Raw genomic sequence first — 53,315 nt, 5'->3', positions numbered from 1 at the left:
CGGCAAGGCTGGGAGGAGCTGGGACAAAGCCAGAGAGGGCTGGGGTGGGGGTGGCGGGCTGGAAGGAGGCGATGGAGATGGAGGCCAACTCAGTGGCTTCTCCCCCAGCAAAGCCCCATATCCCTCTTATTGGTGACACCCCTGAACCAGGCTGGAGAACAGGGCAGTCGTGGCAGAGGGGCCAGGCCCAGTTTAATACACAGAACAAGTTAATTCACAGCAGAGGCAGGCAATAATTAGGAGACTCTCTTACAAGGAGGGGCCTTCCTGGGGTGGGCCCCCGAGCCCACCACCTCCCCCTCTTGTAGTCTCAATTTCCCTTTTTTTTTTAAACCCAAACAACAAACACACAACCACAAGAAACAACCACACCCCCTCGCTGTTGCCAAAGTGGCCAGCGAGGGTGGCAGGGGCAGTCCGGCCTGGCCGGGTGGAGAGGAGGGGCAAGGGAGGAGGAGACAACGAGTCCGTTGCAATCTGTGCTTCTCATTCCAGCGAGCGCTGGGCAGGGTCCCCCCCTTGCCCTGCCGCCGGGTACCACCCACCAGCCCTGTTGGGCATTGGGGGGGGCACAGGGCAGGACTGTCAAGGAGGGGCAGGAACAGAGTTCAAAAAAATCCAGGTTCACATGCAGTATCCACAGCGGGCACCGGGAGGGGCAGGGGTGGGGACCACGCCCGCCAGGCCTGCTCACAGCAAGGGAATGGTGCCCACCTGGGGTGGGGAGATGGGATAGCTCTGGGAGGAGGGGTACCAGGCAGGAGGCTGGCAAAGAGATGGGTGCCCAGTGGATGCGCTCAGCAGTGCCCCTCCCTCCAGCCAGGCCTTAGAGGGCTCTGTATATATTAATTTCTTTTTTTGTTTTTTTTTTTTTACTTTTTTGTCTTTTTCTTTAGAAAAAGGCTCTGTCCATGCCCTGGCTGGCATCCATCAACCCCCCATGCCCGCCTAGAGGCGGGGTATGGCTTTGAGGGGAGTAAAAGTTCCTGGTGCCCATTTGCCAAGGGATGGGGAGGGAGGGAGGAAGGGAGAGGGGCCCCCCTGGGGCCCCCAACCCACAGGGGCCAACATTCCACTTGCAGAGAGGGGAGGGTTGGCCCAGCCCCCCCTCAGGCATCACCCTGTGTCCCTAGCAGTGTGGGCCAGGAGGGTGGCAAGGGAGCGAGTGGAGGAGCTCGGAGAGGCAGGCGGTCAAGCACCAGCCCGGAGGCCCAGAAGAGGTAGGGCCAGGCCTAGGTGAGAGTGATGTAGGCAGAGGCCTTCTCTTTCAGGTGCCGAAGGCAGAGGTGACAGCTCCAGCTCCCTGTGGGGGCAGCCACAGGACAGAGTCAGGCCCAGGGAGGGGGAGGAAGGCCGCCTGCCCACTGCCTACCCCCATGGGCACCTGCCTCTTCTCACCTTCTGGAGGTTCCGCCATGGGGGGGCTCAGGCAGTACATGTGGTAACCCCGATCGCAGTCATCACAGAACAGCAGCTGGTCCTGGGGGGTGAGACCCGCCCAGCTGGCACCCTGGGGGCACGGGCACCAGAAACCGGGGTGGGGGGCCTGGGGCAGGGGTGCGGCAGAGCAGGGGGCTAGGGGAGGTGGTCCCTCACTAGAGAAGGGGCTCTCAGGGCCTTGACAAAGCACTGCGTGGCCAAGCCGGGACGCCCCATGGGCTGCCAGGCAGACACCTGCCGCCTGTGTTTCTAAGGCAACCGCTTCCCGGTCCTCTCAGATGCTCAGGTACCAGGAAGGCCATGGCTTCAGATCCCAGCCCTGCCACTGTCCCCGCTGGGCAGCCTTGGGCAGGCCACATTCCCCCTCCTGAGCTCCAGGTCCCCACTGTGCAGTGAGAACAAGGGCACCTACCTCGGTGGGTGTTGGGGAGCAGTGGAGGAGAAAGTGCCAGGTGGCTCAGTTTAACGTCCACTAACACGGGGAAAGGGCCCAGGGGAAGGGCACCGGACACTCACGTCATTCTCCGAGGTGCCACACAGGCTGCAGGATTTGCATTCGATGCACTGCCAGCGGTAGGTCCGTACGGCCGCTGTCATGTTCACCGTGAACTGTAAACACGAGGGGTGTCCTGGGGGACAGGGGTGCAGTTAGGAGGCTATTGGACTCCTGGAGAGGCTCAGTCCACCCGCTGGACCGGGGGACGAGGAAGAGTTTTGGGGATGACCCTGCCCTGCCCTCAGTGCCCAGACACAGGAGGACGGATGGCAAGCAGCAGTACCGTGGCCATCACCAGGTCCTACCCCACTGCCATGGCAACCACACTGCTCCCTGAATACCATGGCAACCACATTCCATTACCCACAGTGCTGTGGCAACCACTTTCCTACCACCCACAACACCGTGGCAACCACAGTGTGTTAACCACCGCGCTGAGGCGGCCACATTCCATTACCCACAGCAGAACGGCCAACCACGTCCACCGACCGCAGGAACGTGGTGGCATGGTCACCTTCCCCACACCTCCTCGGTTCCATGCAGCCAAAAACTCATTCTACCCGATGCTCCAGCAGTGCTGGTCCATTTGTGAGTCAACCTATGGCCCCAGGGTGGACACCCACAGCTGCCCACCGTGCCCTCAAGGATGTCCTTTTCTCCCAAGTGTAGCAACCACGCTCTGTCCATCTCCCCCAGCCTGCGGCCCCCCCGGAATCTCAGGGGGGAGGGTCACCTGACCGCCCACAGTCTGCGCAGGAGATGAGGTCCTCTGGACACCCCGTCTTCTTAGAGCCGCCCAGGCAGAAGTCACAGTAGCCGTTGGGGATGACGGTACCGTCAGGTGCCTTCTTGGCTGAAAGACAGCAGGCTGGCTTAGCGGGGCCCGGCAGGTGTCCCTGAAAAGGTGGCTGCGGAAGGGGGAGCGAGGGCAGCCTACCTGTGTGCTTCCTCTGTGCCTCGGGGACCCAGGCCAATTCTTTGTAAAACTCTAGGGGTGGGGGCATAAAGAGAAAGGGGTTCTCACCAGAGGTTCTGCCCAGCCCCCAGCCTCAGCCTCAGCCTTACAGCTGGGGGCAGGGTGGGCTGAGGGCAACTGCCGCAGGCTGGGACCTCCCCGCACCTTCTCAGGCAACTGAGCAGTCCTGCTCATTGGCTGCAGACCTGGAAGCACGGCTTTAAAGGAGCCATTGTCTCCTCCCCCACAAACTGTCTACCAGATAATGCCCACCCAAGCCCTTACCCTTCCACCACCCCCACCCAGCCCAGGTCCCTGGCCAGGTGCCGGCTGTGGGCAGCGCAGGGATGGGCTGAGGACACTCGCCCCATCCCTGGGGAATGGATAAGAGGCAGTTTCTACCCCTCCCCCAGCGCTCAGCTGTCAGGCTGGCACCGGGTTGGCATGGGGCGGGTGCCAAGGACTCCCAGGCCACAGCCCCTACCCCTTGGCCTAAGCTCAGTGAAGGAGGGAAGTGGGGGAAGGGGAAGGAGGTAGGGAGGGAGGGGAGTCATCTCTCACCCCCACCCCAACCCCAAGCTCTAATTGAAACAATAAATCAGTCCCAGAAATATTACGCCCGGCCGGCCGGGAGCGAAGGAGAGATGGTTGGTTGCCATGGCAACCCCGGAGCCAGCATCCCCACGGTCGGTGGGGGGAGGGAGCCACAGCGCTGGAGATTTTCCAGAAATGTCTCCTGTGCCCCCCCCCACCCCCTGCTTCTACTCGCAGGACCCCCCCCCCCGCCTGCTCCCCGCCTCCACCTGGCCGGCCGCCTGCTCACGTTTGTGGTTGTTTTTCCGGTGGAAGGGCAGGGCGTGGCGCTCAGCGTTCTCCTCCCCCTCCTCCTCAGCCAGGTGAGTATGGGTGTAGTGGTAGCTGAGCCCTGGCCGGTTCTTATACCGCTTCCCACAGACTGGAGAGCAAGCCATGGGGAGGGTCCCGGTCAGCCCAGCCTCCATACCACCACCTCTACCCTGGCCTCCAAGATCACACCTCACCTCCCTCCCCCACCCCCAACTCTGTCCCAGGCTCAAGCTTCCCCCACTATCGGGGACCAGGAGGGAGAGCACCATAGGGGCAGAGGTCTCAGGCCCCCCTGCCTCTCTTCCCCCTCTTCAGGACTCACTATCACAGACATACGGCTTGTCTCGGTCCTCCAGGGAAGCGGTGTCCTGGCGTTTCCGGAGCCCCCCGATGCCATATGCCTGGGGACACAGTCATGCGTGAACAGACAGTTTCATTGCCGTGACTTGCAAGGCACACTGAGGTTGGGCAGAACATCCTAGCTTTGGGCCTGGGACCTGTCTGGGGCATGAAGACAGTCCTAATTGGCCAGCCGGACAATCTCTACAAATGACTTCACCTCCATGGACACGGGCCTCCATTTCCTAGTCTGTCAAGAGTCTCACAGCCCTGGTTCCTTGAGGCTGTTCAGGGATTGGACAAGGTCAGGTCTGAGGCCGGGGCTAAGTGCTGGGCTGACTTGGTCACTAGACCATGCCACGGGGCTCAGGGGCCCACAGGCACAATGGGCAAGGGGTCAAGGAGCGACAGGGCTCAGGGACCACAGGGCACAGTGTGGCAGGGGCAAGGGGCTATGGGGTGCTGGGGCAACAGGGCTGCAGGGGCACAGGCACAATAAGGGCGCATGGGCCATGAGGTACAGTAGCCACAAGGCACAGGCGAACCGAGGCACAGGGGCCCACAGGGCACAGCCATGATGGGCGAGGGGCCGCAGGGCACAGACATGATGGCAATACCTTTCCCTTGGTCCTGTTCTTCCTCCTAGGCAGGTCATCCTCCAGGTCCTCCACGTCCAGATCATGCGGGAACTCAAGCAGCTGCTGTTTCTGAGCAACGGGAGGTAGACTGGCTGGCTGGGAGGAGCTCGGCCCGGAGCAGGGCATGAGGGGAGGGAGGCCTGGGGCCTCCAAGATGAGGAAGAGGTCTTGGGTGGGCATTTGGACTCCCACATCCCAGGCCAGAGCACCTGGCCCTGCTTCCAGTTCCATCTCAGTGCAGATGGGTGCCCGAACAGACAGCAGGCACAATGGGCAAGGGTGCTAGGGCCCCTGCCACCCATGTGCGGAACCTGGATGGCATTCTGGCCTCGGGAGTTCAGCCTGGCCCAGTGCCAACTGTGGCAGCATTTGGCATGCACAAGATCTCTCTCCCTCTCTCTCTCATTAAGTAAAGTTTAAATCAATATTTTTTTCAGAAAAAAGGGAGGAGTCTGGTTGTGCAGAGACGGGGCTACACCGGGAAGCTTCTGAGCAAGGAGCTGGTGTGTGGGACACAGCCAGGCGGGACCCACCTGACAGTCCAGAATGGCCTCTTCCTCCTTCAGCTCCATCTTCTTCTCCCCCGTCTCAGCACACAGCAGCGCCTCGAGCACCGGCCCTTCTGGGAGGCTGCCTTCCTTCTTAAGGGGTGCCTCACAGTCTGGGGACAAGGCCATGGGGTCAGCAGGGCACTGGCTTCGCAAGCCCAAAGCTGCCCCACTCCAGGCAGGGATGCCTAGCCCCTGGCCGCGCTGCCGTCCACCGGGTCCCACTGCGGTGCAAGCACAGCCAGGACCTTGCATACACCCAGAAACCCTCACACAACACACAGACCATCAGACACACCCAGCCAGACTCTGCCAAATGCCTAGCTCCACCCCAAGGGCAGACTCCAGACACGTGCTAGATACCCCCACACCACACCAGGAAACACAGCAAAGAGAGACATGAGCATCTCGGACAATCTCACAAAGGAAGTGGCACCAGCAGACCAAAGACAGCAAACACCCAAAGATTCAGAGACCCAGGACACTTGTGGGAGAAATATCCGGCCTTGGGATGCCATGGGAAACAGGCCAGCAGGTACACCCACATGAGTGTACCTGGGTGTATCATGGGCAGCCAGACTCTATGGGAATCTGGGCACCCCCGGGTGATCATTGGATGAAGACACAGGCATGCACACACACACATATGCACACACCTGTGCGTACACACACACACACACACACGGGAGATACTGAGAGCCCTCCAGATCTCTCAGATGCCCACTGGAGGCCACTGCAGCTCTCCTGTCCACTCCCACACCTGTGGGTGCCCCAGGACGGGAAAAAGCCACCAGCAACATTGACATGCCTAGACATTCATCCAGACACTGATGGGCTAGCACACCTGGGCAGTAAGATGCCCGCTGTGCCAGAAACCCCCAGGTACCCCACAGCACCCGGACACGCCTGGGGTAGAAGAAGGCTGAAGGCTTGGTCAGCCAGGCGCTCGCTCACACACACACACACACACACACACACGTCAGAAGAGGCTTCCAAATGCACCTGGAAACACCTGGGCTCAGCTACAGGTACAAAGCATCGGGAGCAAACCGTGGGCTGACCAAGGAGAAAGGCAACCAGACAGGTGGCTGCCAGCTGGCAGGCCACACCTACCTTGGCACACATATCTACAGTCATGCCCCCCGGCCCAGCTGGGCCCTCCTGTGGAAACTCAGTGACCCAGAGCAAACTGTAGAATCTGGGAAAGACAAGGCAGGATGCTGCCAACACACCACCCAGGCTAGAAGCAGCAGCACAGGGCGCTTAGACACACACTGTGCGGGGGGCTCCCTGGGGGACACAGCCTGGGAGGGAGGGGAGACCCACAGGTGCAGGGTCCCGCTCAGCCGCACGCACCGATCTTGTATTCGCAGGGCCGGAGCCGCGGGTCCTCCAGGATACTGAGTCTCCGCTTTTTCCTCCAGCAGCGGGCCGGGTACGTGTAGATCTGTCCCGGAGCCAAACCTGGGCGAGACGGAGAGTAAGAATGCTGCCCAAAGCCGCCGCCCCGCCCCAGCGCGCCCTCCCGGCAGCCGCGGTGGCTGGCGGCGAGCGTGAACCCGTACCGGGCCCGCGGTGGGTCTTCTCCATCCAGATGTAGCAGTTGTTCTGGGCCACGCCGGTCTGCGAGTCGAGGAAGGGCAGGCGCAGGCTGCGCTCGGCGCACAGGCGCGCGTTGTAGCTGCGGCAGTGCTCAATGGCCTCGCGGTAGAAATCCTCCCCGAGGCTGCGGGCGGGAACCGGCGGGTGGATGTGAGCCGCGGGAGCCATGGGCCACCCCGATCCCGGCCCTGCTGGACCCAGTGTGGGAAGGGGGGACAGTGCCGAGAGCTCCTCCCCCGCCCGCCAATTTGGGGCTCAAGCAAGGGGTGCAGCTAAGGAGGACATACCCAAGATACTGAAACAGACAAAAAAACATTAAATGACACGGGACCCATCCACACGTGAACGCACCACAGGGGCTTCACACACAAAGACAGACACAGCCCACACTCACAAAGGAGAAGCCGACGGCACACGTGCACACACAAGCGTCTCCTGAGAGACACACGCCCCAAGTGACCTGGTGCCGGGATTCACACCCCAACACATGACAGGTATCCCCAACACAAACACATCACCCACAAAGGTTCCCCATAAGGAACAGACTATACCACTCCACGTGTGTGTGCGCGCACACACACTTACACATGCAGTCACAGACCCAGATGCACAAACATCAAGAGACTGCAAAACCAAATTATTCAGACGCTTACCCACAGCATCCAAAGACACGCCAATCACACACACACACACACACACACACACAATACAAAGAGACCACAGGTATTCACACAGGTATACACACATCACACACATGCATGGTGCACGGCATATACACATAGAAGTCAGGTATCTAAAATATCACACAGGCAGACACACTCACCCATCACATCCACCAGTATCCATGCAACAATTTCCGGGAAAGTGCAGGCATGCCCACAGCAATACCCAGGCCACTGGACACACAGGCAAAGACCCAAATCTCCCAAGATAGCTAACCCAGAATAAAAGCAATCAAACACACAGCAGAGAACACGCACACGGGGAATGCAACTCTCCCACACACACTTACACACCCCAAGACAAAGGTAGTGTGGGCTTCTCCCGAGTTTACCAAAGGCACCCCCATTTCCAGGCTGTCCCCCTCTCTCCCAAACCCCGGGGGCCTCGAAGCGGGGAAGATGACCCCTTTCCCCAACAGGCCCTGGAGTCCACCCGCGCCCTCCCCGCGCCCGTGCAGAAGCCGCGCGTCGGGCACCATTCTTGCCGGAGACCCACAGCAACACACACACACACACACACACACACACTCGCACCCCCGCACACCGTGACAGCCCCCCGGACACCCCCTCGGCCCCACTCCCAGCCGCCCCCAACACACAGACACACACAGGCGCGCGTGCGCCCGCGCCTCCCGCCAGCCCGCACCACCTCAGGGGGCCGGGGATGACCGTGGCCATCTTGCTCCCCGGGTCCTGCCCCCAGCAGGTCCCCGCCGGGTCGGTCCTCCCAGCGGTCGGGCGGGCGCTGAGGCCGCCCATCCATTCATTCCCGGGGGGCGGGAGCACGCGGGCCACGGCCAATCAGAGCGGCGGGGCGGGCCCACGCCGATCATGCTGGGAGTTGTAGTCCCACCTCCCACCCTGCACGGGGAAGGGGGCGCACGCTGCGGGGCGCACGCTGCGGGGCGCACGGAGCGCGCGCCTTGGCTCACCCACGCTGCCTCAGACACGCGTCCCCGTGTCACGTGCACACCCGGCTCGCACCTCGCGGGTTCCAGGCGGCTCACACACACATCCGCGCGCACACTCTCCCACACCCGGCGGTACCTCAGCGCTTCCTCAGAGTTGCCAAGTGGACTTCCCCACATGCCCGCCCTGAAGCGAGCGGCCCCAGACGCCGCGTACCCCTACCCCAAGCAGCCCCAGACAACCCCATCCCGTCCCACGTGGGGACACTTCCTCCCCCAGCCACTCACGGACACCCGTCCTCTACCCCTGCTCAGGATGGGGGTCGCGACCACACCTCCTGCTGGCCTTGGGTGGATGTGGGGACGCGAGGAATCAACCCAGAGGGGTTCTGAGTGAGACGTGATGGAGGCAGGAGTCTGGCAGCAGGTAAGATACCACGCGTGCCGCCCGCGCCCCCATCCCATGCCCCTGTGGGACTCACGCGTCCAAGTCCTGGCCGGTTCCCCCAGAGCTTCCTGCTAACGCACAGCCTGGGAAACAGCAGGGCAGGGGTGGCAGGTGTGTACACACCTGAGGCGTGTGGGTCCCTGACACCCGCGTGGGAGCCCTGCATTGGGGCTTATGGCTTCCGCCTGCGCGGATCCAGCTGTTTCAGGCCTTTGGGGCAGAAATCAGCAGATGAAAGACCCCTCCAGATCTGTCTCCCTCTCTCTCTTAAGTATGAATAAATTCATTCTATATTTTTTAAAGATTTATTTATTTACTTATTCATTTATTTATTTATTTTGGAAAGGCAGATATACAGAAAGGAGAGACAGAGAGGAAGATCTTTCCTCTGATGGTTCACTCCCCAAGTGAGTGCAACGGCTGGAGCTGAGCCAATCTGGAGTCAGAAGCCAGCAACTTCTGCCAGGTCTCCCAGGTGGGTGCAGGGTCCCAAGGCTTTGGGCCGTCCTTGACTGCTTTCCCGGGCCACGGGCTGGATGGGAAGTGGGGCCACTGGGATTAGAACCGGTGCCCATATGGGATTTCAGTACGTGCAAAGTGAGGACTTTAGCTACCAGGCTACTGCAGTGGGTCCTAATTTATTAAAAAAAAAAAAAAAAGAAAGAAAGAAAGAGGGCCCGGCGCGGTGGCGCAAGTGGTTAAGTCCTCGCCTTACACGCCCGGGATCCCATATGGGCGCCGGTTCTAATCCCGGCAGCCCCGCTTCCCTTCCAGCTCCCTGCCTGTGGCCCGGGAAAGCAGTCGAGGACGGCCCAAAGCTTTGGGACCCTGCACCCGCGTGGGAGACCCGGAAGAGGCTCCTGGCTTCGGATCGGCATAGTATCGGCCCGTTGCGCTCACTTGGGGAGTGAATCATCGGATGGAAGATCTTCCTCTCTGTCTCTCCTCTCTGTATATCCGCCTTTCCAATGAAAAAATAATAAAAATAAATCTTTAAAAAAAATTAAAAAAAAGAAAGAAAGAAAGAAAGAAAGAAAGAAAGAAAGAAAGAAAGAAAGAAAGAAAGAAAGAAAAAGAAAAGAAAAGAAAGAAACATATTTAGGGCCCAGCACATTGGCTCAGTGGCCAACCCTCCCCATGCAAGCACCAGGATCTCATATGGGTGCTGGTTCGTGTTTCGCCTGCTCCACTTCCCATCCAGCTCTCTGCTTGTGGCCTGGGAAAGCAGAAAAGGACCCTGCACCCGTGTGGGAGACCTAGAAGAAGCTCCTGGCTCCTGGCTTCAGATCAGCTCAGCTCTGGCGGTTGTGGCCACTTGAGGACTGAACCAGCAGACAGATTGTTCTCTTTGTCTCTCCTTCTCTCCATAAATCTGGCTTTCCAATAGGAAAATAAATAATAATAAAGTGACTTCTATGCCATCTCTCTCTCTCTGCCCCCTCTGCCTCTCTTAGTGCCTGGCAGGTAGCAAGTATCCCGTACGTTGACTGTGTTAAGAGGACCTGACAAACACCGTGAAGTGACATGGCAGAGGCCAGCACTGTGGTGGAATGGGTCAGGCCGCCACTTGTGCCACGAGCATCTCATACCGGAAGTGCCCGCTCATCTGCTCCTGCTCCAGGCCTCTGCGGCTGACACACCTGGGAGGGCAATGGCAGGTGGCCACCCAGGTGAGAGACCAGAAGGCTGATTCTGTTGATTCTCTCCCCAAGTGAGTGTAACAGCCGGTGCTGCGCCGATCCAAAGCCAGGAGCCAAGAACTTCTTCTAGGTCTCCCGCTCAGGTGCAAGGTCCCAAGGCTTCAAGCCATCCTTGACTGCTTTCCCAGGCCACAAGCAGGGAGGTGGATGGGAAGTGGAGCTGCCAGGACTAGAACAGGCACCCATATGGGATCCCGGAACATTCAAAGCAAGGACTTTAGCCACTAGGCGACATCGCCAGGCACCAGTTCGCATACCGGTGGCCTCACTTTCCATCCAGCTCCCTGCCTGTGGCCTGGAAAAGCAGTCGAGGACGGCCCAAAGCCTTGGGACCCTGCACCTGTGTGGGAGACCTAGAAGTTCCTGGCTCCTAGCTTCAGATCGGCGCAGCTCCAGTTGTTGCAGCCACTTGGGGAGTGAATCAATGGACCAAAGATATTCCTCTCTGTCTGTCCTCCTTTCTGTATATCTGACTTTCTGAAAAAATTTTAAAAAATTTTTTAAAAAGCCTGCACATAGTAGGTGCTCAACAAATACTTAAAGAGCCAGTCCACTGAGCAAGCCCACATCCTGCACCGCTCTCCCCTGAGTTAATGCCATTTCGGGACCTGTGTTTCAGGCAAGAATGAACATCCAGAGGTGGCCTTCCACACCCACAGCCCTTGGGGACTGTTTGACTCAGTCGCTCAGAGGAGCATCCCCATTGAATCAACCCTAAGGAATCCGCACAGGATGAGCTGAGCCGCGGGCATACACTCACACACACACCCTGGTGCCAGTGGCTAAGGGAAACGAACAAGCCCACAAACGCAGTGCCCACCAAGGGGCGCTCCTGCCCACAGCCAAGACCTGCGAGTGGTCACCTCCTTTGTCAATGGATTCCCCACTCTCGCTCGAGAGTCACTCGTGGCCACCTGCGCGCGTGCACACCCCTCCAGTCCTGGCCCCTTCCACAGCTCCATCTGAGCCAGGTAAGGCCGTGACCCGCCCATCTCCCATCCCCCAAAAGGAGGGGGGCCAAGAGTGCTCAGCGGGACACACTGGCACCCTCGGCTCACTCTCCTCCAGTGGTCACCCAACACTTGCCTGCCTCGCCACCCCCACACTCAGGCTCAGCCTGACACTTGGCCACCTTTCCCTGCCCACACCCTCCCTTTCCCTCCCCTTCCCCCTCTCAGATACTTCCTCTAGCCACAGGTTCTCCATCCCTGCCCCACACCCACCCCAGGACACCCACTTTGCTTCAGTAGATCCTGGGTGTAGACGCAGCACCCCTTCGCCAGAGGGTCCCATCCGCCAGCAGGAATTGAACCCACAGACCTAAGTTGACCCTTAGCAAGTGTTACTCCTGCTTGACCTTGGCCACTCTTGCAGGCCCCTGTCTCCTACACACAGGAGCTCCCAGTTATCGCCTAGGTAAGCCTCGCCTCAGCCTCCCTGACCAGCACGGGCAGCACCGGGCAGCACTGGGGCGCCCCACGAGGCTGTGAAGGGCTTAAGCCCAGGGCTGCACGCTCTCCAAAGAGGTGACTGCCCTTCCAGGATCCGGCGAACACCACACACACACACACACACACACACACACACACACACACACACGGTAGGCGGCTCCCTGGCACGCCCACTGCAGCTGACCCTGACCCCCCAAACCAGCACTTGCAAGGAGTGGCACACATCCTGAGGGGATCTGAGCCAGGGACCTAGAGAGAGCCCCTCAGTGCCCACGGATTCCACAGCCTGCTCAGCAGCCAGTCCTGGGTGTCCCCCACAGAACTGGTGGCTGCCTCTGTGTGCCGCTTAGGGCCAAGAAGGGGACCGGGGGTGTCACTCACTTCCCCCCATGCACTAGCTCTCACTCGCAGACACCCCCTGCCTGCCCTGGGCTCAGAGTCACACGTGTAGGCGCAAGCTCCAATTCCCAGCCCCTACACACACATCCTACTCTCCCAACTCACGCCCCCACCCCAGGAACCAGGCACGCACAACTGGGGTGCCAGGGGTCCAGCCATCAGCCACAGTCCTTCTCCTTGGGCGGGGCGGGGGACCCACACCAGGTCTCCATGGTCAAGGTCAAGGCGGCCAGCGCTGGGGGCTGGGGGCTGGGGGAAGGGTGGGAGAGGTAGCCCCAACCCCTTTGTGCGGCGCCGCTGGCGCTCGCCCTCTTCCTCCTCCTCCTCCTCCTCCTCCTCCTCCTCCGCCCGGCCCGCGGAGGGGGAGGGGAGGGCGGCAGCGGCCGCGCGTCTGTCACTCGGAGCGGCTGTCAGCGCCCGGGAAAGGGGGTGGGGAGCGCAGGGACCCGGGACTCCAGGATCCTGGAGAGGAAAGTCCAGGGAAGGGGAGAGGTGGACGGGGCCAGGGCTGCGCATGGGGGCTGACGGAGAGCTGGGAGAGCGGGAGGAGCCCGGCTCAGACCCCGACATCCCGGAGCCCAGGACGAAGGCAGCGGGAGCTCCGGAGCCGCCCGGAGGAGGAAGAGGAGGGACGTGGGAGAGGCAGGGAATCCCTCGAGACGCGGCCCTCCCCGGGGGGCTCGAGGAGCCGAGGGCAGCCGTGGCCCCAGCCGGCCGGGGCGTCGGGGCTGCTGGGTGCTAGAGACCCCGGGCAGGGCGAGGGGAGCGGCCACCTGCGGCCGTGAGGGCCTGGGTCCCACGAGAAAGCGGAGCAGGGGACCAGAGAGGGTGGGAGGAGAGGAGAGGGGTCGGTCCGGACTTGGGGGCTTCCAGCCCCGACTCCCCAGGCAGGCCCAACGCCCCCCCACCACCACCACTCCTGCAGGACATCGGGGAGGAGACGGAGGAGGGGAGGCCAGCCCCGACCCCCACACTGGGTGGGGAGGCGGCCTCCCGCGCCACATTCCTTCACTGACAGCGACAAAGAAGAGGCGCCCCCACGACCCGGGAGGGGCTCCCGTCCCCAGCGCCCCCCAAGGAGGGGCGGCAAAGGGTGGCAGTCCCCGGGGGCGTGGGGCGGGCGCGCTGGAGAGGGGGGGGGTCCCCATTCCTCCACCCCCTCCCTCTCCATCCCTCCCCCGGGAGGATGGAGGCAGGGCCGGGGCTGCGGGGCCTCTGGACTGGGTGGGGCTGGGGGGTCCGCACGGCGGGGACACTCACGACTTGAGCGGGTTCTGAATGGCCGTAGCCATGGCCCGCTCTGCGGGGCCGCCTCCGGCCCGGGGCGCTGCTGCCGCCGCGCGCGGGCCCTGCCCGGCCTGCGCCGCCCGCTCTGCCGCCCAGCGCGCTACGATTTCATTCATTCTTGGGGCTGCGGCGCGAGCGGAGCGGGGCGGGCCGGGGGCGGGGCTCAGCCAATCCCCGCGCCTCCCGGCGCACCACGGGACGTGGAGTCTGGGGGTGCTCGGCTGCGCCCGAGGGCGCCCCTGCCCGGACTACACGTCCCAGGGGGCGTCAGGAGGACCGCGCGCCCATTGGCTGCTCGGGATACAGGGTGGGGCTCCTTGTCCCCCTGACACCCTCCTCCCCGGAGCATCCTCTCCCAGTGCGTTGGGGTGCTGTGTTCCCAGATGGGGCTCTCCCTTCTCCAGGCCCCGTGGGCGCGGAAGCAGGTGGTTGGGAATCTTCCCAGACCCTGGGGTGCTCTCCGGAGTCTGCCGTGTGCTCGGGTCTGAGCCTGCTTATCTAAGGGCAAGAAGGGGGTCTTTCCATGATCAGTCAGTCGATTGCAATGTAGAGACTTGTCGCATGTCTTTGTTCACTTGCTAGGCACGTGCTGGGCACTTGGGACCACGGCGGTGACCCGCTGCTCTCAGGGAGCTGCTATTCGAGCGCAGCCGGCTGAGCAAAGAATAGACAGGCTCCTTTCGGCGAAGGGCGAGCGCTATAAAGGAAAATGTGAGCAGATGGAGTTGAAGAAGGTGTGGCTGCACGGAGGAGGTGACATTAAAGTTGAGACCCAAGCGTTGCCAGCCGTCCATGGCAAAGGGAAGGGTGTGCAGCCCCGAGGGAGCCTGCTGTGCAGAACCCGAGCTGGGACCCAGGTCAGATGATGTGTCTGGAGCAGGCTGGGGAGAGAGCAAGGGACATGTCTTCTTAGGGCCTTGTGGGCAGTTGTACAGTAAGTGCAGTTACTCATTCTGGCCACTCCTCTGTGTCTTCACGCCCACACCCATGCCCCAAACCCACCAGCACATCCTGTTCTTTCCTGCAATTCACAGGACACATCCAGGTGCCACCCACTCTTCTCCATATCGCGGCCTCACCCCGTCCCTGTCCATCACTGTCCATGAGTTGCTGGTTTCCCACCCACAGTGGCCAGGCAGCTATCCCTGGCTCCAAGTCTCCACTGGCTGCTTTCACCCCCCTGGCCTGATGCGAAATCCTCTGCCATACCCATTGTCTTTCTAGCCCTCCTCCACTTGGCTTGTGGTACTCCAGCCATGCCAGCCTCCCGTGGAAGCGCCCAGCCCTGCTTCAGCCACAGGACCTCTGCACCAGCTGTTTCCTCTTCCTTAAATGCCCCCCACCCCACAGCACACACACCTGCTTAGCTCCACCCCTAATGTCACAGCTCAGAGACCCCACAGATGCGGCAGCCCCTGTCACGCTGACCCAGTGTGAAAGTCGATTATCCCCGTGCGCACCTGCCACACCGTGTGTCTGAGATCAGAGCCCGTTCCTGCCCGGCTCTCCGGCTTGTTGCCTCCACCTGCTTTAGCATCAGCTCCCTGGGCCAGTCACTGCCGTCTCCCAGGGCCTAGCACAGCACATGGCAAACAGTGGGTGATGTAAGCAAAGGGGCCTGGTGCTGCGTGCGTCTCCCAACCAACAGGGAGCGTGAGAGCATCAGGGGGCCCAGGGTGTGTCCTCTTGTCGATGGGCACCTGGGCAACCTCAGCTGAGGCTGAGGTGGGTTGGGGTATGCTGGAGGCTGTACTTAAAAAAAAAATGTTTATTCATTTTTATTGGAAAGGCTGATTTACAGAGACAAAAAGTTACAGAGAGAAAAATCTTTCCATCTGGGCCGGGTGCAGTAGCCTAGCGGCTAAAGTCCTCGCCTTGCACATGCCGAGATCCCATATGGGCGCTGGTTCTAATCCCGGCAGCCCCGCTTCCCTTCCAGCTCCCTGCCTGTGGCCTGAGAAAGCAGTCAAGGACAGCCCAAAGCTTTGGGACCCTGCACCCACATGGGAGACCTGGAGGAAGTTTCTTGCTCCTGCCTTTGGATCGGCACACCACTGGCCATTGTGGTCACTTGTGGAAAGAATCAACAGACAGAAGATCTTCCTCTCTGTGTCTCCTCCTCTCTATATATCTGACTTTGCAGTAAAAATAAATAAATCTTAAAAAAAAATTTTTTTTTTCTATCTCCTGCTTCACTCCCCAAATGGCATCAGATTGGCCAGACCTGAGCTGATCCAAAGCCAGGAGCCAGGAGCTCTTCCGGGTCTCCCACATGGGTGCAGGGTCCCAAGGCTTTGGGCCGTCCTTGACTGCTTTCCCAGGCCACAAGCAGGGAGCTGGATGGGAAGTGGAGCAGGCGAGACACGAACCAGCACCCATATGGAATCCTGACGTTTACAAGGGGAGAATTAGCCAGTTGAGCCACGGTCCCTGGGCCTATATGTTAAGGAAACCTGAAGAGAAAGACAGAACAGAGGGGTCAGCAGATGCAGCCACTCAGCTCCGGATCTCCGAGGACAAAGCAGTGAGGAAGGTGGCCCAGACACACACCTTGGGTCATTTCTCCCCTGGGCCTGGAAGTTCTGGACCTGGCCACCAGAGGGCGCTGTAACCCAGTCTTTGTTCAGCCCAGGCGGTTCTGGAACCCTCCGTCCCAGGAGAGATTTCCTCAGGCTCCGGGGGCTGGCCAGGGCAGACATCCGGGGAGCCCCTTGAGCCAAGGGCCCCTACGGGCTTCTGCGGCTGACCCCAGCCCATCCCTCTCTGTTTCCATGGACAAAGTGAGGTTCTGCAGTCCCTGGGCTCCCCCCGGAGGCTCACAGACGGCCTCCTGCCCCGGTGGGGGAACTGAGGGGTAGCCACAGCGAGAATGCCCACGAGCGGCCTACGGACTCACCTTTCCCACGTAGAAGACACTCCTCTCAGCTTCTCTCACAGAACCTCATGCCTGAGAGGCAGAGAGAGAAGGAGGCCTGCAGAGAGGAGGTACACCGAGACAGCGTCTGCCTGCTGTCCAGTCTTCACCCTCGCTGCCCGTGACGGCTCGGCCTGGGTCACGCCAAAGCTGTGAGTCTGGAGCACCATCCATGTGGTAGGGGTCCAGCAACCTGGGCCACCCCCCGCTGCCTCTCATAGTGTGCGATGTCGCCTCCCCATGGCCCCACTCTGTCCCCCTGAGCCTGCTTCCTGAGGCTGCAGCAGGAAAGGAAGGCTAGTGACTGCAAACCACAGGAGGTATTTCAACTCCAGAGGCCTAGGGTGCGGCGCGTGGGGCTGAGACCAAGGTGGGGGAGGGACAGGCACTGCAGCATTGTGGGTTAGGCTTCTGTGTGCAACATCCACAACCCAATTGGGAGTTGCGACTTCTGGTTTTGCTCAGCTCCTGACCCCGCTGCCTGCTCAGGCAGCTGATGACGGCTCAAGTATTTGCATTCCTGCCACCCACATAGGAGGCCCACATGGAGTTCCAGGCCCCTGGCTTCAGCCTGGCCCAGCCCCAGCCAGTGCAGCCATCCAGAGAACAAACCAGCAGGCTACTCCTACCCATCCCGGGCATTGTCCAACGCTCACCCTCTGCCCACTGCAAGGAGCTCGCTGGGGGAGCCCACTTTGTGGCCTCACGGTCATTATTTGTTGTGAATATTTCTGAGTGTGCCCGTTGACTGGGCAGGGCCCCCAGTCCCAGCCTTTGCCTGCTCTGGACCACACTGCTAACTTTGGGTGTTGCTGTGCGGCCATTTCACCTCTCAGTCCCCCACTGCGGATGCTGCCCATTCTCCTCATTGGCCAATCAGATTTACAGAGAGAAGGAGAGACACAGAGACAGATCTCTGACCCCGTGGCTCACTCGCCAAGTAGCCGCAACAACCAGAACTGAGCCGATCTGAAGCCAGGAGCTTCTTCCAGGTTTCCCAAGGCTTTGGGCCGTCCTTGACTGCTTTCCCAGGCCACAAGCAGGGAGCTGGATGGGAAGTGGAGCAGCTGGGATACAAGCCAGGGTCCATATGGAATGCTGGCTCTTGGAGGTAGAGGATTAGCCAATTAGAAGATAAGCCATGTGCAAGTCCCCAATAAATTATATTTTTTACAAGTGTCCATTTGTTTGGAAGGCAGAGAGAAAATATTCCATTTACTGTTTCATTCCCCCAAATGTCCAAATATTCACAACTGTAAGGGCTGGGCCAGAACAAGACCAGGAGCCAGGAACTCCACCTGGGTCTCCCCCGTGGGGTCTGGAACCCGGCTTCTTGAACCTTTGTCCACTGCCTCCTGGCTGCTGGCTTCCAGCGGCCCAGCACTGTGAGACATTAACCAAGAGACCCAAGAGCTCACGTCTCAGTTCTTCAAATAAATAAAGCTAATATGTAGATTAAAACTTTTTAAAGATTTATATATTTTTATTGGAAAGTCAGATATACAGAGAAGAGATAAACAGGAAGATCTTTGGGCCCGGTGCTGTGGCCTAGTAGCTCAAGTCCTTGTCTTGAATGCTCCAGAATCCCATATGGGTGCCGGTTCTAATCTCAGAGGCCCCACTTCCCTTCCAGCACCCTACTTGTGGCCTGGGAAGGCAGTCGAGGACGGCCCAAAGCCTTGGGACCCTGCACCTGTGTAGGAGACCCGGAAGAGGCTCCTGGTTTCGGATTGGCTCAGCCCAAGCCGTTTTGGCCTCTTGGGGAGTGAATCATCAGACGGAAGATCTTCCTCTCTGCCTATCCTCTTTGTATATCTGCCTTTCCAATAAAAGTAAATAAATAATAAAAATCCGTGGAGCTATTTGCCTTTGCTCTCATGTGGAGCTGCAGCCCGAAGACGGCCGTGGTAAACTGGAGCTGCCCCATAAGCGCACACCTGCATCGTGGCCTCGCCTGCGCTCCCCGACTCCGAGACAGGAACTTTGATTGCATAAGCGCCTGGGTTTAAGGCAATTTGTCATAGCAACCTAAAGTCGGACACTCTGGCTGCTTTGCAACCGCCTTGTCTGGTTCGGAGCCGGCGTGGCAGCTGTGGCTGAGGACGGTTCCCTCAGTGGCACACAGGGTGGCCAGCTCCGCCTGGCACCTGCCGCCGGCCCACTACCACAGTCCGAGGGTGCCTGGAGCCAGGCCTCGCTCTGGTCTTCCCGTGCAACACGCCTGGGTTGCCCTGCGGGTCCTCATACCATGGCAACTGCATGTCAACAGAACCAAGAGGAACTTCTGTTCACCAAGCTTTTTTCCTTTTTTCCAAAAATTTATTTTTCTTGGAAAGGCAGATGCATAGAAAGAAGGAAGATCTTCATCCACTGATTCGCTCCCCACGTGGCTACAACAGCCAGAGCTGAGCTGATCCGAAGCCAGGAGCCAAGAGTTTCTTCTGGGTTTCCCATGTGGGTGCAGGGACCCAATGCCTTGGACTGTCCTCCACTGCCCTTCCAGGCCACAAGCTGGGGAGTGGATGTGAAGTGGAGCTGCAGGGATTAGAACCAGCGCCCTTATGGGATCCCAGCATATACAAGGTGAGGATTTAGCCACTAGGCTACCATGCCTGGCTCCTCTTCTTTTTTTCTTGACAATGTATTTATTTATTTATTTGAAAGGCAGAATTAAAGGAGAGAAAATTCTTCCATCAGCTGGTTCACAGCCCAAATGGCTGCAAGGACTAAGGGCTGGGCCAGATCAAAACCAGAACCCAGGCGTTTCCCCGAAGTTTCCCTCGAGGGTGCAGGGGGTTTGAGGTCTTGGGCCTTCCTCTGCTGCTTTCCCAGGCCATAAACAGTGAGCTGGACCAGAAGAGGAAAAGCTGGGACTAGAACCGGCTCTTAGATGGGATGGAAACACTGAAGGCAGAGACTCAGCCTACTATCCCATTGCGCTGGTGCCAAAACACAGCCTTTGTTGTTGTTGTTGTTGTTGTTGTTTTTTAAATAATGATTACATGGTTGGTCAGGATGGGAAGGACTGAGGTTTAGGGAAAATTGGGTGAACTGATTTGTTTCCGAATGTGCTATTTCTTCTTGTTGTTTCTGGGGGAAGGGGAGAGACAAAGGGGGGAACCACACATGACTTTCCAAATGTCCCAGTACCCAGGGATGAGGAACTGCCCCCTCATATCAACCCAGGGTGCCAGTGTGTATATTCTAAGGGTTCTGCCCAAGTGGCTTGGCTAGTTCTGAAATGCTGTCCGTATCGCCAATCCAAGGACGCCGCAGCCCGCCATGTCCACTGGCTGCCATAGTCAACCTCAAGTCTGCAGTCACTGAAAATTTCTGCTGTCATCATTTGGCTGGGGTAGTTGTCACGTTTGTTCTTTCCTTTTTGCTTATTTTTTATTTTATTTTTAAAAATTGTATAAATTTTATTTTTGATAATTTGTACATATTTGATTAGGGTCAAGGGCTAGAGGAAAGTGGGTAAGACAATTGTTCCCACATTCTCTTGAATACATCTGTTTTAAGATAAAATGGTGTGGGGCTTGGAGCAATGGCTTAGTGGCTAAATCCTCACCTTATATGTACCCGGATCCCATATGGGCTATGGCTATGTAACAGTTCATATCCTGGCAGCTCCATTTCCCATCCAGCTCCCTGCTTGTGGCCTGGGAAAGCAGTCAAGGATGGCCCAAAGCCTTGGGATCCTGCACCCACGTGGGAGACCCAGAAACTGCTGGCGCCTGGCTTTGGATTGACTCAGTGCAACCATTGAGACCCCTTGGGGAGTGGAATAGTGGATGGGAGATCTTTCTCTGTTTCTCCATAAACCTGCCTTTCCAATAAAAATCATAGAGAGAAAGAAAACTTATAGCTGAGGCTGTGGTGTAAGGATCTTCCACCTGCAATGCTGGAATCCCAAAGGGCACTGGTTCGAGTTTCAGCTGCTCCACTTCTGATCCAGTTCCTTGCAGGGAGCCATTGCGGTCATTTTAGTGAGTGAACCAGCAGATGGAAGATCTTTCTCTGTCTCTCCCCTCTCTGTGCAACTCTTTCAAATAAATAAAGCTTCAAAAGAAATCTTGATTGCCTGATGCAATGTCCTACCGAGGCCATAGCTTCCACCTGCTAGTTCACTCCGCAGAGGCTGTAGCCCAGATGCGTGGCTTCTGTCCAGGTCTCCCAGGAGGGTGGCTGGGATCCAGCCCCTTGGGCCATCCCCCTGCTGCCCCCTCAGGGTACACCCGAGCAGGGAGCTGGACTAGGGAGCAGACGTGGGCACGGAACCTTTGCACTGTGACTCCAGCCTGCGGCGGCTTCACTGCTGAGTCCAGTTCTGCCCGGAGCTGGTTATGGCCACTCAGCACCTGCTAGCCCCTCGGGGAAGGAGTTCCTGACCCACCCCAGCCCTGCACTCCGCCCTGGCTGCCTTTTGCAACGAACTCCCACGGCCACCAGGGGGCGCGGCGGGCTGGCGTCCACGCAGCGAGGGTGGAGGCTTGGCGAGGGGGCCGAACTTCTCCAAGTGCAGAGGGAAAACCGAGGGTCCTTTGGGGGAGGCGGCTGCCACGTGGTGAGCCCCAGGCGTGTTGTGGGGGCACTGTGACTGCCCGCAGCTAGGGGCCGGGCCTGGGGGACACCCCTGAAGGGCCCAGGGCCTCCAGGGACACAAGGAAGACGAGCTGGAATGGTGGCTGCTGGGGGGAGGAGGAAGTAGTGAGCTGGAAACGGGACATCGCAGGCCTGTGCCGCTGGCCTCCCAGGGGACATTTTTGTGTGGTTGCTTGAAAGGCAGTCAGAGACGTTTGTCATCTGCTGGGTCTCAAGCCAAACGCCCACCATAGCGAGAGCCACGCCAGGTTCAAGGCTGGAACCCAGATCTGTGGCAGGTCCTCAGCGTGGGTGGCAGGGACCCAAGTCCTTGAGCCACAGGGCGTGTGACAGCAGGAAGTGGGACTCGGAAGTGAGCCAGGGCTCCAGTCCAGACACTTGAAAATGGAACGTGCTCTTCCCAAGCAGTCTTTTTAAATTTCTTCTCCAAAATTAATTTAATTTGAAAGAGTTACAGAGAAAAAAAAAAAAAGAGAAAGACCCTCTAGCCACTGATTCACTCCCCAAATGACCACAATGAGCAGTACTGGGCTAGTCTGAAGCCAAGAGCTAGGAGCTTCTTCATGCAGGTGCAGGGTCCCAGGTCTTGGGCCGTCCTCTGCTGCTTTCCCAGCCCACAAGCGGGGAGCTGGGTGGGAAGTGGAGCAGCTGGGATTCAAAGGCCCACGGAGGGACCCCGCACACGAAACATTCACAGCCTAAGACCCTGGGCCGTGAGCCTGATGCTGCTCCCACAGGGACAAGGAACGGGAACCAGACCCTGTGGGAGGGCAGTGCAGGGGTTCCCCGGCTGGTGGGGTGTCAGAGCTGTGGGTGTGTGTGAATGTGCCAGCGGGGGGCGGATCCTTCATTCACTGCGCTCATTGCATGTGGTGGTCTGCAAAGTTCATGTAAAGGCACTTAATGAAAAGCTGCATTAAAAAAAAAAAAAAAACGGGCCCGGCGCGGTGGCGCAAGTGGTTAAAGCCCTCGCCTTGCACACCCGGGATCCCCTATGGGACCGGTTCTGGTCCTGGCAGCCCCGCTTCCCTTCCAGCTCCCTGCCTGTGGCCTGGGAAAGCAGTCAAGGACGGCCCAAGGCTTTGGGACCCTGCACCCGCGTGGGAGACCCAGAAGAGGCTCCTGGCTTCGGATCGGCATAGTATCGGCCCGTTGCGGCTCACTTGGGGAGTGAATCATCGGACGGAAGATCTTCCTCTCTGTCTCTCCTCTCTGTATATCCACCTTTCCAATAAAAAAAAAAATAATAATAAAAAACCTTTAAAGTTACTGTATTCACTTATTAAAAGGCAGAGCCACAGAGATTTTTCACCCACTGGCTCACTCCCCAAATGACTGCAACACTCAGGGCTGGGCCAGGCCAAAATCTAGAGTCTAGAACTCTGGGTCACCCGTGTGGCTGTGGGGACCCAAGATCTTGGGCTACCTTCTGCTGCTTCCCCAGCCACGTGATCAAGAAGCTGGATGGAGAGTGGAGCCGCCGGGACTCGAACCAGGTACTCTGATACGGGAGGTACTCCAAGTACTCCAAGCAGAAATCTAACCACCGCACCACACTGTCTCCCCCTGTATAATTTTTGCACACGCGCCACATACACACAAACCCTTATCTTTTAATTCCATATTTCCACAAACTTTATTTGTTTGGAAGGCAGAGAGGAGAGATATATCTATCCGCTGGTTCACATCCCACAGGCTCACCCAGCTGGTGGGGCGTGGAGCACAAGTCAGGAGCTGACAACCCCAGACAGGTCTTCCCTGTTGAAGGGCGCGAACCTCCCAGGGTGCACGAACCTCCCAGGGTACATGTTAGCAGGCAGCTGGATCCGGGAGTGTGGCCAGGACAGGACAGGCCCGCTGCTACGGGCATCCCAGTGCGTGCCCCTGCACACCCGTTAGGAGCGCATGGCAGGGAAGGGCCGGCTCCGAGGTCTGTGCTGCCACCTGCGGGTGGCACACACCAGGGTACTGCGGACCCTCCTGTCTTTCTCTTCCTGTTGGACCATCTGGAATGGGAACCCATGCTCCGGGCGTTCTAGGATGGCCACAGGGTCCTCACTTTGGAACACTGGAATTGAGACCACAGCTCTGCCCCACCCCCCCAACTTCACATAACTGGGTCACCCAGGTCTGCTGGCAGAATACAGAGGAGCTAGTTTCATTGTTTTTCTTGAGTGAACAGCTGCCGCTACCTGTTCCCTGGGCCCAGTCACTCTCCCTGGGAATCTTCAGAGTGGCAGGGGGTGAGGGTGGGGGGTGTGGAGACCCAGGGGGAAAGGCTTAATCTCATGGGTCCTGACTCACCCATGGGCCAGGGCAAGGGCAGGAGCTGACGCTGTCCACCCTCATTGGCAGACAGCCCCGCCAATATCTGCTGTTCTCCCTTGCTCAGCCCCCGTGTCAAACCCCCACCTACACACGAGGTAGTCCCTTCACACCCACACGTCTATGCATCCTGGAAGACCACACCTAACTTCTACCACCCCTCTGACCTGGGCACAGAGCCATCATCTGGAATTCAGCCGCTACCCCCCACAACCCAGGAAGGACACTTGGCTGCCAGGAGCTGTTTCAGTTCATCTTTGTGGTCCCTGCACCTCTGGCTGTGCCAAGCATCCAGAAAGTGCCCAGGCCTCTCTACGGAGTGGATCTATGGGGCCACGTGTGTGTGAAGGTGACAAGGGCCATCCTGGGGCCAGGGTTGTCGTCCTGGCCCAGGGGGTCATTCCCACAGGGGCCAGGGGACAGGAAGTGAGCGAGTGGCCCAGGACTGCAGATCTCTTCTCAGGCCTGGGAGGAGGGCCAGCTGTGGGGGCTGGGACACAGCAGGAGGGGGGCAGGGAAGCCGGCGGTAACCAGGGAGAGGAGACACAGCCACTTGGTGTTATTGTTACAGAACCATGGAGTACAACTTTGGAAACAGGGTGGCGGTGACACAGAGGGGTGGCGGAGGCAGGCCGGGGTCAGGGGGGCGCAGTCGGCGCGCGGTCCTGCAGGGGGCGTGGGCTGCCTTCATCAGAGGGGCTGGGCTGGCGGAGACCCGGCTGCTTGTGGAGGCCTCGCAGCTTGGTCAGCAGCTCTTGGACGAAGTCCTGAGGGCAGGGAGTGGGGTGCTAAGAATGTGGGTGGGGGGCTCTGCCCTGGGCCCACTCTAGCACCCCCACACACCCCGCCAAGAGTCAAGGGGGCCCCTTCTGCTTCCAGGGCAGCAAGGGAAGGGCAGACACGGAGAAGGGACAGACAAGGGAGAGAGACACAGAGAGCCAGGGACACGGAGTCCGGGCCTCGGCCCACGTCAGACCCAGGAGGGTCCCCAGAGACATGGGCCCGAGGCGGCTGCAGGGCAGCCGGACACCCAGTGACGCTGGACCCCAGCAGCCCGATGGAGAAACACGAATATTTTTCCCTTTTAAAGCAGGGAAGGAAGTGGGAGGGTTAGGCGCCTGGGCTTCGGGACCTGTAAGACTGGGGGCCCCTGGGGTGGCGGGGGCAGTGACAGGCAGCAGGGAGGCAGGGAGACAGAAACCCGAGCCAGATGGGGGAGGGAGCAGAGATAATGGAGCCCCCGCAGCAGATGGGCAGGGAGGAGGGGAGAGCCGGGCATAGGAGAAGGCGCCAGCAGGCGGTGGGGGAGCGGTCCATGGGAGGCAGGGGCACCTCTGATGGGGGGACTCACCTCTGTGGGGTTCGTGCACGATTTCAGGAGTCCCTAAACACGCCCCCCCCCCAAAAAAAAACCACAGTAAATAATTCACACTGAATCCTCTCCACCCCTTCCCTTTCCAAGGCAAGAAGGCAAATGCAAGTCAGACTCCAGGGTGGACTGCCACCAGGCTTCAAGGGGAGGAACAGTCTGGGGGCCTAGGGGGTGGGGGTAGGGCAAGAAGGTCACAGCCTTCTCCAGCTCCAGGACAGCAAGGACCTGAGGGCTCCGTCCTTGGGGCTGTGTGACCCCGGGCAAGCAACCCCAGGCAGCCCTCTCTGCGCCCCCATTCCTTTTGCAGAAGACAGTAACCTGCACCCTGAGGTGAGGGATGGAGAGTTGGCACTGGGCAGGATCCTGCACCCTGAGGTGAGGGGTGGAGAGTTGGCACTGGGCAGGATCCTGCACCCTGAGGTGAGGGGTGGAGAGTTGGCACTGGGCAGGTGAGCTGCTGTATGGCACCTGGCAAGCGTTCAGGGAATGTGGAAACTGCTGTTGCTGCTGCTTTTAGGGGGGTGCCAAGTGTCAGACTGGGGGGGCTTCACACACACACACACACACGCACACAGGCACACGCGCACACACGCACACACACACACGCACAACCTACCTGGACCTTCCGGCTCCTCTCCTCCTCACTGTCCAGTTCCAGCAGCTCATCAATGTTTACCTCGTCAGGCATATCCGCCTCCTAAGGAGAAGGGGGGGAGTGTCAGGTCCCCTGTCTCCCTCCTTCCCTGGCCTTCGTCCCAGGCGGCTCTCTCTCTCTCTGCAGCCCCAGGCCCCAGCTGGCGGGCCCTGGAGCCATCATGTGGCAGTCAGGGACAGCACCGCCAAGACAGGACATCTGGGGGCTGGGGGAAGGGTGGCAGATGGGAGGACGGCAGCCCGGGGCGGGCGGGGGGGTGCAGCAGCAGCCCGATGGCTGGGCCCCTCTGAGTCCTAGGAGCCCCCTTCCTCCTGCCCGTGTCCCAGACACCTGCCCCCATGGCTGGCACGGGTCTCTCTCCTTGGCTCCAGCTCCCCCCCAGGAAAAAAACAGGCCCCATCGAGTCCTGGAATGTGGAATTCTGGGATTCAGGAGAGGGGCCCCGGCTCGTGTCCTTTCAAGGCAGTTTCCTCTCGGTGTTGCTAGGTGCGGGGGAGGGGAGCGGCCAGGCTGGAGCTGGTGGGGGCAGGGCCTCTGCCCCCAGGAGACAGGAAGGGCGGGGGACACTGGGGCCAGCCAGGGCCAAAGGGCAAACCCCTCAGGCCCAGAGGGGGGGACTGCGAGGGAGAAAAGCCCCAAGGATGGCTGGCTCAGCCCGCCTGCCAGCGACAGGACCCAGCTGGCCCCAGCTGCCCGCCCCCCAGTGGCTGCAGGCTTGGAGCGGAGGAGGGGTGGGTCCGTGGTGTCCCAGAAGGCTAGGAATGTCGTGTCACGGGGCCGCCAGAGCCTTGGGTGGCTTCCTACAGGGTATGTGCCTAACGGGGTCCTGGCCCACCCCCCAGGATGACCCCACACTGTGCAGCAGACCCCTAGCAACAGAGTTAGTGCCCCTGGAGGTGGGCAGCACGCACAGAACGTGGTGGCGCTAAGAGGGCCTGGCTTCCATGCCACCCGTGGCGGCACTGTCGGGTGAGCACGGGCCGTGGGGCCCTTGGCTGTGTTCCAAGGCCTGTGAACTGTGACCAAGGTAACCCGACCATTCACCGTCCAACGGGACTTTGAAAGCTTCAGAGCATGTCCTGGGCCATTGGGAAAAAAAGCGGTTTCCTAAAGAATCCTTTAATTCCGTGTTTTCCAGGAGCTCTCGCGTGGCTGCGGGACTAGGGCCTGGGAGTGTCTGACCCTGATCCATGTCCCTGCGCACTTGGGGGTCTGGTCTGCGGCCATGATGCCCGTTCTGTGCCTCTGCCGGCATGGCTGTGCGTGGCTAGGGGTCATGGTTGGTCACCGCAGGAGGCATTTGGGGTCGCACCGGGGGTAGCTTGGGTATATTCTGTGTGGCTACTGCCTGCCTCACCCTGTCTCTATGGACAGCCTGGGAGTGAGGGGTGTGTGTGTATCAGGGGGTAGTTGTTGTGTTGTGCACAGCTGCAAGGACCGACTCAGATGGGACCCCCGCTGGCGGGCTGCTGCATAGCCCCTTACCGCTGTGCCTCTCCTTGTGGCTTCCTGGGCTGTGCATCTGCGTGTGGCTGGCCACGGGCATGTATGGTCCCTGTCCCAAGTCCCTTTGGCTTCCAGACTCCCCTCCCCCACCCTTTCTCTTCCTCCTGTGGCCTGGGGGAGGTGTGGGAGTAGGGCGAGAAGGTCACACAACCTTCTCCAACTCCAGAAGAGCAAGGACGTGAGGTCCAGGCTGCCGGTCAACAACCTCCTGTGGCTTTGACCCCAACGTGGTCTCTTCACCTGCCTCGCCCCTGGAGGAAAGACTGGACACGTAAGTGTGCGCGTGGGACAAGTAAGGTGTCCCAAGCACAGTTGGCCAAGCTGAAAGACGAGACGTGGGGGTGCCCTCATAGCGCACAGCAGCTACAGTCATCCCGGGGACCCCCGGCGCGTAGGGTCTGCCCAGCCCAGATCCCCCACCTCTCATCCCAAGCCCCTCGCCCCGCCTCACCCTGCCGCGGTACAGCTCCTCCAAGCGCCCGTCGATCCACTTCTCCACGTCCAGCCGCCGCTGCAGCTCGCGCCGGTCGTACTTGACCGTGACTCGCGCGTGCCTTTTCTGCAGCCCTCCTGGGCTGCCCCCCGGCCCGCGGGCCCGCGACGGAGCCTGCAGCTTGCTCAGCACCCGCTTGCCCAGCCGCTGCGCTGCCATGCCGCCGCCTCCGCCGGCCGACCCCGCGCCGCGATGTGCGCCTGGGCGGTGCGCGCGTCCCGGGGGCCTCTGACGGACCGGGGCGGGGCCGGCCGGGGGCGGGAGCTCGGGCTGGCCCCGGGAGTGGGGATGGGGGTGGCCGGGCCCTCCGCGCACGCCCACCCCGCACGCCCACCCCGCACGCCCTGGCCTCAGCTTCCCTTCCTGCAGAGCGCAGGCTGCAAGCCCTCGTGGTCCAGGTATGGGCGGGGTCCGAGAGCCGCGGCTGGGACTCCCGGGCCTGGATCTCACGGGGCGGGGGACCCGGACTGACCGGGGCCGAGCCTTGTCCACGCCCTCTGGCGGCCGCGGAGGCAGCCCCGATGTGGAGCCGCGGTTTGCTGGTTCATTCATTCGGTCACACACGCATCCCTTTGCACCCCCCACCCCACACCCACTCACTCCTCTCTGGTCACTCGCGGCGGTCAGCGAACCGCAGTGCACTGCACACCCCGGCCAAGCCCAGGGCTCTGCAAGTCGCCGTCTTTGCAGCAGGGACACCAAACGCAGTCCACACAGCTTACCCAAGGGTTGCGGAGGGACAGGTCTCCGGGCCTCCGTGAGAGTCAGAGGAGTCCTGACTGCTCCACTTCCCAGCCAGCTCCCTGCTAAGCCCCTGAAAAGGCAGTGAAGGGTGGTTCAGGTACCTGGGCCCCTGGTCCCACGTGGGAGACCCGGAAGAAGCTTCGGCCTTTGGCTTTGGCCTGACCCTGCCAGCCCTGGGGAAGGAACCAAGGCATGGGAGCTCTCTCGCTCCTGCTCTCTCTCTGACTCTACCTTGCAAATAAATAAATACATGGTTTGTAAGAAGTAAAGGGACAATCTAGTTGGATGGGAGAAAAAAAAAATTGCAAATACCAGGTCTGGTGCGGTGGGCTAGCAGCTAAAGTCATTGCCATGCACGCCAGGATCCCATAAGGGAGCCGGTTCTAATCCCAGCAGCCCCGCTTCCCATCCAGCTCCCTGCTTGTGGCCTGGGAAAGCAGTGGAGGATGGCCCAAAGCCTTGGGACCCTGCACCCACGTGGGAGACCAGGAAGAGCTCCTGGCTCATGGCTTCAGATAGATGCAGCTCCAGCCGTTGCAGTCACTTGGGGAGTGAATCATCGTATGGAAAATTTTCCTCTCTGTCTCTCCTCCTTTCTGAATATCTACCTTTCCAATTAAATAAATAAATCTAAAAAAAAAAAAACCTCCAAAGAGACATTTGTGCAAGACAAAGACAGACGCATGACGGGCTAGCGTGAGCTGTACGCAAGGAGCGGGACTCAGAATCATGGGATAGCAAGTTCCACCCAGCTGGGCAGACAGTGATTTAAAACAACGATAACGCCCAATGCCCTGAGACTGAAGGCTCTGCTGTTTGGTTTAGCAACGCTGTGTCCAGCACGGCCGCTCCCCTCCATCACTCCCTTCGTGTCCATAGGCCCCCCTGTCAGGATGGCACTGGTACCCAGGGTCATATCAGAATTGGTCCCACAGTTGTCACCTGTCTCTGGACACCCTATTTCATGTCACAGCTCTCATGCCCAGCCCGCCTCTGGTTTACCTGCGACAGTTGCTGTGCCTAATGGTGACTATAGTGTCTTTGGGGTCTGTTTTATTATTCGTGTACCCAAGTCAGGTGACAAGAGAGCTATGGGCACCTTGGAGATGGGTAAAAAGGTGGTGAGAATTTGATAAAAACGGACTGGAAAGTGGCCTTAGCCTTCATTTTATGAGAGTTGGCAGTCCTCCAAAGTGCCAGTGATAAAAGCACCCACCCACTGTGGGAGGAAACCGGTAGTTGGTCTGCTTTCTAAACAATGGATCTAACACCAAGGGGTGCCACCTTTCAACTGTAACCTTAGAGATGGGTAGGACAGCGTCCCCAGCAAACAGTGTGTGTAGAGCCCTTGCTGCTGGTGCCTAGGGCACAATGAGGAATCCTGGCTGTAGGAATTGAAGGGAGCAGCCCAGGACTGGGGCCCTGGACTGGGGCCAGGCCTGTCGTGGCTGGGGAGTGTGCACCAAGGCCTCCCAGCCTGCCGTCTGCGCTCAGTCCAGGCTGCAGCCTCGTTACAAGCTTGACTGGGGAAAAATTTCCTCTGTTTGCAATTGTAGGAATGAGGCTTTCTTTCTTTGTGGTTATTATTATTTTTTTCAAATCAATCAATCATGACAAATAAAAAAGTATGATTGGACCCAGTGTGGTGGCCTAGTGGCTAAATTCTCTCCTTGCATGTGCTGGCATCCTATATGGGCATCGGTTTCTATCCTGGCTGCTTCATTTCCTGTTCAGCTCGCTGCCTGTGGCCTGGGAAAGCAATAGAGGATGACCCCAAACCCTGGGACCCTGCACCCGCGAGGGAGACCCAGAAGAAGATCCTGGCTCCTGGCTTCAGATCAGCTCAGCTCTGGCAGTTGTGTTCGTTTGGAGAGTGAGCCAGTGGACGGAAGATCTTTCTTGATGCCTCTTCTTCTCTGTGTAACTTTGACTTTCCAATAAAAATAAATAAATCTTTTTTTTTTTTTAAGCATTATCGATTTGAAAGGCAAGAGTAACAGAAAAAGAAGGAGAGACACGGAAAGGAGAACTTGGGTACCACTGGCTCATTCCCCAAATGGTTGACAATAGCCAGGACTGGGCCAGGCCAGGGAGCTTATAGTCTCTACACAAAAGGAGGACTGGCCACCACCAGACCTTAAGGAGTCAGTTATTTCCTATTGTTCATTCTTCCTGCCCCACCTTCTGAGGAGTCACTCTGGAATGATCAATCATGTTTGGTTACTTTGTTTCTGCTCTGTCAGTCACTGTTCAGCCCACTGGAGTACTTGGGCTAATTCGGGCAATAAAGTCTGACTGTAGAAGTAGAAACAAAGCCCATTAAGCAAGTTAATCCTCCACCTGCAAGGCTGGCATCCCACCTGGGAGCCGGTTCAAGTCCTAGCTGCTCCAGTTCCAATCCAGCTTCCTGCTTATGGACTGGGATAACAGTGGAGGATGGTCCAAGCTCTTAGGCACCTGCACCTACATGGGAGACCTGCAAGAAGCTCCTGGTTTCAGATCAGCGTAGCTCTCTGGGGAGTGAATCAGTGGATAGAAGATCTCTCTGTCTTTTTGTCTCTGTAAATGTGCTTAGGGGGAGGGGATGGGGCCAGGGGAAAGTTCAGCCCAGGGGGCTATTTGTCTTTAGTCTCAATCTCTTGACCTTGCAGGACCCCACTGCAGTACAAGAGTCCAGCTGTTCAATGTGAACACACTGCTGTGATAGGTAGCTTTAGGCAGAGGGAGGCTGCGCCAAGGGAGTGGCCTGGGATCCCGAACACTCCAGGCTGTCTCCAACTCTCTTGGGACCTTTCTCTGTGTGTGTGTGTGTGTGTGTGTGTGTGTGTGTGTGATTACTGGCTGCCCGGCCCCTCCCGTGCTGTCAGAGCCTCATTGTCCGGATCAAGGAAGCTGAGATCTTCCATCACAGCTCCTAGCGAGGTTTCCTCACTGCATGGTTAAATGGGCTTGTTTTCTTTCTCTTTCATTATTTTCAAACTAAAGTGATTTTAAAAAATTAGCTATTTTTATTGCAAAGTCAGATATATACATAGAGGAGGAGAGACAGAGAGGAAGATCTTTCATCTGATGATTCCCTCCCCAAGTGACCGCAACGGCCTGAGCTGTGCCAATCCAAAGCGAGGAACCAGCAGCCTCTTCTGGATCTCCCATGCAGGTTCAGGGTCCCAGGCCCTGGGCCATCTTAGACGGCTTTCCCAGGCCACAAGCAGGGAGCTGGATGGGAACTGGAGCTGTTGGGATTAGAACCGGTCCCCTATGGGATCCTGGCGTGATCAAGGGGAGGACTTCAGCCACTAGGCTACCGCACCTGGCCCTCCTTTTTTTTTTAAGTTGCATTTCAGTTAAAAGGCAGAGATGTTCTGTGCAACGGTTCATTCCCTAAATGCCTGAAACATTCTGGGCTGAGCTGGGTTGGAGCCAGGAGCTTGGAGCTGGGCAGGCACCCAAGTACTTGAGCCATCTCCTGTCCCCACCCTCCTCCCACCCCGGAGTGCATCTGCAGAAAGCTGGGAGAGACTCAACAACTCAGCCACCTCATGTGGGAAGCCAAAGTGACCCCACACGCCAGCCTGTTCCGTGTTTTCAATAATAATGCATTCTATCTTTCTCTTTTTTAAAAGATTTATTTATTTATTTGAAAGGCAGAGTTACAGAGGGTGAGAGAGGGAGACAGCTGTTCCATCTGTTCCTTCATTTCCTAAATGGCCACACCAACCAGGCCTGGGCTCAGCGGGTCGTACTGTGCTGCTCTCACAGGTGCAGGAGCAGGTGGAGTAGCTGGGACCGGAAATGGGGCTGCTTTGTCAGGGTCGAAGGTGCAGCAGCTCGACCCCCCGTGGCACAGCGCGGGTCGCACTGAATGCAGTATTGAATCATCTCGTTGACTGCCTCCACTTTCGCTGGAGAAATGAGCTCCTGCTGGCTCTAGCTGGTAAGCACCTGGCGTCCCCAACCCGGTCAGGCTCAGTCAGGGCGGGGCCAGCCAAAGCCACGCCCCGGGGCGGGCCCAGGTGCGCCGTGGGCGGGGCCGCGTCCGCGCAGGTACCCGTGCGCTGCGCCTGCGCCCTGCACGCTCCGCCTCGCCAGGTGCGCCCCGCCCCCCGCCTGGCCGGCCACCTTCTCGCGTCTTCCAACCGTCCGCCATTGGCTTTGGTGACTCCCGGGATTGTTTAAGGGTGCGGCACGGCTCGGGCCTGTAACGAGTCTTCGAGAGTCGCTGAGGGGTGAGGGGCGCCAGCGGGCGAGCGAGGAGCGGGCCCGAAACGCCTCGCGGCATTTTCAGGACCGAAACTTGGAGAAAGGGCCTTCCCCGAGGCCCGGCGACACCCCGCGGACCCTCGACTGAGGGCGGGCGTCCCTCCCAGTGCGCGTGCGCGGGCAGGGTCTTCCCGCACCTGATCGCGAGACCCCAACGGTCGGCGGCTCGAGGCGTCGCCCGGGCGTCCCTGCGCAGCCGGCCATGGCGCAGCCGTGCGGGCCGAGGCGCTGGCGGGCACTGCTGGCCCTGCTGGCATCGCTGCTGCTCTGCCGGGCCGAGGCGGCCGGCGGAGGACGGAGCATCCACGGTGAGGGCCGGGGGGCGACGACGGAGGGGGTCAGCCGCGGGGAGAGGCCACGGGCGGAGGGGGTCGGGGTGTCGGGCACCTGTTGGCAGCGTCACCCTCTCGGCTAATCGGCTTTGGGTTCTGGGCAGCGGCGTTCGGGGTTGCCCAGCGAGATCCAAGGGAAAAAGAAAAAAAAAAAAAAGCAGAAAAGCGAGCGTGTAGTGGGCTAGGCTGGAAGGGGGTGGAGAGGGCGGCGCCCGTGTTCCTACACCCATCGCCGCTTCAGTCCTCCTGAAAGAGAAATTCATGGGGTTCAAGGGAAATTTTCCAAGGTCCCGGCTTGGTTGACGTAGCTTGTGGCCACAGCCAGGTTCCTGCGTTCAGGCTGTGAGCTTGGCTTCTGGGGTTGGGGTGGGGGGACCCCAGGGAACAGGGGAGGGAGGGCCTCACTGGATCCCCTGGCGGCGGCCGGGGTGGGTGGGAGATTTCTCAGGAAAGAGGTGACGTCGGAGTGTCACCTAGGACAAAGAAACGGAGGTGCGTTGGGGGGAGAGCAGGGGCTCCCCGGAGCTCGTGGAGAACAGAGGCCTTGAAAGGCCAAGGAGCTTGGTGGGTTTTTTGAGGGAAAAGTGAGCTGGAGGACTGGGCCGCGGCTTCCTCTGCCAGCCCAGAGGGAAAGCAGGAAGTGTGTGTGTGTGTTGGTCAGGTCACCGGCTCTGGCAGCTTTGGGGGGAAGGGGGATGGTTAGTGTTCCTGCCCCTTTGCTCCAGGGCTTCAGCATCAGGACCCAGGTGTCAAACAGCATTCTGGAGGCCCTTCTGGGGTTTTTCACATAGATTAATTTTGTCTTTACCTTTTTTTTTTTTTATTTGAGAGGCTGAGTGACTGGGAGGAAGACGCACGGATAAGACTCCTCCACCCATGGCCGTAACAGCTGGGGCTGGGTCAGGCCAGAGCCAGGACTCCCAACTAGGTCTCACAGGTGGGCCAGCACCTGCTGTGTTGCAGGTGTATGTGGCTGGTCCTGGATCGCATATGGAGTAGCCCGGAACTGAAGTGACCAGGCCAGGGCTTGGTCTGAGGTGGTGGCAGGGCCTGCTCCCCAGCTGTTGCCTGGCTGGGACAACAGCTGGTGTTGGCCCTGAGCTCTGGGCTTTCATCCGGGAAGTCCAGTGTGGTGGTAACTGGACAAGTCTATCTGAGGTCACACGTGAGTGTTGGGGCAAAGCCCAGGGTGGCTGCTGGCCCCACTGTGACTGGCGGGACCTCCTGACCTTTCTGGGGAAGTTCTTATCTGGCTCTGTTTGTTTGGAGCTGGGACCGCTTAAGCTGAGGACAGTTTTGCTTTTTTTCCGTGTTCCAATTGCTTTGGTCTTCACACAGAGCAAGGTCAGCCGAGGGTGAGGTGTTTGTCCACTTGTCTGGAGCTGCAGGTGCCGCCAGGCCAGTGGAGCCGAGGCGAAATGAACAAAGAAAGTGTGCAAGGGAGAGATGGGACGGTTGGTGGAGAAACTCAACCTTTGAAGACGGTGGCTGAGGCGCCTGAGAGGTGGCAGGGCCAGCCCACTCCCGGAGTGGAGTTTCTAGGAGGGAATAAACTAGAAAAATAAGCCGGGGTGAGGGTAAGGGGTGAGATGCAAGTGAGCGAGGTGCCGTGGAAGCTGCGGTTATGGAGGCCGAGGAGTGTGTGAGGGAGGACGGCAAACAGCCCACTGTCACCTCTGTAGCTGCAGGCACCGAGGGTGGTGAGGAGAGTGGCCCGGAGCTGACGTCAGGAGAGGGGTGGGGGACGTGCCTTGGGCCAGCTCATGATGCACAAGGGGCCAGGATGCAGCGTGACCACCGGGGGTCTCGGGAGGGAGAGGAAGATGGTTGGGAAGTAGCACCCCAGAGCAAGGAAGCTACTTCCCTTGGAGGGGCCAGTCCAGAGAGGAAGGTGGCAGGAATGTTGGGGATGGGTCAGGGGCTGTGGTGTGGTAGGTTAAGCTGCTGCTCGAGATACCTGCATCCCACATTGAAGTGCCTGGTTCCAGTCCTGGCTGCCCTGCACCTGGGAGACAGTGGATGATGGAGCTCCTGGCTCCCAGCTTTGGCCTGCTCCAACCCCAGTTGTTGTGGCCATCTAAGGAGTGAGCCAGCAGACAGGAGATCTCCAACACTCTGTCTCTCTGCCTTCCGAGTAAACATATTCTTTAATAAACAGTGTTAAAGTGAGGGGTGGGCGGCGTGGCACAGTGAGCTCAGCTGCTGCTTGCAATGCCTGCATCCCGTATTGGTGCACTGGTTCCAGTCCTGAGTGCTCTGCTTCTGTTCCAGCTCCATGCTTATGCTCCTGGGAAGGCAGCAGGAGATGCCCAAGTGCGTGGGGGAGGCCTGGGTGCTCTGGGCTCCTGGCTTCCGCCTGGCCCAGCCCTGGGTGCTGTAGCCATCTGGGAAGTGAACCAGTAGATGAGGGATCAGTCTTTCTGAATTCCATTAAATAGCTAAATCTTTAAAGGAAAAAAACTGTTTTGAGAAGAGAGTGAGGAAATGGGAGATGTTGCTGAAGGTAGGTCCTGAGCCCCTGAGGGCCCAGGAGTTGGAGAAAGGGCAGTAGGCTGTGGGGCTGAGTGCTGGCTCTGGGCTGCTGTGACAGTGCCCCTGGCATGTATGGCGGCCCATGCTGGCGAGGCTTGCGCTGGCAGGTTAGGGGCGTTAGTGGATATGGCAGACACATGGGTCTTGGCCAGCCAGGTCCTGACGGGACCGCCGTGGAGGGGTTGGAGAGGATTGGTCTTGTGCCCCGCAAAGGAAACTGCGTTCCCAGGAGGCCTGCCCCTAACTTGATGTGCCTAATGGCTTCCTGAGTTGGGATTTTTAGGGTCAGACTTTGGCTTTGGGCTTGGCCTGGATTGCCTTCCCAGGCAGGTGCCTCCCTGGCAGGGCCTCCGGAGCACCCTGCCCCCAGGCTGTTCACCTCACTGGCTCTGTCCGTCTGGGGGTGGGGAGTGCGACCCCCGTCCATTTAGTATCAGGAGGTGGATGGCATCCAGCAGCTGCTGTATGTGCCCCGCTGTCACAAGAAGCCTTTTTTGGGTGACTGTGGATCTGTGTGGTTCTGTTCTCCCTCCTTGGGGTGTTAGATCCTGGAGGAGCAGCACAGGGCTGGCAGTGGAGCCTTAGCAGACCCTTCCAGGACACGCTCAGGTGCCGCTCCCACTCTGGGCATTTCCACTGGAGTTTGACGTGGCGCCCGAGGCCTCTCAGGCAGGGCCCAGCTGGCCGTAGCCTCCGTCCTCTTGGTCCTCCTCGGGGTTAGTTTTAGCTCTCCCAGGACCCTGTGTAAGCAGTCAGCTTCCCAGCAGGTCTTCAGTCAGCTGTAACTCAGTTCTCTTTTTCCCTTCCTCCTCCCCGCACCTGTGGCGAGTTGTGACGCTATAGGTCAGAGATCAGTACAGCTGGAGGTGGCTGGTTACCCTTCCCCCACCTCACAGCACCTCTGTTATTCTTGACCCTGGCCGGCGACAGCCCAGTCTCCTTCTTGACCAGGAAGTGTGGTTCCAGAACAGTCTGAGACACTAATCCGGCCATGGAAAGAGAAATCTGTCGTAGGAAACAAGGCGAGGGAGAGCTTCAGGAGTCCACAGGAGAGCAGGTGTCACATCCTGGATCCTGTGACAGACTGCGTGATCCCCAACTCCGGCTCCTGTCGGAGCCCCCTTGCTGCTGGCCCCACTGCTGCCCTGGCCCAGCCCCTGTGAGGGCTGGGGAGTGAGCCAGGGGCTGGGAGCGTGCTCTCTGACGCTTGCTTTCTTTGCCCTTAAAAGAAAAATTGTGTAAGGATTTCAGAAGTAATCACACCACAAGAAACTTTGAATCCCATCTTTCCATGAGCTGGTCATGAGGGCTGTGGAGGAGAGTACAGTAGTAAGTGTGGGGGGGCTGTCTCAAGAGTGTGGCCTCTGGCGACTGAGGTGGTGGGGTTCCATGCTCGGGGAAAAGCAGCCAACCAGGCTGTGTGCGTGAACTCGGCATGCGTGTGTGCGGAGAAAGCCACGACTCCGGCTTCTCTTTCACTCCTGCCCCTTTCTCAGTTTACCTGGCTGGGTCGTTTGTCATCAGGCTGCTCCTGCTTGTCCTCAGGTGGGTGGCCAGGCAGCCAAGCCTCTGTTTGCTATGTTCCGAGGCTGCCAGGGCAGGACAAATAAGGGCTGAGTGACCTGTGACTCACAGGGGCGGGGGAGTGCCCGGCAGGGGTCACACCGAAATGACTTAATGAGCTGCAGGAGGCCGCGCCCGCTGGACACCTGACTGCTGAGGCCAGCACAGGTGGCCCCCACGCAGCGGGCAGTGTTACAGCACGAACTGGCATGTCAGGGACCAGCCAGGTCACAAGTGGTATTGACTGGGTGGTTCCAACATGGTCTTGTTGGGAACTCCTGGAGCCCAGGCCCAGTGACTTTGGGTTTAATTAATGTGAAGTTTTTTTGAGACGCTTTTCACTGGAAAGTCGTTTTAGAAATGAGGACAAGAACTTAGATGTTAAACGTACAAATTTAGGAGGCAGGGTGCACTATGGTTCTTTTCTGGGTCTTGGAATCATTCAAGCCTTCTGAAGTCCCTCACTTTTTTTTCAAAAATTTAGGTAGAGATTTATTTTATTAAGAGTTACAGAAAGAGAAGAAAAATAAGCTTTCCATCTACTGGCTTTCTGCCCAAATGGCTGCAAGGACCAAGGACTGGGCAAACTGAAGCCAGAAGCCAGGAGTTTCTTCTGGGTCTCCCATATTGGTGCAGGGGCCCAAGCACTTGGGCCATCTGCTGCTGCTTTCCTAGGCCTTTAGTGGGGGGCAGGATTAGAAGTAAGTGGAGCAGCTGGGACGTGGAGCAGTACCCATATGGGATGTTGGCCTTGCAGGAAGTAGCTTTACCAGGTACACCACAGCATCAGCACCTTAAAGATTGAGTTATTGATTTGAAAGGTAGAGTTGCCAGGAGAGAGAGGCGAGACATGCGTATTTTTCATCTGCTGCTTCACTTCCCAAGTGGCTGCAGTGTCTGAGGTTAGGGTTGGGCTGGATCGGGACAAACCCAGGAGCTTCTTCTTGGGCTCCTGAGTGGGTGCCGGGGCCCAAGCATTTGGGCCATCTTTTCCTGGTTTTCCAGGTATATTAGCATAGAAATGGATCAGAGGTAGAGCAGCCAGGACTTGTACTGGTGACCTTTAGGAAGCCAACAGAACCTGCTACACAGTGATGTCTGCCTCAAGGTTGGATTTGCATTCTGTGTTTTCTCTGCTTGTGACCCAGAGGCTGCTGTTTACAGTCTAGCACGTGTCCCTGGAAGGATGACAATATAACTTGATATTGTAATCATTTGTGGATTTTCCAAGGGTCACTCTCTGTAAGTAGATAACTATTTTGCCCATAATGCTGAAATGTCCTGGGGCCATTTGGAAAACAAATCTAAAAAGGCTACTTGGATGATAATGGAAAAAGGTTGGGGGACAGTGTACTGGGGAGAGGGACCAGAAGCTTTCACAGTGTCAGAAACACCCATGATTTGCAGACGGTTAAGATCCATGGGTGCGGTCCCGGCGCGGTGGCGCAGTGGTTAAGGTCGTCACCTTGCACGCCCGGGATCCCATATGGGCGCCAGTTCTATCCCGGCAGCCCCGCTTCCCTTCCAGCTCCCTGCCTGTGGCCCAGGAAAGCAGTCGAGGACGGCCCAAAGCTTTGGGAACCTGCACCCGTGTGGGAGACCTGGAAGAAGCTCCTGGCTTCAGATTGGCATAGCATCGGCCGTTGCGCTCACTTGGGGAGCGAATCATCGGATGGAAGATCTTCCTCTCTGTCTCTCCTCTCTGTATATCCACCTTTCCAATAAAAAAATAATAATAAAAATAAATCTTAAAAAAAAAAGAATCCATGGGTGCAAATGAACAGCAGATGGTTCCATGCAGAGCTTGAAAACTGCTTGCTCTTGTCCATGCTAATCAGGTGGCGTGGCCAAGTTTTCACTGGTGAGTTAGGTCAGGCTGGAGTTGTGGTCCAAATGTTAGTGAGAATATGAAGGAACAGTGGGATGCATTATGCTGGTGGCTTATGAAATGTAAACTTTCATATCCAAATGTTTTATATATATATATATAAAGCAGCTAGATTTTATGAGGCTTGTAATCCAAGTTGGACTTGGATTGTAAATGTTCTTTCCTCATAAATACCTGGGGATTATTTCAAAGCTTGTGATCTTCCTAACCTGGTAATGACGCCATCCAGGCCTGTGTGTGTGGAAGAGATGGGTGGTTGGCAGCTGTGCGCCCCGGGGACAGGAGCACTTGGAGTTAGAGCTGTCTCGGGGCCCTGAATAGATGGGTTTATAGAGTGCTGTAAATTAAGACAATGTCAGACAGATACCAAGTTTGGAATTGGACTTGGGGGAATTGAAATGGGCTGTCCCTCCCTGGTATTCAGCACCTCTTCCTCACACAGAACCCCCCAGGATCCTCTGATTGCTGGGGACAACGTTCTGAAGTCCAGTTGGCTACCTAAAGCTCGCTGTCTCCCCAGTCCTCCCTTGGGCTCGTCTCCTCACTGCCTCGTTGGCTGCTGGCCCTGTCCTGCAGCCATGCAGGATTAGGTGTAGGGCTTGATCTGTCTACTGCTGGCAGCCTTGCCATGAGGGCCAGCTGAGGGATCAGGTCACTTACACCTTAGCCTTACTCTAACCCCAAGGGGCGGAGTGCTGCAGGGCTGCCGGCAGCAGCTGTGCGCTCGGCCTCTCCTGACCCCGAGTCCTGTCTTTCTCCTTATGGAGTTGTGGTATTGTGCGGCATCCTTCTTTTTCTTTTTTCCAAGATTTATTTGTTTTTATTGGAAAGGCAGATATACAGAGAGGAGAGACAAAGATCTTCCATCTGCTGGTTCACTCCCCAAATGACCTCAATGACCACAGCTGAGGCAGTCCGAAGCCAGGAGCCAGGAGCTTCTTCTGGGTCTCCCTTGTGAGTGCAGGGTCCCAGGGATTTGGACCATCCTCTGCTACTTTCCCAGGCTACAAGCAGTGAATTGGATGGGAATTAGAGCAGCTGGACATGAACCGGTGCCCATATGGGATCCCAGCACATGCAAGGTGAGGACTTTAGCCACTAGGCGACTGCACTGGGCTCCCATTTTAATCTTTATTTCCACTGCCGCATATTAGCCCAGTCTTTAGAAAGATGCACTATCTACTAATTGTCACAAATTTTGTGTTTTATTTGTGTGTGTGTATGTAGATAGATAGATAACATACATAAATATTTAAAGACAGAGATCTTCTCTCCACTGGTTCATTCTGCCAAATGGTCCAAACAGCTGGGGCTGGGCTAGGCCAGAGCTAGAAGCCAGAGACTTCATTGAGCTCTTCCTGTGGCTGGCAGGGGTCACAAACGTGGCCATGTTTGCTTTCTAAGGTCGTGGGTTGGAAGTGGAGCACAGAGGGGATGCTGGCTTCACTTAACTTGCTGTGCCACGCTGGCCCCTGTGCCAGATACTCTTGAAGGCACTTTACATGGTTAAATCTTCCCAGCACTCTGCCAGAGAAAAGCCATTGAGTATTGGTTCCACAGCTCCCAAGCCTCGCCTCGCTGGGGCCCGGGGAGGGAAACGCCTGAGTCTCCTTGCTTTATTATTCACAAATAAATTTGAGTGTCAGGGAGCGAATGCTGTTCCCTAGACAAGCCAACTGTCAAGATGGGTTCAAGATTAATGGTGGATTCCGCGGCAGCAAGCAGTCCAGAGCAAAGTCACAGAAGGGCATTTGGTGCCAATGAATGCACCAAGGGTGCTTCCATCCTGGCTCACTCGGAGTGGGCACAATCTCCCCTTGCCGGGGCTTCCCTCGGGCCAGCCAAACTCTGTTCTCAGGAGAGCCGAGGGCTGGTGTCCGCAGTCCTCCGCCCAGCCCGGCTGCACTGCTTCCCCAGTCAGCCCGACCTTCTCCCCAAGCCTTCCAGTCCCTCCTTTTCTGGCTTTGTTCTTGTTTTAATCAACCAGACCCAGGCTATACCTGTGCTTTTGTTGTGCGCTGTGAGTGAGGGGCCAACTCTGAGGAGGGAAGGGGCGCTAGCCCAGCTTGCACAGCAGCTGGGATTCCTGTGTCCCCCGATGGGCCGCTTGCCGGGTCACAGACTCCTTGTCACACCCCACCCTGTGTGCACTTTCGCCAGATGACTCTTCCTTGTGCTACTCACCTATACCAGAGTGTTGGGCATTTCCTTTGTGACTTGGGTGGCTCCCACGCCCTTTGAGTTATTTGTTTTTGTTGGAAAAGCAGATCAGATTTATGGAGAGGAGAGAGGTGCATTAAGAGGGAGCTGAATCAGAAGTGGAACAACTAGGACTTGAACCAGCATCCTTGTGACATTACCCCCTATGCCACAATGCTGCCCTCCCCTTTAAAAAAAAAAAAAGATGGTTGGAAACGAGAGAGTTTCATGGCATGAAAAAGTACTTGAAGTTAAGTTTTATTATTCATAAATAAATCTCTAAGAAAATAATGTGATTTTTAAAAGATTTACCTATTGTTGGAAAAGGCAAATTTACAGAATGAAGAGAGAGAGCTTTCTTCCGCTAGTTCGCTCCCCCAGTGTCCTCAGTGGCCAGAGCTGATCTGATCTGAGGCCAGGAACCAGGAACCTCTTGTAGGTTTTTCATGCAGGTGTAGGGTGCCAAGTCATTGGACCATCTGCTGATTTCCCAGGCCACAAAGCATGGAGCTGGATGGAACTGGAACAGCCAGGATACCAATCAGCACCCATACAATATCCCAGCACTTGCAGGGAGAGGATTAACCAATGGAGCTGTCAGTGCCAGCCCCGAAAATGATGTAGATTTATTTGTTACTATTTTTTATTGGAAAGTCAGATATACAGAGGAGAGACAGAGAGGAAGATCTTCCATCCGATGATTCAACTGCTGGAGCTGAGCCGATGTGAAGCCAGGAGCTTCTTTCCCATCTTCCACACAGGTGCAGGGTCCCAAGGCCTTGGGCCGTCCTCCACTGCTTTCCCAGGCCACAAGCAGAGAGCTGGATGGGAAGCAGGGTTGCCAGGATTAGAGCTAGTGCCCATCGTGACATGTTCTAGGCAAGGACTTTAGCCCCTTGGCTACCTTGCCGGGCCTGAAAACGATGTTTTATTTATTTATTTTTATTTAAAGATTTATTTTTATTATTTTTTTATTGGAAAGGCGGATATACAGAGAGGAGAGACAGAGAGGAAGATCTTCCGTCCGATGATTCACTCCCCAAGTGAGCGCAACGGGCCGATACTATGCCGATCCGAAGCCAGGAGCTTCTTCCAGGTCTCCCACGCGGGTGCAGGTTCCCAAAGCTTTGGGCTGTCCTCAATTGCTTTCCCAGGCCACAGGCAGGGAGCTGGAAGGGAAGCGGGGCTGCCGGGATTAGAACCGGCGCCCATATGGGATCCCGGGTGTGCAAGGCGAGGACCTTTAACCACTTGCGCCACTGCGCCGGGCCCGAAAACGATGTTTTAAATGTTGGAATTTGACCAAGCTGACAGGTGGATGCAGCAGTGGTACTTGCTGTACTTTCTGCATGCTTGAAACATTCTGCTGTGGTGGATTCTGTTCTAAAGGGGAGGTACACCTGTGAGCACGCTCTTCTGAGCAGTGGTGGGCTCTGTCCTCCTGGGCCCATGAAAGTACATCCGTTTGCTGTTGGGTAGCTGCCTGTGAGGAGGGGACAGCAGGTCATTCCAGCCGACCAGCTGCCCACTAAGTGAGGGTGAAGCTCAGTGACCCTGGGCCAGAGAAACCTGTTTTCCGACTTCATTCCTGAGGACCAGTTTGTTGTCCGGTTTTGCAATAGCTGGTATTCAGAGTGCCTGCCGGGAGTCGAACTCGGGCTCAGGTTTCAGAGAGGGCGGCAGCTTTTAACCATTGTGATGCTTTCCCAGGAGAATGTTACTGTTTCCTCTAAGTGAAAATACTTTATGAGTTCTAGAGTGAGTGTGTCCAGACCGAGTTCCCTTCAGCCTTACCTGTGCTTTTGCCTCCGCCTGGGCACAGTTAGGACAGGTGACTGTGGGGTAGTGACTGAGCACTCGGGTAGGACTTGAAGCATCTTTCAGGATTGCCTCCCAGTCGCTTTCTGATGATTTTATCATTTCTTAAAAGGATTGCTCGTTAAGGAATAACTTCCTGAAAGAAAATATGTCTGCCCAACCCCCTTCACCTGTTGCCAGGCCCTGTGGTCCGCTGTTGCCTGTGACTGGCTGGCATCCGTGGGACTGATGGCAGAGGCCACAGCAGGACGGATCAGAGCCCTGCGCAGTGCTAAGGCTTCCACACAATTCCACTTCCGCGTTTCCCAGTCAGCGCCTGTTGATGTGGTGGCTTTTTCTCTTGGTTGACCCTGGGCACCCTCAGCACTGGGCCTCATTTCTAAGGGGGGTTGTCCCTGTGTGATTCAGTTATTGTCATTGATGCTGCTGAGGGGGGGCAAAGAGGGTTGGTTCTTGTTTTGTTCTTTTGATTTTAATCTGATTCCACTGCAGTTCTCCGTTTTTGAGGAAGATGACAATCATAGCAGCAACCTCAGAGTGTTGCTGATGTGTTTGAGAACTTTCTAGAAGACTAGGGAAGAAGAACTGAGGCTGTGGCAGTGGCTGTTTTGGGACACTGTGCTGAGGCTGAGCTTCCAGGCTGCAGAGGGGTCCCCGGAACCTGCCCGAGGAGCGCAAGCACAGGGTGAAGTTAGTCTTCATCGGCCCCAGCGTCAGCCAGGTGACCTGAGACATAGCAATGTAGTATAACTTTGAGTCAAAAGAGGTGCGTTGTTTGTACTGTAAGAGTTTTCCAGTGCAGGCAGTGGAAACGATCTAGGGGTCCCAGGCGCCCTCAGCTAGCTGTAGTGGTGCATGTTTTTTTCCCACAGCTCCTGTGTCTTTGGTGTGTGTTTCTCAGAGTGAACTCCATGGGGCTGGTTCGCCTTCCTCCCACCTCTGCCCAGGCTGCTCTCTGGTGTCGGGTGAGCTCTCTCCTGGCAGATAGGAGCGGCTGTCTGCAGACAAAATGGCTTCCCTGGCCTGCAAGACTTGGAGGCAGCCACCAGCACCATCTCCTAGAGGTGTGTCTGAGGCAGGCTGCGACCACCTCGGTGGTGGGCCGCCGCCCAAGTCACGTGCTGGCCATGGTTGCTCTGCCTGGCGGGTCCCACCCAAGTGGATGCAGCAGTGGTCCTTGCTGTACTTGTCTGTACACTTGCCATCGTGGTGTTTGCTGGCAAATGGGACATCCAGGGTAATTAGTCAACGGGGCCCTGGTGCCTGTGTCTCGCTGCTCTGTTAGCTTGGGCAGCATGCTTGCTGGTGCTGATTCGGGTGCCCGCCTGCGCCCAGAATGAAAGTGCCAGGTTCTGGGCAGCACGTGTTGGGTTTGTCAGGGTGACGGCCAGCATGCCTTGATGGGCTCCTGTCCCTTCCCTCTTCACACGCACCCAGGCTCCATGTGCAGCAGAGAGCTCATATCTGGCTGGGAAAAGCAGTCCAGGTGCCAGTGCTGTGGCCTAGTAGGTAAAGCTGCCACATACAACACTGGCATCCCAGATGAGCAGTTCCGGCTGCTCCACTTCTGATCTAGCTCCCTGCTAATGACCTAGGAAAAGCAAGAGAAGGAAGAAGCTCCTGGCATTGGCCTGGCCCAGGTTAACCATTACAGCCATCTGAGAAGTGAGCAGGCGATTGAAAGATCTCTCTCTCTTTCTCTACAACTGACTTTCAAATAAATTAATAAATGTTTTTTTTTTTTAAAAAAAAGCCGACCATTGTGGGCCCCGCTGCTGCTTCTTCTGCACATGGGCTCTGCTGGGACTGCTGGCGGCCTCCAGCTCTGTTGGGTGCGCTAGGATGTGTTTCCTTCTTGCTTTAACTGTGCCAGCCTATTCCCTTGGGGTTGCTTGTTAAGGAAACTGTACCTGGGATTGCTTGGGACCTAGGGTGCAGAGTGGACCCCAGGCTCCCAGCCAGGCTGCCCCACCCTGGGCACCGAACACTGCCAGCTGGAAGTTGTCTGAATGTGGGGTGGGACTTGGTCGTGGGTGGGTGCTTGTCTGGTCCTGTGGCCAGCAGCCGAGCGGGCTGGGTGTGGTGCTGTCCTGGAGGCCTCCTGCTGTCTGCTTGGGCCTGTGTTTGTGGCCTTTGGCTCGCTGTCAGACACCTGCTGCAGTCGCACACCTAGCTGGTTATGGCTGATGTGTTACAGACAAAAGGCTCTCCTGTGCTTTAAAGTCAGCTGAAGTGTCGGATCCAGGGATGTGTCTCACATTCTGCTGTGCAGCTGTCTCCACAGCCCAAGCTTGCACTGCCTTTCCTCCTGACACCCGCGGGCCTGTTTGTACTCTCTCCCAATGCCACGTAACCTGTATCCTGTTTGCTGACTTGGCTCAGTTTGCCTTTTCTGAAAATAAGGGGTGATTTCACTCATGAAAGGTTTGGGTAAGGTGCTTTGTAACATACTTATTAGGGTTTTTTTTTTTTATGAAAACCATATTTAGAATTAGAAAGCTGGATACAGTTTAGATGATCCCAATTTTGTTGGCAACATCCAGAGCTTCATAATCAAGAGCCAGCTGCACTTGTGCCTTCTCTTCTCCATCAGGTCTGGTCAGGATGTTGACTTTGGCCACATCAGTGTCCTAGAGCTCCTTTACTGCTTGTTGGAGTTGGTGCTTTTCGGCCTTGACGTCCACCCTGAACACGAGTGTGTTGTTCTGTCTTCTTGCTAGCTGACACTGTGGTCAAGGGGCACTGGATGGTGGCCTAGAGATCAAGCTTGTACCTCCTGGGAGCGCTCTTCTGGGGGGTATTTGGGCTGTTGCCGCAGGCGCTTCGTCTTGGGCCGCACGATGGTGGGTGACGTGTCAGCACCACCAGGGCCTCCACTTTGGCTTTGGGAGGGGCAGGAGCCTCCATTACCTTGGGCACCATCTTGGTGAAAAGTTTCTTAGGTTTTCCGTTTTTCTAAGATTTATTTATCTTTATTGGAAAGGTTGATTTATAGAGACGGAGGTGGAGAAAAAGACCTTCCATAGCTCACTCCCAAATGGCCACAATGGCTGGAGCTGAACTGATTCAAAGCCTCTTCTGGGTCTCCCATACAGGTGCAGGGTCCCAAAGCTTTGGACCATATCTGCTGCTTTCCCAGGCCACAGGCAGGGAGCTGGATGGGAAGTAGGGCCTCCAGGATGAGAACCGGTGACCATATAGGATCCTGGCGCGTTCAAGATGAGGACTTTGGCCCCTTGACCACCGGGCCTTTGTAGCTTTTTAAGAAAGAGCCCTGGAAGTGACACTGTAGCATAGTGAATTAGGCTACTCCCTGTGCTGCTGGCATCCCGTAAGGGCACTGGTTGCAATGGCTAGGGATGGGCCATACCAAAGCCTGGGGATGCTTCTTTGTCTTTCGTGTGGATGCAGGCGTTCAAGAACTTGGGCCATCAAACTGGTGCCCATATGGAATGTCAGTGTTGCAAACAGAGACTTAGTCTTATATGCCATGGAATTTTAAAATATTTTTGTTTCCTTTAGAATGAAGGGAAGGTTGGGCCTGGCACGATGGTTCAGTGGCTGAAGCCTCTCCTAGAAGTGCCAGGATCCCATATGGGCACCGGTTCACGTCCCAGCTGCTCCACTTCCCATCCAGTCCCCTGCTTGTAGCCTGGAAAAGCAGTAGAAGATGGCCCAAGGGCTTGAGACCCTGCACCCATGGGGGAGACCTGGAGGAGGCTCCTGACTTCAGATAGGCTTAGCTCCTGCTGTTGTGGCCACTTGGGGAGTGAACCATCGGATGGAAGATCTTTTCCTGTGTCTCCTCTCTGTAAATCTGCCTTTCCAATAAGAATAAATGTTTTTTAAACAGCGTAGGGGGAGGCTAGCCCCGTGGTGTGCAGAGGTGGCAGTTAGCAGGGCTTTGGTGCAGCCTCTGGGCCCAGCTGGGAAGCTGGGAGCTGGGGCCGGGACCTTCTCTGGAGCTCTTGCAGGGATCTCTGTGTGAAGTGGACAGGTGGGCTGAGCAGCACTCAGCAGGGTCCTGGGGTCTGCCTTTCCATCACACTTCTGTGCAGGCTGTGTCCGGGTCACTGAACGGACAGGGACAGAGCAGAAGCAGCAGCATGGCTGGGAGGCTGGGTTGGCATCTCCATGGGTGTGGGCTTGCCATCCGGCAAGAGGAAGGGACCTCCGCAGTCCAGGGCTGCCGCCTCCTGCATTTGGATCCTTTGCTGCCGGGTCATCAGTCACACTGACAATTTTGCCTATTTTAGACTTCTGCCGTGTCTCGCTGGTGGTGGGGCGGTGCCGGGCCTCCATCCCCCGGTGGTGGTACAACGCCACGGACGGCACCTGCCAGCAGTTTGTGTACGGAGGCTGCGACGGAAATGACAACAACTACCTGAGCAAGGAGGAGTGCCTGGAGAAGTGTGCCGGGGTCACAGGTGAGATGTGTAGCGGGCAGGCTGCCCTGAGTCCTGGGCTCCCTCTAGCTCGTTCTGGTCTCCACAGCTGAGGCTGTGGCAGAAACCAGCTCCGCCAGGGGTTCCCCTGGCCTGGCCTGGCATGGCCTGGCCTGGCCTCGCCTCCTGGGCACTGGGGTTTTTCACCTCAGTAAATTAATAAGTATAGTCAGCCAGGCTAGGAGCCCCCTTCCAAGGGGCACATACAGCCTGGGACTGAGCCCTCAGCAGCAGTAGGTTCTGTGGGATCTAGATGGTGTCGGCACTACCAGCTGCATGGGTGGGTAGGAGCTGGGAGCTCTGGCAGGGATGTTTCATTCCCCAGAGTTGAAGCTGGGGCACCCAGGGCCTCTGGACTCCGTCCCTGCTAAGCGTGTGCCTTGTGGTCCTGTCAGGCCAGCCTGCTGCTGGTGCTGGGGCTGCCATGGCAGCGGGGCTGCACGCAATGCTCACGGCACACTGTAGATGGCACCTCCTGCCCAGGTGCTGGCTGCAGCTGTGTGAGCACAGTCAGGGGAATCAGGGGCACTGGCAATGCCATTCTGCGTTCTTCCACCTGTGGCTGTGATACACTGTGAGACGAGGGTTTTGGCCACCTCCTCTGTGCTTCTGTCGGGCACAGAGCAGCGCAGGTGGGCTCGGAGAGGGCTGCTACACACAGCGGGGCCACCTGGCTCTGAGAGGCACCATGATGCTGCTGGCAGAAGCAGGCTCTATGTGGCTTCTGTGAAGGGCCCCAAGAGCTCATTGGCCCGCCTCTGACCGTGGCTATCCATAGGTCTACAGAGCGACTTCCTGCTAGCTGCCAGAGCAGCTGTCCCTGGGGCTGGGGCTGGCATCTTCATGCACTGGCAGGTGAGCTCTGTGGGAAGCCAAACAGCAGTGAGAATGGAGCTTATTAATTTATGACGAAAGCCAGACCTCCCTGGGGACCAAACGCTCCTGTCTCTGTGCCTGTGCCTCTTAGCAGATGGCTGTGAGTGGCACCCGCGTGCCAGGTGGTGGTTCCACAGGAGGTTAGGCCACCAGGTGCCCCTGCTCAAGGTCTCCTGGGACTAGCGGGACGCCCCCAGGTGGGCTCCTGGACTCCCTGCACCACCAGCCTCTCAGGCAGGGGTAGGGATAAAACACAACAGGAAACTGGGAGTATGTGCCCAGGGCGGTTGGATGCACGCTATGCCACTGCCCTGCGCTTCTGAATTCTTCAGATAAGTGGATACAATTAGATTGTTTGACCTAGAAGTCTTTTTTTTTTTTTCTTTTAATATATTTTTATTGGAAAGGCAGATATACAGAGAGAGGGAGAGACAAAGAAAGAGCTTTCATCTGATTCACTCCCCAAGTAGCCACAACAGCCGGAGCTGAACCAATCGGAAGCCTGGACCTGCCAGGAGCTTCCTTCAGGTCTCCCACATGGGTGCAGGGTCCCAAGGCTTTGGGCATCCTCAACTGCTTTCCCAAGCCACAAGCAGGGAGCTGGATGGGAAGTGGAGCAGCCAGGATATGAACCAGTGCCCACATGGGGTTGTAGCACGTGTAAGGCAAGGATTTCGCCACTGAGCCATTGTGCTGGGCCCTAAATAACTTTTTTTTTTTAAAAGATTCATTTATTTTTATTACAAAGTCAGATACACAGAGAGGAGGAGAGACAGGAAGATCTTCCGTCCAATGATTCACTCCCCAGGTGAATGCAGCGGCCAGTGCTGTGCCAGGAACTTTCTCCAGGTCTCCCACACGGGTGCAGGGTCCCAAGGCATTGGGCCATCCTCCACTGCTTTCCCAGGCCACAAACAGGGAGCTGGGTGGGAAATGGAGCTGCTGGGATTAGAACTGGCGCCCATGTGGGATCCTGGCACATTCAAGGCAAGGACTCTAGCCTCAAGGCTACCATGCCGGGCCCAGCCCTAAATAACTTTTTGTGATTTCTTTGTTTATGGGCTGGCACAGTCTTTGCTCAGACTTTCTTCTATTTTTTTTTTTTAAGATTTATTAATTTATTTGAAAGGTAGCATTTGAAGGAGAGAAACAGATTTTCCATCTGTTGTTTCGCTTCTCAGATGGCTTCAGTGGCCGGGACTAGGCTAGGCCAAAAGCAGGCACTTCCCCCAGGTCTCCCATGTGGGTACAGGGCCCATTGTGGTCCATCCTCTGCTGCTTTCTCAGTCTACTGGCAAGGAGCTGGATCAAAAGTGGAGCAGCTTGGATTTGAACCTGCCCTTTAGGCAAATGCTGTCATTGTGGGCAGAAGCTTAATACGCTGTGCCATACACCAGGCCCCTCCTTCCAGCTGCTCTTGAAGTCTGATCCTCAGAGGCGACTTGAGGTTCTTCCTCTCGAGCATGGCGAACATGCTGCTGTCCCACTTTGCATTGAAGGCCCCATGTCAAAGAGAGGCAGGAGTTGCCATGAGAGGCCACAGTGCCCGCTGCGACATGGATGGCCATTCTGAGGCATCATCTGGGTTTCTCACTGGGTACGGCAGCTCAGAGGAGCTTTGTCCGAGTGGCCTGTCTGTCTTGTAGAAATCTCCAGTGATGAGCAAACCACCAAGAGGAATGGTGCCGAGTCTTCTGCCCCAAGTGGTAGGTTCTTGAGAAGACCCAGGCTGGTGGGCTGAAGCCAGGCAGAGGTGACTGTGAGGGGACACCAAGTGTGGGGCTGCAAAAGCCTCGGCCCCCTGCATCTGCCCTCCTCTGCCCCAGGAGCACAGGGCTGCAGCGCTGCCCACCGTGCTGCCCCGCTGCCCACTGTGCTGCCCCGCCCCCGCACCCTATCTCCCTTCCTGCTCGGCTGCCTCTGCTCCCTGTGGTCCTGCTGTCTCCCTCCCTGGGTTAGAAGCCACCCTGCCTCTTCGCCTTCCGTCCTGCAGGCCTTGATCCACGCCTTGTATCAGCTTGCTTTGTAGTGCTGGCTGCCTCCGCCCCCTTCCTCCTTTATGCTTAAAGGACTCAGCTTTGGGAGCTTGGGGTGAGTGATCCCGCTGCAGATAGGGTACACATGCTGAGGGGCTGGCCCGGCACCCACAGAGACTGGTCACCGGCTCAGGGACCTGTGGGGCTGGTGAGGTGACCACAAGGGGAGGATAGTCGTCTCTGACACAGCCCTCAGCAAGCAAGTCTTGTCACTCAGTGGCTGGGCTGGCTTGGATTCTGCCTCGTGGGAGTCCTGTGGCTGTCATGGTCCTCCTGTGCTGTTGTGCTGGACTCCCGTCTGCTCCCTCACTGGGCACAGGGGCACCGACCTTGCTCCAGCTCCAGTGTATGTCAGAGCAACTCTTTGTCGGACTGCACTGGGCCTTCCCACCTGGCACACTGGAGCCTGTGGTGGGGCTGGTTTTCCCAGTCCCCCCCGGGGGGTTGGGCCCCCTTGCAGCCCTCGCTACGCTTGTGGCTGTGTGTCCTGTGTCCGTCCCAGCCTCATGATGCCTTGTTTGTGTTCCAGTGCCCAAAAAGGACTCGGACGAGCCTTCTGGGGATGGTTTCGACTTTGAAGGTAAGGTCCTGCACAACGCCGTACAGGGCGCCTGCAGGGTTGGAGCAGTCCCTGGATTGAATCGCGAAGCTTGGCCATGGCGTAGTGTTCTGATGTCCCTCAGCAGTTCAGGCTGGGGCTCTGGGAGGAGGGGAGTCCCAGGACAGAGCGGGACTGGACCACTCCCATGTCTGGTTTACCCTGCTGGCTGCGGGCCGCCTCCCTGGGCCCTGCTGATCTCCTTGGACTCTCTTGTTTCTAGAATACTGCAATGCCAAAGCCGTTACCGGGCCCTGCCGCGCAGCCTTCCCACGCTGGTACTTCGACGCCGAGAAGAACTCCTGCAATCAGTTCATCTATGGAGGCTGCCGTGGCAACAAGAACAGCTACCCCTCCAGGGAGGCGTGCATGGGACGCTGCTTCGGTGAGCCAGCGGCCTCCCCACACCTTCCCTTGGGAATCCTACTTTCCCCCTCTCCTGCCCCGCCGGGCCAGCTAGGTTTCTGCTGCCCATGCAGTGGGGAGCCCAGGCTGACCTCTCATCTGTGTGTTCTCTTGCAGGCAAGCAGGTGTACCCTGCCCTGCCCACTGGCAGTAAAGGTAAGTGACCCAGTCCTCCTACCCCTGCCCAACTGTGGCCTTGCAGGCTGAGGTGCGCCTGGACCCACCGCCCTTCCCTGTGGACAGCTTCCCGTGGGAAGAGCTGTACTAGCCTAGCAGGGCAGCTGGCCGCATGTGGTGGCTGATTGTTCTGCCGCATGGTGTGCACAGTGGGTGCTGGGAGTGAGTCAGAGGTGCACAGGGCCCTCCCCCGAGAGTTGGGGTGTGCTGGGGACCCCAGCATCTGCTGTACTCAGGCCTGCGGCTGCCCTGAACTGAACATGGGGACAGCAGGGAGCCCTGGGAGCCACAGGCCAGCAACAAGGCAGCTGGCTGTGTTCTAGCTTTTGTCTTTGAGCTGTGGATGGTGACAATTGGAACCTGCCAGGCCAGTTTGGCCTCTTTTTTTTACCGGTTTTTGAGCCAAGACTTGGGCTGCCAGTCTGCCTTCTTATAGATGCCCAACCTGTTTCCCAGGCACAGGCAGGAGGGAGGACTGCCCTTGGGGGCACAAAGCTTCCCACCTGCTGGCACACCACCCTCCACAGCAGCCGAGTCAGCCAGCTGGCCCTGCTGGTCACATCTGTTTGTCACCGCCCAGACCGTATGTGAGCACAGAGCCTTTGGGATTCTGTGTCTGCTCTCACCCCAAGGCAAGCGTGTCTCACATACTTTGTGCTGTGCCTGCCGGCCTGGGTACCTGCCCTGCTATGCAGGCTGTCCTGGAGGTGGCAGCAGAGAGGCGGGTTTGTGTGGGAAGGTGCACGAGCAGCCATACTGCGCAGTCCAGGGATCTGCGCTGACCCCACTGGCCTGTCCCCTCTCACCCGCAGTGGTGGTCCTGGTGGGCCAGCTCGTGATGGTCCTGATCCTGCTGCTGGGCGCCTCAGTGGTCTGCCTGATCCGCGTGGCGCGCAAGAGGCAGGAGCGCGCCCTCCGCACCGTGTGGAACTCTGCTGACGACAAGGAGCAGCTGGTGAAGAGCACGGGGGTCCTGTGAGGCCGCCTGGGCAGACTGTGTAACAGAGTGGGCCGTTGTGCTGTGAGTGCGCTTTGCTGTGTGTCCCAGGGAGGAAGGCCGCAGGCCCTCCTGGCCATGGCCGGCGCCCATGGGCGCAGCGTCTCCTTGGCCGTTGCCTTTGCTTGTGTTGAATCCCTCCTCTTCTCTCATCACAGAAGTGACTGTTCAAGAGCTTCTTCCATTTGTTTGATTCATAGTTTTTTTAAGTAAGCAAAAGCTGAGGGTTTTTTTTAAATTAGGGTTATCAAAGAAAGAAAATAAAATGTATAAATAAAAAGGTCATCGTTTGAAAATAAATTCTTTCAACACATACTTGTTTTGGGAGATTAATTTAAACTCTATCAAGATGACCACAGCACACTGCGGGGGCCAGGGAGGGTGCAGCAAGACGGGGAAGGCCTTTCCTAAAAATAGACCCCATGGAATTCGAAGTGGCATGGCTAGTTGAATATTTATATTTATTGGAAAGACAAATTAAGACAACGAGATAGAGAGAGAGAGATTCCATCTGATGTTCACTTCCCAGATGACTACAGTGACTGGAGCTGAGCTGATCTGAAGCCGGGAGCCAGGAGCTTCCTCGGGGTCTCCTACAGGTACGTGGTCCCATGTGGAAGCCAGGGAGCCAGCCACTGAACTCGTCACCGCTGTCTCCCAGCACTGGGTGACCTGTCCCAGGCCTGTTGCTGCACAGAGCCTAGCAGCTAGGTTCTCTCTGAAGCCACCGGAAGGCATTTCGAGCCCCGCCTATTGGCCTGGCCAATCAGAGTGGCCAGTGGGTGGCCCACTAATG

General features: G+C 57.5%; 3 protein-coding genes across 8 annotated transcripts; 1 reads left to right on the top strand and 2 right to left on the bottom strand.

Annotated features, from left to right (window-relative positions):
- Positions 1-877: 877 nt before the first annotated feature.
- LOC121153877 (zinc finger protein neuro-d4) lies at positions 878-13,877 on the bottom strand. 4 transcript variants are annotated; one of them, XM_040976638.1, is made up of 12 exons: positions 8,236-8,264; positions 6,828-6,988; positions 6,619-6,726; positions 5,248-5,375; positions 4,694-4,783; positions 4,060-4,138; positions 3,715-3,846; positions 2,874-2,924; positions 2,670-2,789; positions 1,957-2,069; positions 1,399-1,480; positions 1,164-1,303 (listed from the first exon to the last, which is right to left on the bottom strand). In XM_040976638.1, exons 1-12 carry the CDS (start codon positions 8,262-8,264, stop codon positions 1,233-1,235), a joined length of 1,164 nt encoding a protein of 387 aa, XP_040832572.1. In that variant the 3' UTR covers positions 1,164-1,232. The 4 variants fall into 4 exon arrangements, with proteins under 4 accessions (XP_040832573.1, XP_040832572.1, XP_040832571.1 ...); XM_040976637.1 differs by lacking the exon at positions 8,236-8,264 and adding an exon at positions 13,753-13,877 and having other exon boundaries at positions 1,233-1,303; XM_040976636.1 differs by having other exon boundaries at positions 1,233-1,303; positions 1,399-1,510.
- A 10,384-nt stretch (positions 13,878-24,261) lies between these two features.
- LOC121153876 (protein phosphatase 1 regulatory subunit 14A) lies at positions 24,262-27,808 on the bottom strand. 2 transcript variants are annotated; one of them, XM_040976634.1, is made up of 4 exons: positions 27,608-27,808; positions 25,612-25,692; positions 24,975-25,007; positions 24,262-24,390 (listed from the first exon to the last, which is right to left on the bottom strand). In XM_040976634.1, the coding sequence occupies exons 1-4, from the start codon at positions 27,806-27,808 to the stop codon at positions 24,262-24,264; spliced, it is 444 nt and encodes a 147-aa protein (XP_040832568.1). The 2 variants fall into 2 exon arrangements, with proteins under 2 accessions (XP_040832568.1, XP_040832569.1); XM_040976635.1 differs by lacking the exon at positions 25,612-25,692.
- A 4,842-nt stretch (positions 27,809-32,650) lies between these two features.
- On the top strand, positions 32,651-52,787 carry LOC121153875 (kunitz-type protease inhibitor 2-like). Of its 2 annotated transcripts, XM_040976631.1 has the most exons (7): positions 32,651-32,961; positions 47,242-47,412; positions 49,953-50,012; positions 50,872-50,922; positions 51,164-51,325; positions 51,463-51,501; positions 52,335-52,787. In XM_040976631.1, the coding sequence occupies exons 1-7, from the start codon at positions 32,856-32,858 to the stop codon at positions 52,499-52,501; spliced, it is 756 nt and encodes a 251-aa protein (XP_040832565.1). In that variant the 5' UTR covers positions 32,651-32,855; the 3' UTR covers positions 52,502-52,787. The 2 variants fall into 2 exon arrangements, with proteins under 2 accessions (XP_040832565.1, XP_040832566.1); XM_040976632.1 differs by lacking the exon at positions 49,953-50,012 and having other exon boundaries at positions 52,335-52,786.
- Positions 52,788-53,315: the final 528 nt, after the last annotated feature.

This window comes from Ochotona curzoniae, unplaced genomic scaffold (genome assembly GCF_017591425.1).
Source record: "Ochotona curzoniae isolate NIBS_2020 unplaced genomic scaffold, NIBS_Ocur_1.0 contig_2699, whole genome shotgun sequence".
In the NCBI taxonomy this organism is placed as follows: Eukaryota; Metazoa; Chordata; class Mammalia; order Lagomorpha; family Ochotonidae; genus Ochotona; species Ochotona curzoniae.
The sequence above is the reverse complement of the archived record's forward strand: the minus strand, read 5'-3'. Positions and strand labels throughout refer to the sequence as shown.

Excerpts from the sequence above, each read along its gene's own strand:
- LOC121153876 (XM_040976634.1), bottom strand. The coding sequence starts at position 27,808 with ATGGCAGCGCAGCGGCTGGGCAAGCGGGTGCTGAGCAAGCTGCAGGCT. Across the intron at positions 25,693-27,607 it reads AGGAGCTGTACCGCGGCAGG|GAGGCGGATATGCCTGACGA; the intron begins GTGAGGCGGGGC and ends CCTTCTCCTTAG. Across the intron at positions 24,391-24,974 it reads CGTGCACGAACCCCACAGAG|GACTTCGTCCAAGAGCTGCT; the intron begins GTGAGTCCCCCC and ends CCCTGCCCTCAG.
- LOC121153875 (XM_040976631.1), top strand. The coding sequence starts at position 32,856 with ATGGCGCAGCCGTGCGGGCCGAGGCGCTGGCGGGCACTGCTGGCCCTG. Across the intron at positions 47,413-49,952 it reads GAAGTGTGCCGGGGTCACAG|AAATCTCCAGTGATGAGCAA; the intron begins GTGAGATGTGTA and ends TCTGTCTTGTAG. Across the intron at positions 51,502-52,334 it reads CCTGCCCACTGGCAGTAAAG|TGGTGGTCCTGGTGGGCCAG; the intron begins GTAAGTGACCCA and ends TCTCACCCGCAG.
- LOC121153877 (XM_040976636.1), bottom strand. The coding sequence starts at position 8,264 with ATGGCCACGGTCATCCCCGGCCCCCTGAG. Across the intron at positions 6,727-6,827 it reads GAAGACCCACCGCGGGCCCG|GTTTGGCTCCGGGACAGATC; the intron begins GTACGGGTTCAC and ends CGTCTCGCCCAG. Across the intron at positions 1,511-1,956 it reads GTGGCACCTCGGAGAATGAC|GGTGCCAGCTGGGCGGGTCT; the intron begins GTGAGTGTCCGG and ends CCGTGCCCCCAG.